Raw genomic sequence first — 72,089 nt, 5'->3', positions numbered from 1 at the left:
CACTGCCATAGGAAGTATCAGAGATGGTATAAAAAAGATGTATTCACAGGGTTGGAAGTTAGACTAAAACACATTTACATACTCATTCTAACAATAGGATCTGTGAAATTCTATGACAATATCTCCTGGGCATTTCATTCACATTGGCATCACCTTAGAACAGATCCTTAGAATAGATCAGCTCACACATGGACTGCTAAGGCAACATCTTAACCTTTTACTATTTTCTCAGTCCCTTTCTCTGAACACCACTATCAGACAATATTTCTAAGTATTATATTCCTCTTACAACTTCTTAACTTCAAAATGTAAGGTGAATCTATGCTGATCTCAAGATAAACTTGTTAGTCTGTCATTCAAAAATTTCTACAATTCCCATCTAATTTTATCTTGTAATTCCACCACAAATTGCACCCTAAATTCTAGCCAAGTCATTCTCCCAACTGACCCTTATAAATAAGCTCCACCATCATTAGAGACAAATATACTGCCCCCACATAAATCTACAGTGTCCTGGTTCTTTTTGTCTTATTTTATGGAAAATCTTAAAAAGTGCTATTGAAATTTTGTTCTATGCTTACTGGCAATCACACAGTGTCTAACACGAGGAAAAAAAGGCAGACACATGGCATAATCAGAATTCCTTAGTTTTGCTATTTTTTCCCAAGATACAATGAATAATATCTTGGTGGCACAATATAAAAAAGAGATACATCTTCAAAAGCAAACATTTTACTATCACGTCATTAATAGTGAAAGATAATATCTTTTTGTAAATAAATTATATTTTTGTCTCATTTCAAGGGGTGCTTTATTAGCCAATTCCCTCTGTAGTCTACTTGCTATAGCTTTGATCCAGTAGTTTAATAGTTGATTGGAAAAGAATCCAAGAGAATTACCTGCCCCACAAAATAGCCTGACATCTATGCAGCTGGAAATTTATGAAAACTGTATGCTCAGTGGGTATAGTATTGAAAGGGGCATGTGGTCAATTATTTTTCTGACATACTCTCATTTATGATGTAGTGAAGCTTCACTAATTTGAATTAAATGCAGGAATAAGGGAAGCCCGAAATGTAAACCTATATTGAAAAATTTGAATTGTATTAATTTTAAGTACACAGTGCAAATAGGATCCAGCTAACACAGCTAGCAAGAAGAGATCCTATGGGCCTGACTTTATAAAAAATAATAATTAACAAGCCATCTCTTTTCATTTAAATAGATGCTTTCAAAGGGCTTGGTGACATGGGTTCCCTTTATACTCTCCCTAAGAAATCTGGTTTACATTCTTCATTTCCTCAATAAAGCCTTCAGTTACAAATGATAAAAAGAAAGATAAATATCACTCAAAAGTTCAAATCATGATAAGTTGTCTTTTCAAATTAATAAATAAAATTGAAGACCTTTATCATGAATCCCAAAAGGGCCACCAAACATCAGCAGAGATCAGCACCATTGTGGTTTCTAAAAGCATCATATCATGATACTACACTGTTGCAATTGTCTACTCAGATGGTTGCTTCCCACTGTAGACTGTGAGCTCTTAGATGACAGGGACCTGGTGCAGTGCTCTGCACATGATACTCAGGGAAGCCTAAAAGTCTTTTCTACAATTGAGGTGTGTACACTTTAGTATGTTGCATTTGTCTGCCTACCATTCCCCAAACTTCTATCCCATGGCTATTGAGATTTCAGGACTATGCTAATGGCTAAGCACAGAATAATGACAGGAGAAGTGAGGTAGGGAGAGGCAGGGTAGAATATTATCAAGACATTATCTGCTGGAATTTTTTTGACTCCTTCTTTCCTAAGTGTCAAGTGCATACTAGAAAGGTGACATTGCTGAATATTTGAGTTTGGTAAGTTGGGATCCATATCAAACTGTTTCATTTAACATTTAAACCTATGGGAGAGAGCTTGTATGGTATTCCCCAGTGAAAATGAAAGAGTTTTAAAATATAGTAATAGAAAATAGTAAAATATAGTAATAGTAGTGAGGATTGAAAACAATGATTTGGTAACTACATAAAGGGATAGCTGAGATCATGAAAGCTAATGGGTCCTTGAGGGAGAAGAGAAAGCTGGATATTGAACTTTAGGAGAATGCCCACAGTTAGGCAGCAATGGAGATAAAAAGCAATCAGAGACAGAACAAATGAGAAAATAAAGTGGCACCGAAAGCCAAGAAAGCTGTAATTATATTTTGCAAGGCTTCCTGGATTTGCAGGTTGCGTAATCTTGATTAAGGTTAAAGGCCAATGGCAGCATTCCAGCTTCCTTTCAGCACTATTTACAAGAAAAGTCAGCTTGCCAAAAACACTTAAATTATTTCTTATTTTGAACTGTTAAAAAAAAATAGCAAACTTTTTTAACAGATGTGATTGTTTATTATTTCTGAGATGTCTGAAAGATCAGGGTTGAGTGTGGGAAGCTTCATTTGTCATGTAGCAGAAGTGCTTCTAAACTTGGTAGAGATCCTAGAACATAGTTAAACATCAGGCATCTTGAGGAATACCCAACAAATAAAAGAGCTCTGCTGCAGGTTTTCAACAGCCTGCCCACCCCTTCCCCCAGTACTACATCCAAAGAGTACTTGTTGAGATCCAAAAATGCTGCAGAGATTAAAACAGTTGTTACGTAACCTTACTTGGTTTCCACATTCTCAATCATCAGAAAAAAGGGAAATGTGGTTATATACCTCTGGTGCAAAATAAAATCTAAGTTTCTTTGCCGCTCTGAACTACATGGGATTTCTGCATTTGGGGCAGATAACACTTTGGTAGCAGACGTTGAGTATTTGGTGTACAAATCTACAAGAAGCAACCTGTGTTATCATGTAGAATGCTCTCAAGTGTGTTCATCCTGTCTGATAATTTTTCCAGGATACCCTTATCTATATTATCAAGTTTCCATTAAGGTATCTGGGCCTAAAGCATAAAGAGCACTTGGTTAAAGACACACTCATTCTCTATACTTTCTTCTAGGCATATTCTGACATATTACTGGCATGCTCCTACTATGTTTAGACCTAGGTAATTGCAATTGCTGGAGGGTGGTGGTAAAGACACCAGGATTTAATGCAACTAGATGCTCTCTTCTCCTACCATTTATGCTTTAACTCTAATCAGCCATCTTCCAATGAAGAGTCACAAGTCACAAAGGGAAATGGTATTAGTCATTCTCACAACTGAGAAAACAACTCTAAACACATGACCTGCTGAAGGAAAGTTAGGGATATCATCTTTGTATACTAGGAATAGAGCTTTAGTTTAGAATTCCCATATGTCTCATAGTGTCCCTTCTCTAATACCAAATTGGTTATGGTGTCGGCCCTGGAAAACGTGAGGGGAACACCATTTTAGTTCTCTTCACTGCTTGCCTGTACACTTGGCTCCCCCATATTCCTTGCTTTTAGCTGAAGAGTGGCTCAGCATGGCTAACCAGACGCCCTGCCTTTATTGCCATCACCCTCAGGCTTGGAGATTTTGTCTATGGCCTTGGGCTAATGAGTATAGCAATTCTCTTTGGTTCTCATAGTAACTCAAGACAACATTCTTGGAGGGGCTGGCCCTGTGGCACAGTGGTTAAGATCACTCCACTTTGGCGGCCCAGGGTTCACCGGTTCGGATCCTGGGTGCAGACCTACACACTGCTTGTCACAAGCCATGCTGTGGCAGGCATCCCACATAAAATAGAGGAAGATGGGTATGGATGTTAGCTCAGGGCCAGCCTTCCTCAGCAAAGAAAGGGAGGATTGGCAGCAGATGTTAGCTCAATGCTAATCTTCCTCAAAAAAAATAAAGACAACACTCTTGGACCAAAATTTGTCTCAACAATCAATCTATATTTATTTAACTCTTACTACGACTATAATAATATCCTAAGTATTGTTGGGTAATGGCAAAAAGTTCCTCCCTTCAAGGAGTTTACAATCAAGCTATGGTTATAGATAATATAGAATAACATAATTTCTAGGAACTCATCCCTGGAAAATATAGATGTGCATAAGATAGCAGTACAACAGTATTTATTGTAGCATTCGTTATAATAAAATATTGGAAAAAGCCTATCCAACAATATGGGACTGTTTAAATAGTGTTATATGTATATGATAAAATAATGGAACATTATTAAAATTATATTGTTTTGCGGCATTATTTGTAATATCTAAAAATTAAAAACAACCAAATGTCCACCAAAAGGAAACTTGTTAATAGGAGGCTAGTTAAATAAATTATGATACATCCATGCAATAGAGTAGACAAAGCTGCAAACATGAATGAGAAAGCACTCTAGGAATTGATATAAAAAAGATCTGTAAGATATATCATTAAGTGAACGAAAATGGTTCATAATAGCACCTTTAAAATGCTACATTTTGAAAAGCTGGTGGGTGGACGTAAAATTAAAATATGACTTTATATTTGCTTATGTTTTCATTTTCTAAAAACTGTAAAAAGATGCACAAAAGACCTAATAAAAGTAGTTACCTGTGGTAGAGGAAAAGATTGAGAACTGAGTGAAGAGAGGAACAGTGACAAGAAAAAAGACATGTCGCTCTTCACCTTTTCACGTCATTTCATTTTGAACTATGAGACTTTATTATATTCAAAATATAAAATAAAATATGCTGTCGAAAAAAATTTACTGACATATTCATAATATATTATAAGTGAAAAATCAGGCTAAAATATAATTTGTACATTATATTATTTTGTAAGAAAGAATGTATTTGTGCATGTGTCTGTGTCTGTGTGTATGTTCAGAAGACAGATGTTAGGAGAGTTTGGAAGATGCTGGCATAGGAAGATCCTGAACTCACCTCTTTCTACAGACACAGCAAACCTACAACTACCTATGTAACAATTTCCTCTGAGAGAGATTTTGAAACTGGATAAAAAGAACCTCCACAACAAGGGACAACACAGACAGGGGTGGAAAAGGAAGAGTTACAGCCCTGGTGAGAAAAAAACATACCCTAACCATGATGCTTCATGTCAGGAGCAATCTCAAAGGTATGGAGCTTTTCCCAGAGGAGCAAGGGATTCAAACTCCACATTAGGCACCCCAGCCATTAGATCCAGCACAAGAGAGACAAAATCCCATAATACCTGGCTTTGAAAACCAATGGAGAATATGCCCAGGAAAACTATAGAACTTCAGGGAAAGAAAAACCTGCTCTTAAAGGACCCCCACACAGATTCACTTGACCTGGAACACAGGACACAAACACCAGATAGAAAAATGCATAGTCCTTTGGTAAAATAGACTCACTTACTATGCTCAGAGCACATCTCAGAGAGGAAGGAGGTAGCTGGGCTCATCCTCCAGAGACTGAGACACTGGAAACAGCCATTATTGTGACCTAGCTCAGTCGTGCTGATACAGATGCTGGAAGGTGCCATTAGAATCCTTCCTCTAGCCTGTTAGCACAAAGGTCTTCCCCACCAACTAGAGCACATGAGGCAATTGAGCACATTAAAGCAGCAGGCAGCCCACTGCTGGGTCCAGCCCCACACACCAGCAAGCCCACAGCCTACTTGAGCCACTGGGCCTTGCAAACACACACAGTGGGAATCTACACCCCCCAAAAACTCCTGAAACAGTGTGCCTCGGGACTGCCCTACATCAGCACTCCTGAGGCAGCTTCCACCACATGGTCATGTAGCCAGTTCTTGCCAGAGGCCTTCCCTGTCCAAAAGCAAGCTGACAACAGCCACATATCATGTATCTACCCTCACAGGAAGCCTACTCTGCCCACCAATGCATCTGAGTCAGCCCAGCATCACAGGGCCATGCAGCCAGCCATATTGAAGACCTACAGCAGTTGTGTGCCCCCTGGGCCTAGCAACCAAACACATTTAGGGCCTGAGTGCTAACCAGCAAAACTTCAGTAGTCGTGTACTACCATACCTTGCAGCCAGCCATCCCATGGGTTTGTGACACCCAATAACATGCCTGTAGCAGGTGCACATGGCCGGGCCTCACAACAAGCTGGTCTGGGGGCCAGGCCAGCTCATCCACATGCCTGCAGCGAGAGCAACCCTTCCATAACATAAGGGCACATGTAGCCCACACAGGGGACATTCCTGAAACATTTGGAACTAGTAACACACATTGCTGACCCAATAAGACATTTCCTACATAAGGCCACATTTCTAAGATCAGGAGACATAGCTAATCTACCTAATACAAAGATACAACCACAGAGAAGTAGGCAAAATGAGGACATGAAGGAATATGTTCCAAATAAAAGAATAGGATAAATCCTCACAAAAAGGACTAAACAAAACAGAGATAAACAATCTACCTGATAAGGGGTACAAACTAATAGACATAAGGATGCTTGCTTAACTGGGGAGAAGAATAAATGGACACAATGAGAACTTCAGCAAAGAATTAGAAACTAGAAAAAAAAAATCAGAGCTGAAGAATACAACAATGGAAATGAAAAATTCACCAGAGGAAGCCAACAGTATAGTAGATGACACAGAAGAATGGATCAGCGATCTGAATGAAAGAGTAGAGGAAATCACCCAAGCTGAAGAAAAAAAGAATTAAAAAGAACAATGACAGTCTAAGGGACCTTTGGGATAACACCAAGTATACAAACATTCACATGATAGCCATCCCAGAAGAATATACAGACAAAGGGGCAGAGAATTTATTTGAAGAAATAGTAGCTGAAAACTTCCCTAACCTGGGAAAAGAGACAGACATGCAGGTACAGGAAGCACAGAGAGCACCAAAAAAGATGAATCCAAAGAGACCCAAACCAAGACACATTTTAATTAAAATTTCAAGAATTAAAGATAAAGAGTGTATCCTAAAAGCTGGAAGAGAAAGGCAACAAGGTACATACAAAGGAAACCCCATAAGGCTATCAGCTTACTTCTCAGCACAAACCTTACAGGCCATAAGGGAGTGGAATAATATATTCAAAGTCCTGAAAGGAAGAAACCTACAACCAAGAATACCCTACCTGGCAAGGTTATCATTCAGAATGGAAGGAGAGATAGTTTCCAAACAAGCAAACACTAACGGAGTTCATCAACACTAAACTGGCTTTACAAGAAATGTTAAAGGGACTTATTTAAATGGAAAAGAAAAGGCCACAGATAGGAATAAGAAAATTATGAAAGAAAACATATCACTGTTGAAGGCAAATATATGGTATAGGTAGTGAATCAATCCCCCATAAATCTAGTATGAAGGTCAAAAGACAAAAGTACTAAAATGATCCATAACTATGATAAGAGACTAAGGGTTACACAAATATAAAAGAGGTAAAATATGATATTAAAAAAATGAAATATAGGAGAATAAAAGTTCAGGGCTTTTAGTAAGAGGTTGAACTTAAGAGACCATCAACTTAATATAAATTGCTATTTACATAGGTTGTTATATATGAACCTCATGATAACCACAAACCAAAAACCTCTAATAAAGACACAAAAAATTAACAGAAAGAAATCCAAACGTAACACTAAAGAAAGCCATCAAATCTTAAGGGAAGAGAGCAAGAGAAGAAGAAAGGAAAAGAGAAGAACTACAAAACCGTCTAGAAAACAAGTAACAAAATGGCAATAACTACACACTTATCAATAGTTACTTTTAATGTAAATGGACTCAATAGTCCAATCAAAAGACATAGGGTACCCAAATGGATAAAAATACAAGACCCATATATATGCTACATAAAATAGACAGACTTCAGAGCTAAAGACACTCACAAACTGAAAGCAAAAGGATAAAAAAAGGTACACCATGCAAATGTCAATGAAAGGAAAGCTGGAGTAGCAATACTTACATCAGACAAAATAGACTTTAAACTATAACAAGAGACAAAGAAGGGCATTACATAATGATAAAGGGATCAATCCAATAAGAGGATAAATATTTGTAAATATCTATGTGCCCAACATAGGAGTACCTAAATATATAAAGCAAATATTAACAATATAAAAGGAGAAATTGACCATAACACAATAATAGTAGGGAATTTTGATACTCCACTTACATCAATGGATAGATCATCCAAACAGAAGATCAATAAGAAAACATTGGCTTGAACTGACACATTAGACCAGATGGACTTACTAGATATATATAGAACATTCCATCCAAAAACTGCAAAATACACATTCTTTTCAAATGCACCTGGAACATTCTCCAGGATAGATCCCATAGGTCCCATATTAGGACACAAAAAAATCTCAATAAATTTAAAAATATTGAAATAATATCAAACATCTTTTCTGACCACAATAATATGAAACCAGAAATAAACTACTAGAAGAAAATTGGAAAAGTCACATATATATGGAGATTAACCAAAATGGTACTAAACAACTGTCAGGTCAATGGAGAAATCAAAAAATACCTGGATACAAAAGAAAATGAAAATATGACAATCCAAAATATATGGGATACAACAAAAGCAGTACTAAGAGGGAATTTTATAGCAATCTAGGCCTACCTCAAAAAACAAGAAAAATCTCAAATAAGCAATCTAACATTATACCTAAAGGAACTAGGAAAAACAAAGAAACGAAGACCAAAATCAGTAAAAGGAAGGAAATAATAAAAATCAGAGTGGAAATAAATGAAATAGAGAATTAAAAAACAATAGAAAAGGTCAATGAAACTAAGACCTGGCTCTTAGAAATGATAAACAAAATTGGCAAAACTTTAGCTAGAAACACTAAGAAAAAAAGACAGAAGAATCAAAAAAGTAAAATAACAAATGAAAGAGAAGAAATTACAATGGATACCACAGACATACAAAGCATTATAAGTGAATACTTTGAAAAGCTATACACTAACAAATTGGATAATCTGGAAGAAACGGATAAATTCTTAGAATCATATAACCTTCCAAAACTGAGTCAAGAAGAAATAGAGAATTTGAATAGACCAATAATGAGTAATGAGATTGAAATAGTAATCAAAAACCTCCAAAAAACAAAGTCTGGGACCAGACAACTTCTCTGGTGAATTCTACCAAGCATTCAAAAATTTAATACCTATCCTTCTCAAACTTTTCCAAAAAATTGAAGAGGAGGGAATACTTCTTAACTCATTCTACAAGGCCAACATTACCCTTATACCAAAACCAGACAAGGACAACAACACAAAACAAAAATCACAGGCCCATATCACCGATGAACATTGATGCAGAAACCCCCAACAAAATATTAGCAAATCAAAAACAACAATACAGTAAAAAAAAAAAAATCATATACGGTGATCACATGGGATTTATTCCAGGGATGGTTCAACATCTGAAAATCAGTCAACATGATATACCACATTAACAAAATGATGAATAAAAACCACATGATCATCTCAATAGATGCAGAGAAAACATTGGACAAGATACAACATCTACTTATGACAAAAACTTTGAATAAAATGGGTATAGAAGGAAAGCACCTCAACATAATAAAGGCCATATATGACAAACCCACAGCCAGCATCATACTCAATGGTGAAAAACTGAAAGCTATTCCTCTAAGAACAGGGATAAGACAAGAATGCGCACTCTTGCCACTCTTATTCAACATTATATCGGACATCCTAGCCACAGCAATTAGACAAGAAAAAGAAATACAAGCTATCCAAACTTGGAAAGGAAGAAGTAAAACTGTCACTATTTTAAGATGATGTGATTTTAATATAGAAAACCCTAAAGAATCCACAGAAAAACTGTTCGAATTAATAAATGAATATAGTAAAGTGGGAGGGTACAAAATCAGCATAAAATCATTTACATTTCTCTACACTAAAGATGAAGTAGTATAAGAAGAAATCATGAATACAATCCAATTTACAATCACAACAAAAAGAATAAAATATCTAAGAGTAAATTTAACCAAGGAGGAGCACACTGAAAACTATAAGACATTGTTAAAAGAAATCAAAGAAGACACTAAGAAATAGAAAGATACTCTGTGCTCGTGGATTGGAAGAATTAACATAGTTAAAATGTCCATACTTCCTAAAGCAATCCAGTGATTCAATGCAATCCCTATCAAAGTCCCCATGACATTTTTCACAGAAATAGAACAAGGAATTCTAAAATTTATATGGAACAACAAAAGACCCCGAATAGCCAAAGCAATCCTGAGGGAAAAAAACAAAGCTGGAAGTATCACAATTCCTGATTTCAAAATATACTACAAAGCATAGTAACCAAAACAGCATGGTACTGGCAGAAAAACAGATGCACAGATCAATGGAACAGAATTGAGAGCCCAAAAAATAAACTCACACATCTATGGACAGTTAATTTTCAACAAAGGGGACAAGAACATACAATGGAGAAAGGAAAGCCTCTTCAATAAATGGTGCTGGGAACCCACGTGGAGCAGAATGAAAGTAGACCATTATCTTACACCATACACAAAAATTAACTCAAAATAGATTAGAGACTTGGATGTAAGACCTAAAACCATAAAACTTCAAGAAGAAAACTTATACAGTATGCTTTTTTACATCATTCTTACCAGTATCTTTTGAATATCATGTCTCCCCAGGAAGGGAAATGAAAGAAAAAAATAAACAAATGGGACTACATCAAACTGAAAAGCTTCTGCACAGCAAAGGAAACCATCAACAAAACAGACAGACAGCCTAAAAATTGGAAGAAGATTTTTGCAAATCGTATCTCTGATAAGGGGTTAATATTCAAAATATATAAAGAATTCATAAAACTCAACAAGAAAAAGCAAACAGCACAATTTAAAAATGGGCAGAGGATCTGAACAGATATTTTCCCAAAGAAGGTATGCAGGTGGCCAGTAGGAACATGAAAATATGTCCAACATCACTAATTATTAGAGAAATGCAAATCAAAACTACAATGAGATATCACATCATGCCCATCAAATGGCTATTATTAAAAAGTAAATGCATAACAAGTGTTTGAGAGGATATGGAGAAAAGGGAACCCTCATACGCTTCTGGTGGGAACATAAACTAGTGCAACCACTATGGAAAACAGTGTGGAGATTCCTCAAAAAAATAAAAATAGAACTACCATTTGATCCAGCTAATTTACTTCTTGGTGTTTATCCAAAGAACACAAAAACACTAATTCAAAAAGATATATGCATCCCTATGTTCATTCCAGCATTATTCACAATAGCCATGACTTGGAAACAACCTAAGTGCCCATCAATGCATTAATGGATAAAGAAGATGTGGTTATATATATATACAATGGAACACAATTCAGCCATCAAAAAGGCAAAATAATGCCATTTGTGACAACATGGATGGACCTTGAGGGTATTATGCCAAGTGAAATAACTCAGATGGAGAAAGCCAAATACCATATGATTTCACTCATATGTGGAAGATTAAAAAAACAACAACAAACAAATGCATAGATACAGAAAATAGATTGGTGGTTACCAGAGAGGAAGGGGGAGGAGGAGGGGGAAGGGGAAAGGGCACATGTGTATGGTGATAGATGGCAACTAGACTTTGAATGGTGAACACAATGCAGTCTACACAGACGTTGAAATATAATGATGTACACCTGAAATTTATATAATGTCATAAACCAATGTTACCGCAATGAAAATTCATTAAATTTAATGTTATAAAAAGAAGCCAAATGTTAGCAGTGGTAATATTGGGGCAGTGAGATTATAGTGGGGTTTTTTCTTGATGATTTTTTGAGTTTGTAAGTTTTATGAATTGAATAGGAATTACTTCAGTAATTTGAAAAGAAAGTTAATGCTATTTTAAAATGATCCCAGGTATTTAAAGAGGGGTACTACGTAATGATAATAGGGCTAATTCACCAAATAGACATGAAAATACTAAATGTATATGCACACAGTAACAGAGCTTCAAAGTATATGAAGTAAAACATGATAGAACTGAAAAAACTTAGTCTATTTGACACTTATAGAGTGCTCTACCCAACAAGGGCAGAAAAACAAATTCTTTTCAAGTGCACATAAAATATTTACCCAAAATGAACCATATTCTTAAGCATGAGACAAATCTTAACAAATTTAAGAGCATTGAAATGACATAAAGGATGTTCTCTAAACATAATGGAATTAAACTAGAAATCAATAACAGAAAGATATCTGGGGAAATCCCCAAGTATTTGGAAATTAAACATACTTCTAAATAAATAAATGTTAAAGATGAAGTCACAAAGCATATTAGAAAATACCTTGATTTAAATGAAAGTTAAAACTTGGCAAACCAAAATTTGTAGGAATGCAGGTAAGGCAGTGCTTAGAGGGACATTTATAGCATCAATTCCTTATGTTAGAAAAGAAGAAAGGCCTTAAATCAATAATCTACTTTAAGAAACAGGAAACAGAAGAGTAGATTAAACCCAATGTATGCAGAAGAAAAAGAAATAATACAGATTAGAGAGGAAATAAATTAAATTGAAAACATTCAATAAAAAGGAACAGTGCTTCCTTAAAAAGATCAATAAGGTTGATAAACCTCTAGATTAACTCAAGAAAGAAAGAGAAACAAGTGTTGGTGAGGATGTGGAGAAACTGAAACTCTTGTACACTGTTGATGAGAATGCAAAATGGTGCAGGAGCCAAGGAAAACAGTATGAAGGTCCTCAAAAAATTAAAACTAGAGCTACCATATGATCCAGCAATCCCACTTCTGGGTATATATCAAAAAGAATTGAAATCAGGTTCTCAAAGAGATATTGGCACTCTCATCTTCACTGCAGTATTATTTACAATAGATAATATATGAAAATAACCCAATGTCTATCAGCAGACAAATGGATAAGCAAAATGTGGTATTTACATACAATGGAACATTATTCCACTTTTTAAAAGAAGGAAATCCTGCCATTTGCAGCAACATGGTTGAACTTGTAGGACATTATGCTACGTGAAATAAGCCAGTTACAGAAGGACAAATACTGCATGATTTCACTTGTATGAAGTTTCTAAAATAGTCAAACTCGTAGAAGCAGTGAATATAATAGAGGTTGCCAGGGACTGGGAGTTGGGGGAAATGGGGAATAATTTGTCAAAGAGTACAAAGTTTCGGTTAGCAAGGTGAATAAGTTCTAGAGATCTGCTGTACAACATAGTGCCTATAGTTAACAATAAGGTAGTGTGCACTTCAAAATTTGTTTTTACCACAAAAAAAAAGAAAAGAAAAAGATGCAAGGAAACTTTGGGAGGTCTTGGATATGTCTATTACCTTGATGGTGGTAAGGGTATCACAAGTGTTTACATATGTCCAAATACATCAAATTTTACATATTAAATATGCACAGTTCTTTGTATATCAATCATACCTCAATAGAGCTGCTAAAAATAAAATACAATAAAACTAGCCAAGGAACAAAAGAAAGAAAGGGTATACACCAAGTACACTATCAGGAATGAAAGGAGAGACAGAAGTCAGACCTTACAGAAATTAAAAATATTATAAGGGAATATTATGGAAACCTTTATGCTCATAAATTTGACAACTTATATGAAATGGACAAATTCCATGCAAGACACAAACTACCACAGCTGACACAAAAGGAAATAGATAATATGTCCACGTGTCTCTTAAGGACATTTAATTCATAGTTAGAAACTTTCCCACAAAGAAAACTCCAGGCCCAGATGGCTTCAATGGTAAATTCTACCAAACATTTAAGGAAGAAACAATACTAATTTTACACAAAAACTTCCACAAAAATTTAAGAGAGGAAGAACTCTTCCCAACTAATTTCATGAGTCTAGCATTACCCTGATAGGAAAAACAGATGAAGACATTACAAGAAAAGAAAACCAGTATCTTTCATGAACACGGACAGCCAAATTTTAGCAAATTGAATCCAGCAATATTTAAAAAGAAAAATATGTCACGACCTTGTGGGGCTTATCTTAGGAATACAAGGCTCATGCAACATTTGAAAATCAATGTAATTCTCCATTACCAATACACTAAAAAAAATATGATACTATCAAAGATGCAGGGAAAGCACTTGACGAAGTTCAACATCCATTCATAATTTCAAAAAAAGCTCTCTCAGGAAACCAGTGCAAGGAAACTTCCTTAATCTGATAAAGGATCTCCACTAAAAATATAAAGCCAGCATTATGTATTATGGTGAAAGACTGAATGCTTTCTTCCTAAAAGTGAAGACAATGTAAGGATATCTGCTCTCACCACTCCATTTAACATCTTACTGGAAGTCCTAGCCAATGCAATAAGGGAAAAACAAAACAACTAAAATGCATAGATATTGGAAAGGAAAAATAAAACTGTCTCTATTTGCAAATGACATGATTATGTATGAAGAAAATCTCAAGGAATACACAAAGTAGCTCTTGGAACTAATAAGAGAGCTTAGCAAGGTTTCAGGATGCAAAATCAATATAAAAAATCAGCTGTATTTCTATGCACTAGCAATAAAAAGCATAATTTAAAAAACAATGCTATTTACATAAACACCAAAAAACATGAAATACTTAAATGCAAATCTCACAAAATACGTGCAGGATCTGTATGCTAAAAAACACAAACACTTCTGAAAAAAAAAAACCCAAGTAAATGGGAGGAGATAATGTGTTCAAGGATTGGAAGACTAAATATTGTCAACATGTCAATTCTCCCCAAACTTATCTATAAATTTAATGCAATACAAATAAAAATCTCAGCAGGATTTCTTTTGTAGAATTCAACAAATTGATTTTAAAGTTTATATGGAAAGGTAAAAAGATTAGAATATCAAATACAGTTTCAAAACAGAAAATAACAGCTGGAGAATTCACACTACTGGATTTCAAGACATAATAAAACTGCATTAATCATAACAGTGTGGTATTGGAGAAAGAATAGACTATAGATCAACAGAACAAAATAGAGTCCAGAAATACACCCACATGTAGGGTCAATTGATTTTTTTTTTTTAAAGATTTTATTTTTTTCCTTTTTCTCCCCAAAGCCCCCCGGTACATAGTTGTATGTTCTTCGTTGTGGGTCCTTCTAGTTGTGGCATGTGGGACGCTGCCTCAGCGTGGTTTGATGAGCAGTGCCATGTCCGCGCCCAGGATTCAAACTGACGAAACACTGGGCCGCCTGCAGCGGAGCGCGTGAACTTAACCACTCAGCCACGGGGCCAGCCCCTAGGGTCAATTGATTTTTGACAAGGGTTAAAGGCAATACAATGGAGAAGGATAGTTTTTCAGTAGTTGATATTTGAACTATTAATGCATACTTCACACCTTATTAAAAACTAAAAGTAGATCACAGACCTAGATTTAAAACATAGAGCTATAAATCCTCTGGAAGAAAACATGGAGAAAATTCTTATGACCTTGGGTTAGGCAAAGACATTAGATGCAACACCAAAAGTACAAGCCATCAAAAAATTGATAAATTGGACTGCATCAAATATTAAAAATTCTAGTCTCTGAAAGACACTATTTAGAAAACGAAAACACAATCCACAGGTGGAATAAAATATTTACAAAACACTTATCTGACATAGAACTTGTATCCCGAATATATAAGAAACTCTGAAATCTCAATAACAACTAACACCACCAAATGCTGGTGAGGATATGGAGTCAGAGGAACTCTCATTTGTTGCTAGTGGAATGCAAATGGTATAGCCATTTGGGAAGATAATTTGACAGTTTCTTGCAAAACTAAACATACTCTTACCATACGATCCAGCAGTTGTACTCCAGGGTATTTATCCAAATGAGTTGAAAACATATCCACACAAAAACCTGCACACCATGTTTGTAGCAACTTTATTCATAACTGCCAAAACTTGGAAGCAACCAAGATATCCTTCAGTAAGTAAACAGATAAATAAACTGTGATACATCCATAGAATAGAATATTATTTGGCACTAAAGAGAAATGAGCTATGAAAATGAGCATGAAAAAACATGGAAGAACCTTAAATGCATATTACTAAGTGAAAGAAGCCAACCTGAAAAGGCTATATACTATAGGATTCCAACTATATAACGTTCTGGAAACAGCAAAACTATGGAGATAATAAAAAGGTCAACGGTTGCCAGGGATTAGGGAGGATGGAGGGATGAACAGACAGAGCACAGGGGACTTTCAGGGCAGTGAAACTACTCTGTATGACACTATAATGGTGTATACATGTCATTATACATTTGTCCAAATCTATAGAATGTACAAACCAAGAGTGAGCTCTAATGTAAATTATGGGCTTTGATAATGATGTGTCAATGTAGGTTCATCAATTGTAAAAAATGTACCACTCTTGTGTGGAATGTCAGTAACGGGGGATGTTATGCATATATGAAGGCAGGCAGTATATGGAAAATCTCTGTGCCTTCTGCTCAATTTTTCTGTGAACCTAAAACTTCTCTAAAAAATAAAGTCTATAAAAAATTCAATATGAAAACAAACCAATTTTTTAAAGTCAGTAAAAGATTTGAACAGATACTTCACCAAAGACAATATAGAGGTGGCAAATAAGCACATGAAAATATGCTCAATATCATTAGTCATTAAGGAAATGCACACTAAAATAACAAGATATACCACTACACATCTTTTAGAGTGACCAAACTTGAAAAATATGACAATATCAACTGCTAGCAAGGATGTGGAGTAACTGAAATGCTTTTACATTACTAATGGGAATGTAAAATGCTACAGGCACTTTAGAAAACAGTTTAGCAGTTTCTTATGAAGCTAAATGTGCATAGACCCTATGACCCAGCCATCACACTCCTAGATATTTACCCAAGAGAAATGGAAACATACATTTACACAAAAACTGCGTGAGTAATTAATAGTGGCCTTATTCAAAATCACAAAAAAACTGAATACAACCCAAATGTCTTTCACCTGATGAACGGATATAAACAAACTCTGAATACCATACAATGAAATACTACAGAACAATAAAAAGTATGAACTACATGCAACAACACGGATAAATCTCAAAATAGTTACATTGAGTGAAAGAAGCCATATTCAAAAGGCTATGATTACATTTATATGACATTTTGGAAAATAAAAAACTGTTGACAACATTGACAGAAAACATATCGGTAGTTTCCAGAAGCTTGGAACAGAGACAGCACAAGGGAATTTGGAGGGGAGAGTATGATGGGATTGTTCTGTATCCTGATTTTGATGGTGTTTACATGATTGAATGATTTTTCAAAATGCATAGCACTCTTTGAATTTTGCAGCACATTTCATTCTACGTAAATTAAGCCTCAAAAACTAAAATTTAAAAATGTCAATTAGATTTTTTTTTAAATCTCAAGTAGTATAGCCTAAATGCCAAAGTCAGATGTTTGAATTTTGAACATTATAAAAACAAAGGAATACAGAATCCAAGTTAAGGTAGTAAATCTTAAATAGAGAGCTTTGTTTTGACCTGTGATTTCTCATCAAAGGCCAGTCAATTCTTACGCACAGGTATTTTTGTTTGTTTGTTTAGTTCTCCCTCATTTCTTCCTTGGTTCAAGATGGACAATCTCTGAATTTCCGTGACCACCAAGGATGCAGTGGATCTTCATCTTTTCCCTAAGTCAGACAGACAGAAATAGATACATGTACATACAGACACAAACACACACACGCACTGAGCTTCAGACTCAGTATCTAGCACAGTGTCTTGCTCACAGCAGATATTAAACATTTTTGGTGATGTTCCTGGGCCCCACCAACTCCTCTATCCTTCGCTTACAGGACAATATGCTGCCTCGTGACTCTTCATTTCTGATCCTATTTTTGCTCGTACATAGACTCCCTCGCTCTACTTTCTCCCTGCCCAAACCAGGAAATGTCTTACCCACTACCAGTTTGCTTAATATTTAGCATCAGTGACGAACATCTCTAAGCTCCAAATCAGCATGTGTCCCAGGAAAGTGCACCAGAATATCACCTAGGAAAATATAAAAGAAAAAGGAAAGTTTTTTTTCCTACTATAGAAAATATGGTAAGGGTTTAGTTGTCAGTGTTCATTTACTTTGTTTTGTTTTGTCTTTTGTTATAACTTTGTGGCTTCCTGTGAACTAGATAGCAGTTGTGGGTACTTGTCAAAGAACCCATCTGCCTTAATAAGTCAATTATCATTTGAGTTACCCTAGTGCCTTACTGCTAATAAGTAATTCTGAAATATCAAGAAAACTCATAAATTGTAAGGCAAATCGGACATTTTTCACAAAGCATTTACTTATCAGGAAGTGATAAGATCTCCAGTTTGAGCTACTATGAAGTTGCCAAGAAACATATTAAAGAAAACAAGGAAGAATAGACCTGTAGAAGAATGGCTTAAATTTTTTAATTAAATTAACATTTAAAATAAAAGATTGACCTTGAATTTAAGCTTCAATAGCACATATGCTGACTCCATTTCTTTCAGTGGGACAGATTCCTCAAATGATTATACTAATCCAGAATATACACCTCTCTGACTATCAAATTAGAAAAGGAGTAGGGACAAAGGCTAAGATAATGTCTTCTTATTTCTACTCCTCTTCCCAATATTGGAGGCATTTATTTGCAAATCTGACAAGAGACAATAACAAAGAGAGAAATAACATCTTGGTGGTCTATAACTGAAAAGAAGAATTGGAAAATTATTTTTTAAAATGCAAGTTGACAGGAAAAAGAAAAGGAAGTTTCGTCTCCACTCCAGCTAAAATTTCTTGAGAATGTTAAATAATGAAACCCTGTAAGACAAAGCTAGCATGAGATAAAACAAAGAGGGCACAGAGTGGTTGAACACTCAGCATGCTGTCTTGGAAATATGAGAGGCAGTACAGTCTACAGTGAAGAGTGTTGGTTTAGGAGTCAAGGCAAAGTGTAGTATTTGTTAGTGCAACATCAGGAGTGATGTGAACATTGAATGAGATCACAAACATGAATATGAAATAACTGTAAACTTTATAGTATGCCAGTAATATATCAAGAATAATGATTATTATTATTTTATGCTAGAGCCCCAAAATTTTATTTCTCTAAAATTACCAAACGAAACCTGAAATTATAATGAGTGTAAATGGAAAAAGAAAATAAGTAGTCTTTAAAGTTACCTCTTTCTAAGTAATCCAGAGTTCTTTTTTTAATCTTATGCTCATTTCATTTTAATTTGTTCTACAAAAATATTAGAGTAGAAGTTACCACTTATATTTCACTAGAAGTATGCTAGCACCTGTCCTCTGCTGGTGAGGATTCTAGATTAATTTTTGTTGTACTCAGTGACTCTAAGACCTGGAATATTTTATCTCTGAGAACAATTTGCAACCAGATTTGAAGTGAGGAAATGTCTCTGCCTTCCTCAGGGTTAGCAGAATTAGACCCTAGACACCCAAGTAGATCCCATATAGTGGATTAAGAGAAAAACTTAACGCCAAAAAGTCCACAGTGTTAATAGAAACTGAGGCTCTTTGGGCTCTGCCTATCTTTCATTGGTGTGTTTAGATTTCTATAAGGACTTGACAACAACTCAGCTTCAACACATCAGAATCAATTTGTCAAGGTGGACACAGTGTAGAAGGGATACTGACCTAAAGAAGGTCCCAGTCCTACCTCTACCCTTCACAAGCTGAGTTACTTTGGGGAAATCACATTCCTTTCTGGGCTTTTTTTCCCCTTATCTATAAATGAAGAGATTGAATACACAATTTTACCTCTAAAATTCTATCTTTTGATTGGCTTGGTGAGTGTCCTTTTCCTTCTCCTACTCCGTGTGTCTTCTGCTGAAATAATGCTCTCAGCAAACAAGTATGGCCTTTTCCTGGCAAAGAAGGACTGTTTTTCTATCATGAATATATAATTCCCATAAGGAAGAAGATAAGCGATGCAGAGAAAATGAGGTAGCCTCATACAATTCCTAGATGAATAAACATTTAATTTACAAAAGAGTATTAGATACTAACCTTGAAAAACACACAATATTTATAGAACCCAGCAGTCCCTAGGACTAAGAAAACTAACAAACTGGCTTTTGGCAGCTATAAAATACATTTGGTTTTCTTCCATTGGTTTTTACATCACAAGAAGGTAACACAAGCACTATTGTAGCAATGTCACTTTTCAATATTTAAACTCAGTGACATCTCTGAACAGGGTTGACCACCTACATCATATATAGGTGCCTATGTGCAGTGGTGACTTCAGTAATAGTGGAAAGGATTCATAGAAAAAGCATATAATTCTGTATAGGTATGCATATTTATTGCAAGCTCTGAAGGCAAACTGCCTGGATTCAAATCCTAGCTACACCACTAATTCACTGCCTAAACTTAAGGAAGTTACTCAACCTCTCCATGCTTCAGTTTCCTCAACTGTCAAATAAGGGGAATGACTGTACATTCTATTTAGATTGTTGTGGAGATTGAATGAGATAATATGTGTAAACCACTGAGCATTAGTATTTGGTATATAGTAATTACTCACTAAGTATCAGCCAGTGTAACAGGATGCTAAATATGACGTTTTGCCATTGTGCCAGTTTAAGCAGAAGCCCCAACCCCAAAAACAATGCGATATGTAAGGAAGTATAAGATCATCTAGAAAAGCTTGCAGGTAGAGTGTCCAAAACTCCATTCTGCCAGCCTTAGTCCTTCAGCCACTTCCAGGCTACATAAGAGAAGGCTAAGAATTCATTGAGAGTATATAGAGCGCTATTTAAAAAATATTATTTGTCTTTTTTTCCACTTTTATTGAGATATAATTGACATACAGCACTATGTAAGATTAAGGTGTATAACATAACGACTTGCCCTACATATATTGTGAAATGATTACCACGATAAGTTAGTTAACATCAATCATCTTATATAGATACAAAAAAGGAAAAAAGCTTTTTCCTTGTAATGGAACTCTTAAAATTTACTCCCTTAACAACTTTCAAATATCCCATACAGCAGTATTAACTATAGTGCTCATGCTGTACATTACATTCCCAGTATTTATTTATCTTATAGCTGAAAATTTGTACCTTTTGACCACCTTCATCCAATTCCCTCACCTCCCAGCTCTGGTAACCACAAATCTCATCTCTTTTTCTATGAATTTATTTTTTGTTTCAGATTCCACATACAAGTGAGATCACACAGTATTTGTCTTTCTCTGTCTGACATATTTCACTTAGCATAATGCCCTCAAAGTCCATCCATGTTGTCACAAATGGCAGGATTTCCTTCTTTTTATGACAATAATAATCCATTATATGTTAGCTCAGAGACAGTCTTCCTCATCAAAGGGAGGAGGATTGGCCGTAGTTAGCTCAGGGCTAATCTTCCTCAAAAAAAAAAAAAAAAAAGAGGAAAGGTGATTAGTATCACAAATGCACTGGCGGAGGGTCAAGTCATCAAACACCATGAAGAACTACAGTAACACTGCAGAACAGAAGGAAAATGACAAATATCCAGAAACCAAACCTGAAGTCACAGAAAACTGCATTCTAACTGAAAGAGAACTCAAAATTGCTATCATAAAGAAACTCAATGAGTTACAAGAAAACTCAGAAAGACAGTTCAATGAGCTCAAGAATAAAATTGCTGAACAGAAAGAATACTTCACCAAAGAGATGGAGGATCTGAAAAATTACCAAACAGAAATTCTGGACATGAGGAACACAATTAGTGAGGTACAAATAATGTAGAAAGCAAAAAAATGGAGTAGATCTTATGGAGAAGAGAATTAGTGACCTTGAACAGAGAAATACAGAAATGCTTCAGGTGGAGGAAGAGAGAGAACGAAGTTGTTTTTTTTTAAATGAAGAAATTATTTGCGAAATATCTGATTCAATTAGGAAAATCAACATAAGAATTATCAGTATCCCAGAGGGAGAAAAGAGCAGAAGGCTTATTCAGAGAATTACTAGCTGAGAACTTCCCAAGCCTCGGGAAAGAACTGGACATACAAGTACATGAAACCAATACAATGCAAATTTAAATAGCAAAATATCACTACACATCAATTAGATGACTAAAAATAGTGGCAATACCAAATGCTAGTGAGGATGCAGAGAAGCAATCACTCATACATTGCTTTTGGGGACATAAAGTGGTGCAACCACTCTGGAAAGCACTTTGGCATTTTTTACTAAATTAAACATACCATTGCCATACAACCAAACAATTGAACTCTGAGGCATTTATCCCAGGGAAATGAAAATTATAGCCACAGAGAAACCTACACACGAGTGTTCATAGCAGCTTTGTTCATAAGAACCAAACACAGAGATAAGGAGAACAGATTGGTGGTTACCATAAAGAAAAGGGGTGACAGGACATCAAAAGGGATAAAGGGGCACATATGTATGGTGATGCACAAAAACTGGAGTTTTGGTGGTGAATATGATGCAGCCTATACAAAAGCCAAAATATGATGTACACCTGAAATTTACACAACGTGACCTCAATAAAATAATTTAGAAAAAAAACTAGAGACAACCAAAATGTCCTTCAGCAAATGAATAATTAAATAAACTGTGGCACATCCATACCCTGGAATACTAAGAAATAAAAAGGATCAAACTATTGATACATGCAACAACTTGGATGAAGTTCCAGGGAATTATGCTGAGTAAGAAAAAGCCAATCCCAAAAGGTTACAAACTGTATGACTCCACTTATATAACATTCTTGAAATGACAAAATTATAGAAATGGAGATCAATGGTTGCCTGAGATTGAGAGATGAGGGCAAGAACAAAAGTCGATGTGGCTATAAAAGGCAACATGAATCTTTGTGGTGATGGAAATATTCTGTATCTGACTGTATCAGTGTCAATCTCCTGGTTGTGATATCGCACTATACTTTTGCAAGATGTTACCTTTGGGGGAAACTGGGGAAGGGTACACAGCATCTCTCTCTCTGTATTATTTCTTACAACTGCATGTGAATCTACAATTATCCCAACATAAAATTTTAATTTAAAAAAATTTTAGCACCAGGTTCCCCACCAACACAAGCTCCATGTCTGGGCCATGCCCATATGGGCGGAAGAGGCTCTCTGCACCGGACACTGGCCTGGTGCCCAGCAGGGGCACACAGAGCAACACAAACAACACGAGAGGTCGGGGCACGAGCTATCTGAGACCAAGCCAAGCTCTGTAGCACTGCCATATCATTCCTCCTGGGTGAGATTCACCTTAGAGGTATTCAGTCATAATCGCACAAATAGTCACTTCACCCATTGGTTTCTCAGCCAAGCACACACACCATTTGAATTTTTTTTTAATTTCTTTTTTGTTTTTGTGTTTTTACACTTTTTTTTTTTTTTTTTACGAATCCTTGTGTGGAAGCTGACCTTCAGTAGATCGCAGTGAGGAAGCTGCTCTGTAGATGACCCAGAAGCAGGTTGTCTATGAATGGTTTAGCACCATAAAATTTTTTCAAATGAAAGAAACCAAAAGAGAGAAAATATATTTAATGTTAGAGAAAGAAATTCATAATATATTGTTAAATAAAAATAACAGGTTGATAAACAATATGTATAATGTAATTCCATTTTGATGAATATATCTCCGTATATATGTAAAGAAAAAGGCATAAAAGGCTATACACATGAATATTAAGAGTGGGTTAATTTAGCATGGTGGGATCATGGATGAGTTTTTATTGATTTTATTTTTGCTTAGTGATATTTTGTAATTTCATATAACTAAAATAAAATGAAGTAACTTCAGAAAAAAACACTTTAAATTTATTTACACTAAAATGTTAGTGATTTCTCAAATCCACTTTGCTTCAAACGGTTGCAACTCAATCAGCATAAGAAAAGAAGCACTGGATGCCTAGACAATAGAAGAAACAGAGAAAAGAAATCTTTAAATAAAAGAAAAGTCATGAAGGGCTCACTTCATTTATTCCCTAATTTTCCTCAGAGCTGACCCTGCTGGACTGACAAGTTCAGAGTTAATTTCACATGTTTGGCAGACACACTTTGCCCCCAAGAAGACCTACACAGTGTGGAAGAGAGATTTCTAGATTTCTAGCCCCTTCTCTGTTTAAAATGTTCTTCTGATAGGCTCTCCTGAGTACCTATTAAGTACAACAAGACTATCCAACACACTCTTAAAAGTCTGAAAGGAGGCGACAGTTGTGCAACATGGAGTGGTTATTTATATATAATGCTATCAGCACTTCCTGCTTAGAACAGGAAGAAGGAGAAGGACTGACAGTTATAAACCCAAAATGAGTAAAATGAAGAGTCTTCTTTATCTCAGGAACAAAAAGACAGACTCTTATAGCTACCATTTTGACTGCTCCTGATGACTGCTTGTTTGCTTGTTTGTTTGTTTGTTTAAATGATATTGGACTCAAGACAGCCTGGAAATTGATAGTCATCAGATTCAAGAATGTGCTTCACTTAGAAATCAAAGTCAGCATTAGAACCATTTCAGAGGAGGGAGGACAACAATAATATCTTTATTCAAAAGAGAAAGTTCAACTTTCTCTAACAAGAGCATTTCACAACCAACCCTAAGCTTATAACAAATAATAATCTCAGAATTTTATAATACGTTCTCATTTTCAAAGTGCTTTCACAGATCTCATTTGATCAACAGCGAAAAATTGAAAAATAATAGCTCAGGCTCTATGTTAAGAGATGTGACAAAAGTGATCGATTTAAGCGCCTAAACACCAGATAAACCTTTACTCCTCATCTTATGAGTATATTTTCCTTCCATAAGGAAGATGTTCAACCAACGAGTAACCACAAATTTGTCTCCTTTCCACAACTTTGCCCACAATTTTTCTCTATGAATAAGAAATAAATTGTTAGGTACAACTTCAAGGGACCAAAGGCAATCTATAAACAGATAAAGTGAATTTGATGTTGAGCCATAAAAGTGTGTACCAAATCAAAAATCATGAAATTAAACAAACTAAGTCCTTTGTTCCATTACCATATCTGTTATACTTCTGCGGATCCAGCTTGGCCCCATGAGACCCATAACATCTTTTGTGTTCCCTGTAGAACAGGAAAAAAAAAACTTCATTATTGTGGTTTGTTTTAGTCAAGGTAAAAGCCTCAACCAGACAATCTAGACACCAACTATCCAGTGATGTGGGGCCTCTAGACAGAACAGGCATGCACATATTTACTAGGACATAGTCAATATCAAGTAAAGCATTTCTGATCATCTGTAAGCAAACATAAAATAAAAATCACCAAAAAGGTATAAATTGGAAAGGCTGTGGAAATATTATTTTAAAAAAATCAAGATTCTATTTTGCATTTAAATCTGTACCCAATATTGCCTGAGGGCTCCATTCATATAAACCACCAGACCACTAAACCAGCAAGGCTACGACGTGGGAAAGTTCTTAATGCTCCAAACCAGAACTCGTTCTTTGGGACAGTGTCTAATTCCTTGCTGGTAACTTTAAAATATAAATAACTCTGAGTGAGCAAAACCATGGCGTGAATAAAAATAAAGCTATATTTGTTGGAAATATAATTTGTGCCAGGCACTAGTACAGTTAAGCCTCCTAAGAACCCCAAGAGTTGGTGTAATTATTGGCCCCATTTTACAGACCAGGAATCTAAGAAGCCAAACTTGCCCAAGATCACAACTAGTAAATGGTGGAACAAAGATTCAGCCCAGATCTGTCTACCTCTCAATGCAAACGACATCTCAAAATGTAGTTACTTCTGCTACCCTCTACTCCTTCTAGGGGAGGGAGTGCTAAAACGAAAAAGGAAAAGAGGTGTCATGAAAACATGGTTTATTTGCTTCAAAATTTTTGCCCAAGTCTAGTTCTGCTTTTATTTTTTGAAAGTGAGGGTGTCTCAGTAAGAGAGGTGAAGCTAGGTTAAGGGCTAGGCCCCAAAATTAAATGTTTAAGTCAGTTTCCCTTCTTGGCTAGAAAGTTGGTTAGTCACTGCTGAGATAAAGGAGATACACCAAATAGAGTTTCCGAGTACGTCCCTGAGGGATTTCCCCTGATACTAGGAAATAACTGTAAGGTTGTTTGTGCAGCTATTTACAGTTCACAAGTACTTTCACATGCTTTAACTCACCCTGATTCCCAGTGAAGTGACAGAGTGGTGATTATTAACCCTTTACCGTTGTTAATTACAAATGGGAAAACCGAGGCTCAGAAAATTCAAGTGACTTGCTCTCTCCCAGGTCACAACAAAACTGGTAGAGTCATAATTAAATATGGTGGAGCCTTGGGGCTCCATTTTCAAGTCAACTGAATGTTTTCACTTTGCCTTCAAAGAATTCCAGTGGCTAAAGAAGTTTTACAAATAGTACTTCATTAGCCCATACACACAGCAAACACATACAAATATGCCTAGCAGGTGCTGTCATTGTGGTAAACTGACCTCCAGGCATAAAAGTAGGCCTTTGCAACTAGATCCTCAATGGCAACATTTCCCTACCCTGGGACTGTAACACCCTACAGGATCCCAAATTATCTCAAAGTTACCCAAATTTCTCTCAAGAAAATTTTATTTGTAAGAATTCATGCAATATTTTGGGTGAGAAATAGCCACTGTATAAGAGAGGAAGATGGAGAAACAGGTAATGAAATAATTTTATCTGCATATTACCTTATAGTTTATAAAGCTCTTTCATACTCTCATTTTATTTGATTTTTAAATGCTGTGAAATGGGCAGAGTTGATATTATTATCATTTTTTTTCTAATAACACTAAGATTCCCCATCCATAGTGCATGACCTCTCCTATGAGTCAGCCCTTGGGTCACTTCTCCTTAGTGGATCTGAATTTAAAGGCATCTAAAAGATGATTCTCACTGTGAACTACACCTAAAGGAATTTTAGGCTTATGCTAACAAGTTTGGAGTTTCAGGAGCTCTCAGAAGCTGTGGACTCCTTAGTCCTAAAATAACTGCCAGTATACTAGTCTCTAGTTAGAGCAGTGCTTTCACCAGTAATTTATAGTAAATGATTTCTCAGAAAATTTTCCTCAGAAAAACCTAAACTTGGCACACATTTAAGTGGCTGTAGACAATCCCTCCAATTAAGCAAAGGGATAGTTCTCACTGAAGGTCTTTGCCTAATTCCTCCATTACTGATCTTCTCTTGGAACAAAAGCTGAGGTGAGGGCAAGTTCAACTAGGCCCCAGTTCCTAGGTTTGCAGAATGTTATTGGGTTTCCTGACCACATGCACCCGGCAGACTCTCTCTCACCTCAGTTGCCAAAATGACCCACCAATCCAACCCGTTTTCCCACCCACACCCATCTCCAGCTGGACTCAGAGGCAAACACTAAGTAGGAGAAAGTAAAGCTGAAGTTTATCATCATTACTACACCTTCCATTTATATAACATTTTTTCTTTTCACTGCGCTCTTATATATATATATTCTCTTTTTTGGTCCTGTCAGGGGAGAAAGGCAAGAACAGCACAAATATATGCAAAGAAGATCCCTCATCCATGCTAACCAGGTGCCCTGCTCTCAAAACTTCGAAGCCCACGCAAAAGCTCACACATGCTCAGTGTGCCTCAGTTATGTCCATAGATCCACACTGAGATAGAAATAAACACAAAGGGGGTGGAAATAAATCTGCTTACTCTTGATTGGGAATCCAGAAACCTGGGTTCTTTTCCCAACTTGGCACTTAATTATATCACCTTGTACTAGTGATATTCCCTACCCCAAAACAGATATTAATTTTAAAATCTATTCTATGTCTATGGCTACTGAGCATCTGAAATGTGGCTAGTGTGATTGAAGGACAGAATTTTTCATTTCATTCCGTTTCATTTAATTTACATTTAACTTTAAATAACCACACATGGCTAGTGACTACCACACTGGACAGCACAAAATAACATAGGGATGTTGGCTTGAATGATCTGTACCATCTCTCCTAAGTCATCTATGCAATTCTGTTCTGCAGAGTTCATTCAAACTCATCTGGAATTCTCAGTTAGTGTGCCCAGGCCTCACCAGAAATGATAATCCAGGATCGCTTTATACCCAGGGTATAGGCCCTGGGGCAGGAAGAAGGAAAGTGATGCAAGCCTATTTCTACAGCTAGACCAACATTTTTTATTGTCTCTGGGTTTCTAAGCTGGGACTAAAGGGTAAATCAAGGCTATCCCAATGAATGTACATGTGTGTATAGAACGGGGCTGTGAGTATAGTAACACTCTTTATCTACCTTTCGAAAGTGTCATTAGTATTAATTATGGAACAATTTCAGTTCTGGAAGAAAAAATGACTTCTCTTGATTTTGTGGTAAAACAAATACATCTTCAGAAAGTCTCTTTCTCTCTGGCCTCAGTTTCCTTGTCTGCAATATGAGAGAGTTGGACTAGATTTATTTATTCGACAAAGCAAACGAGGTGATAAGCTAGGGACACACCTTGGACAGCTGGGGACACGATGATTAATCAGACCTGTTTTACCCTCAGGAACTCAATTTAATAAAAAGTCTAAACAAAGTAGTTTTTCAAGGCCCCATTTCAGCTCTGAGTCCACATAAGCTATGAATCCTGTGGCTCATAGTTAATGTGTGAATGTTGTATGACCGAAAATCTTTTAACCTTTTACATAGGTCCTACTTCATTAAAACAGAGTCACCATCCAACTACATGTTACTCCACCTCTCCCTCACCATTACTACTTGGTCCTATTCATCCCAGCAATAAGGTAAAAACTAAAAAAGTCGGGGAAAATGAGAAAGAGTAGAGAGATGGCAGCAGAGAGGTATCAGTCTGGGCACGTAACCATTTCCTAAAATGATAGAAAATGTGAGGGTAAGTATGTAATGAAGATAGAAAGGATGGAGAGGTGAGGAAAGGAGATAAGGAGTCTGTTGTTAATTATAGCAAACATGGTATAAATTGATACAGCTATAAAGGCAAAGACCAATCAGGGATGAGTGGAGCACTGCCCTTCCCACCACTCAGGAAGCAGAGAAGCAACTAAGGAAGGAAATGCGTAGGGGAGCACACAGAAGCAGCACAGAGCATCCCCTCTCTGCTACAGCTGTTCTGGTGCTATCTTGATACTCAAAAATCTAGCCCCTTTCTCTTTTATTCCTTACCTGATTATGAACTACCCTTCCACGATAGCTCAAGATGGCTGTAACAGTCCAGACTGAAGAGGAAGCGATAACTCACCCTCTGCCTCCCTTATGAACTTTCCCCTAGATCTTTGGGGATCTAAAGTCAGTGGAAGAAATTCTAGCTATAATGTCACTTTAGTTAGTAAAATTCCCCAGGGGAGGATTAAAGAGTCTGGTGTTGGATCTAAATGTTATTTCCCCCTTTAATTTGATTGGATAGCCTTTTCCCGCAACCAGTACCACAACCAAGAATTCTATGAAAGGCAATGAAGATTTCAGAAACCTTCGAGCCCTGGCTCCTGCTTGCCTGTAAGATAATTCTGGTACCCACAGATGTAAAGTTTGAGTAAATGGCTTTATTCCTGCAACAGGTAGCGGGCCAGAGGGCTGTTGCTGGGCTCACGTTTTACTGAGTACACCAAATTAGTTATTAGCTATGGGCCATATTTAAAAAGTATTAAAACGAATATATTTATGCCCATCCCCATATAGACCATCTTAACATAACTTAATACAATTGATGTAACCAGCTAATATCCATTTGGTTCATAAGATCAAGATGCCACCCCAAGCTCCAGTCACCACATAGCAAATTGCCATGTCCCGATTCTCCCGAAGCCAGACAGAGCATCCGATATCTCCAACACTCCCAGAGCCTAGCCAAAGACCAAGAGCATTTACCTGGCTCCCAAATTCCTAACACAGGACCACTGATAGCAAGCCCAGTCATTCCAGACCGTTTTCAGTGTGACAGAAAAAAACCCACTTTTAATCCAGTGGAGGCAATGTATTGTCGTGGGGATTTGGGGAAGCCAACCTCAAACTAAGACAATTATTTTCCAGGACATAAAACACCAGAAAGGGAAAGCCTTTTTAGAATGTGGACAGAGCCACAAGTGTTATAAATGAGAGAGAGAGAGAGATGTGAACTTTATCTTGCCTAAGATCATGTTTCACATAATGACAGTTAGATTAGCATATACTGGTAGAATTATCTTTATCTGCCTACAAATAGTCTAACCACCCTCAAGTCACAAAAATCAGACCAAACTAAGCCGAACAGAGTATACTCCTTCCTGCTTCCCATCTCAAAGCAGCTGCATGATTTCCTGAGGATGCTGTTGCTGGAGCTAGGGATAAAGGCTCATTTATAACACAACAACCTGCAAGTCTCCAGTTTCTATTCTTCCTCGTTCCTTCTGCCTTCCCCTCCCCCACTTTGCACCAGAGGAGCCAAATTTAGGCGTGCTTTAAACAGTTTGAGGACTAATCTGAAAGAGGAAGAAGAATCTGTATACATTGGCTAGCATATGTGCCCTGCCCTCTCTCCTCTTGAAAATAGCGACAACTCGTCTTTTCAAAGAAGCCGGCCTAAAGAGCAGGAGCCCTGTGAATGGAGTGTGCTTTCAGGACTGTCCAGAGTATTCGGTTCTCCAAGGAACGGGTAGATTGGATTTACTGAAGACTTGGAGCTTGCTTCTGAGAGTAAATGCAAAAGGACCTTAAACTGTCAACCTTGAAGTTAGCAGGTAAGGAGATTCAGTGTTTCAATGCCAGGATCAAAACAGCATGTAGTAAAATTCTGCTGATGGCAGATTTTAGCAAATTCCTAGAAATTTGGGGATAACTAATATGCCTTGCCTGCTATAAATTAGGCTGTTGGTATGAATTCTTTCTGCTTTATTTATCAGCCAGAGATTTGATAATCTAGTTTGTCAACAAATATTGCTCAGTCCTTCTGCTAGGGGCTCAATGCGGCAAAATACAGACAGGACACTCCCCAAGCCTCCAGCACCTTTGCAATCAAGTCAGAAATGTAGGGCATATTTTAAAATCCTATTTTAAGGGCTCAATGGAGTTTCTCTATCTGTAATGACAGTTTCCTTCACTATGGAAAAAAATATATATAGTGACTGCTGAGGGTAAACCAAACGGTGAAGAATGATCTGATATTTTCACAAGGTAGTTTCACATTATCCCACTTTAACCTCTCAACATACTGCAATTTAGACGGGTTAGGTGGTACTACCCCTGTTTGCAAATAAGTAAATAGGCTCAAAGTGGTTAAGAATTTTTTTTTTTTAAAGATTTTATTTTTTTTCCTTTTTCTCCCCAAAGCCCCCCAGTACATAGTTGTATATTCTTCATTGTGGGTTCTTCTAGATGTGGCATGTGGGACGCTGCCTCAGCGTGGTTTGATGAGCAGTGCCATGTCCGCGCCCAGGATTGGAACCAGCGAAACACTGGGCCGCCTGCAGCGGAGCGCGTGAACTTAACCACTCGGCCACGGGGCCAGCCCCTCAAAGTGGTTAAGAATTTTCTGGAAACGCACCACACAACTAGAAATTGGCAAGTTCTGACTAGAGACTGCAAATAGAAAGCTCTCATATCTATAAATGAATATAAGAAAATTGCACTAGCTATTTAGTAACTTAGACATATCTAACACAGACCAAGTTTACACAGAGCGAACACTTTATACATTTTAATCAGAATCTTGGGCCAGGAGCATTCTTCTACTTAGCAGCAATGAAGCTGTTTTCAAGGGTAAACAAATGGGTTGGTGGGTTCCATCTCTAGCTAAAAACAAAAGCAAAAAAACCTTGAATTCAGTGGTTCTGGCTTACAGCGCTCTGATTGCTTTGAAACCTAGAGAGAGGCCATGACACCATACAGTTATCAGGTGATTATTCAAAAACAAAATGTAACAAACCTGGACTTGGGACTGCATTGTATTTCAAATATATTAATGAACTTTGTTTCTAGACAATTTTAAGTTTATAGTATCTGCTGCAGCAAGATTAAGTTTAAGGTATCTATTAAAACCATTCAAAAATATTTTCTGTTGTTGTTTCACTATTAATTGCCCAAGTAGAACTAAAAGTTGTCTGTGTTTACATAGTAAATAAACAACCTCATGTATTATATTTATATCCATCCCCTTAACAAAAACTGCTCCCCAGGTCCCCATAATATTTAAATGACTACACTAGCCAGTCAGTTCCTACATATGAAATAAATCACCCTGGGAGCCAGTGAACCCAAATAGAATGGTAGGTTAAAGAATGTTTGCAGATTAAGTCCAGTCTGAATCCAGCATTTCAGTGTCTTCCTAGCTCAGAATCCTCAATTTCATTTTCTACTACCCTTTCCTTCCTACCTTAATCAAATTTTGATATGTTTAGGAATTATTTATCTGGAGTAAAAACAAGATTCTTCTATGGCACAGAAAATTATAAATTTGCCTTTGCAGTATCATTGGCTGATAATAAGGGATTAAAGGGAGAGCACTAATCCTTAAGATACATATCCAACTTTGTGGATTTGATGCTATGAAGTGTTACTATCATAATCTCCCAGGTAACACGGGTCTGCATGAACCTCTACTTTGATCCATTTTGTTATTTCTTATGTTCTTATTAAAATATCTCAAATCTGTTGTAATCCAGTTAAGCAAGTGTCAATTAAGCTCAATACAGTATGTGGCACAAAGTAAGGTAAGATGTAGTTCCTGCCCTTGGGAAACTTACGTTGGTGGGGATACAAGACACAGAACATAAAAATATGAGACAGTAAACCAATGTTATGTTTTTCATGGCAAGGGAGTTTGGGGAAGAAAGCTAGCAGTGGGCTGGGCTGAATGGAGAAGGCTTCACAGAGAAGATAAAATGAGATAGGCCTAAAAGAATATCTAGGATATGGGACTATACTGAGCAAACTTTCTGTGCACATAGTAAGTGATCAATATATGTGTTTGAATTCAATTCTACTCGCAGAAATGATGTTAGAAATATATTATATCAAAAGTGAGTTTGGCACCCACAGGGTACACCAAGGAGCCTGATCTGGCTAGAGTAAAGGGATTAAATTGAGGAATAAGAGAAAATAAATTTCGATAGAAATTTAAGACCAGATTATTATACATTGAATTCCAGGCACTTTTTAATAGGAAATCATATCAGCAAACTTAGAATAAGTGAGGACATCATGGAAAAACATTTTGAGTAGATGAATCTGGCAGAGTTTCATAGACCTGACAACGCTTGGAGAAAACTAGAGATGGAGAGACCCCTTATAGACTAGAAATTAATGAGGCTCTCAACTACATTGGTGGCAGTGAAAATGGAATGGAGAGAGACTCAAGAGACATTTAAAATGAATAATAGATGGAGGTTGGTGAGTGATTAAATACAGGCAGCACAGGAAAGGAATAAGTCAGAGCTGTCTCTGAAATTTTGAATCTATGGGATCTGGGCAGTTGTGCTGCTACTGTTCACTGAAATAGGTAACTTGGGGATGGAAGTGGGAAGTGTAGGACATGATGAGTTCTGTTTTTGATCTATTGAGTTTGAGGAGATGGCAAAAATTCCAAGAAGCAATGTCTGATGGATGGTGGGAAATAATGGCCCTGAATGTGAGTGATGGGTAAGAGGTGGAGGCCGAAGTTAAACCTGGGGAGGGTGATAGCCAAGGCCATAAGAATAGCTCAGCTTAGAGAAAGCAGATCTAATCTAAGAGATGACCAAGGACTGACACTTATGCAGTGCCTACACTTTCAAGCAAGAGGAAGAAGAGGGTCCTGAGAAATAAGAGCCACAGAAATATAATTTTTCTTCTCCTCACAAGATACCAAGAGTCTTGAGGGAAGATATGAGGTTATTTATTCTTTTAAACCTCCCCTCCCCAACCATAACTAGCATAGTGCCTCTTACACACCATGAGCACTCAATAAATATTAAATTATTCTAACATAAGCAAGCACAGAGCTTTTTTTCTTTGGTTTCAAACTATCGTCAAGTTTGAACCCAGTCATAAACTCTGCAACGTAACAGTGGCTGCTCTAAACTACCTTGCTGTATGGATTTCAAAGGGAAAGAAACCGGGCCTGGATAACTGGGAGTTTATCCTAGCTTTGCCTTTTAATCAGCTGTGTTTTCTGCAGCAGGAAATATTGAGCATCAGTACTTCTTGTTTTCCTCATGTATCTAACGTAGTAGTGAGCTTGTAGGAATATTTTTCAGATCTTCTAAAATTATAAATATGAAAGCAAACTGAAAACACAAACTACCATCCAAAACACTTTTGTTTAAAGTCCATTCCAGGGGAATAAAATACATAACAAAATTGATTGCATGTGGAGGGAGTAGGGCCAGTTACTTTCTGCTCCCAACACTACACCTCTGGACCAGGAGCCTCGCTCTAAGCATCAGTAATCTCATCTTACTCCTAGGACTCATCAGTAGGATCCAGCCCTCTGGTTACCACCAACTTTACAATACCTGTGCAAGTTTCAAAGTGAATTCTGAAAGGAATAAAAAATTTAATAGTAATATTTAAGAAGTATTTTTCTCAAAATACTATCTACCTTTTTTCATTAGCTATTACTTCTATGAAGTCCATTGATTCTTTGGATTAAATGCTAAGGATCAAAATAATTTTTTACACCGAGTTCTGAATGTACACAATTTCCACTACTCTGTCATAAAGCCACTTGTTCAACCACAGGTTTGGTTATAATACTAATCATGTTCTCAGAATATATAGGTAGTGCATGTGTCTTTCCCTAAAATACAAAGACCTAAAGTCATTGTTATCCTTTACACCAATGTTATTTGGGTTTCAGGCTACATGGTTGTCTATATGGTATGATTTGAGAGGCAGTAAAAAACAACTTTCCCGGTTCAATCAGGCATGAGCAAACTCCTGGGAGACAGATTCATACTAAACAAGCCTACAAAAGAGATTCACGAGTCAGAATGCCAATTTGTTGATTTGAGTTGAGGAAATACAACTGCTAAGAAGTTTGAGAGACTCATAGCAGATGGTGGCACATCCTCATCCTTACAGAAAAAGCAACAAAGGAAGGCATTTGACCTGATTAGATAAATCCAGACACCTTAAGTCCGTTAATTCATGTTACAATACTGGTGCTAAAACATCGTCAACTGACAATTACTTTGGCCTTCAATTGAGAATTCTTCATAGGTTGGTAGAGAAGACCACTGTTTAAACATAAGTTGTGTGTCCCAAAACTCTTCTATCCTGCTTCCTCATTCCATTCCATCACACTCCATCCCACCACGATCCTTCCCTTCTTTGTGCCCCACCAGTTTTTTTTCTGGATTTAGAGGGTAGTATGTATGAGAAAAAAGAGAAAGGAAAATCTTTAAATGTTTGGAAGAAGTTAGTTAGCAAGGGCTTTTGTAGAAATAGAGGGAAAGAGACAAAACAGAAGAGTAAACACAGACCCTTGAGCTCAAACACAGAGCTGATTTTCCTTTTGATGAATAAAATGTCATTGTCTCATTTAGGGTTTTAGAATCAATGCATCCCAGACATTTGAGCTCCTACTTAAATGTAGCTGATGGAAAAGGAAAAAGAGCTGAGATCTAGACTTAGAGTTCCCTGGCACATTCAAGCTTTCTTTCTTTTTTTTTTTTTTTTTTTCATGAATCCCTTTTCCCTAAAAAGGAAAGAAAAGTCCAGCGTGGAATCACATTTTGAGATGCCTAAAATATAAGATTTGTTAATATTTCTCATCTATTTCAGATTTACAGCCTTTGCTTTTACATAGTGTTGTCTTTGTGTTGTCATGGATAAAACATAGTAAGTGGAATTAAGCTAATAATAACAACACTCAAACATCTCTGACACGTCTCACGCACTTATTCCAAAGTTCCCAGGAAGTTCAGGCCTCAGAAGATATTAAAAGCTTCTTTTCATTCCAAATTGGTTACCCTTTATGTTTAATCTGAATTTGTGTTCTTATTTAAGACAAAGGCCTTAAGTAAAAATCAATCTCTTAGAGAACAATTATCTTGTTTCCAAGATCCAGGCATCCAAATACCAAGAAGTTAGAGGCAGGCCTCCGAATCAGCTGTGAGCAATGGCCTGAGAAATTAGGGGGATTCCAAGCTGGCTGGTAATCAGATAGAGACTTATAGAGATATTCCTGGAAGAAGGTAGGCCCTCTAGTTAGTGCTTTACAAAAAGTTCAAAAGTATATAAGCTGTCTGTAACATATTCTTACCACCCAGACTAAGAGTGGAACTATCCTCCCACTGTACACTCCCACCCACAGTCATACACTCATCAAGATTTCTATTGCCATTTTGTGACTTGCATTTCCCTTCAGGTCTGTTCTTATGAATCACTTTATTCTGATTACATGGAATAAAACATTTGTGTTACACTACTATGCAAAGGGGCACCCTGTGTCATTAGCTCTGAATGCCACAGTCCAAGTTCCTTTTGGGCTTGACGGTGTCCTGTGTTTGGGATCCAACTATCTGAGAACAGAGTGGCCAGATTTGATGGGAGTGATGTTTTTCCCTTAAGGATGAAGAAGCTACTGGAGAGACACATCTTAGAGCTGTCAGCAATGCAGTATCAACTCCCCTGTAGTTTCTTATACCAGTGAAAAGGCTGCTAAGCATATCCCTGGAAATGCCAAGCAAAAAAGCGACTTATTGTGATAATAAGGCTACAGTGATCACAGGAGAATATTTCTACTCCCCTCTCCAAGATCTTTTATTACCATGGAGGAAAGCCGCTGAGATCATTAGCATAAGCCTGGTTGCTTATAGATTAAAACTCCATGGAATATGTGTAACTTTACTCCAGTCACCCAATAACCAATCAATCAATAAACATTTTTTGCACATTTTTCCATGCGCAACACATTGTGAAAGGCTAGGCTTTGTGTTCACAGAGCTTAAGAAAAAATGGCTGGACTTTTTTTTTTCTCTCATCCTAGGGGTGTTCACAAGCTACCTAGGGAGACAAGATTCCCAAACATTAAAAGATACAAAAGAAGGTAGAACACTGACTGCCATATTATTGGTACAGACAATAAACAGAATACAAGTTCAAAGAAGAGGGATATGACTGTAGGATGGGGTAGTCAATGCAGATGTCAGGAAGTGAAATCTGAGCTGAGCCTAGTATGAGTAGGAAAGAGAACCATAAAAAGTTACATTTGTATAATGCTTTACAGTTTACAAAACATTCATATTTGCCGATTCTCCTATTCATTCATGTATCCAATTCAACAAATGCCTGTTGTATCAAAAGATTAATAAAATCATGGTTTCAGTTAATTAACTCAATGGGGGGAATCCCTTCACAATGTATACATATATCAAATCATCACGTTGTACATTTCAAATATTTTACAATCGTATTTGTCAATTCTACCTCAGTAAAGCTGGGGGAAAAAAACATTGTCCCCTCCCTCCCTGAGCTCAGTCTTAGAGGACGAGCAGCGTAACTAACTTTTTTCATTTGACAATAATAGGATACATGGAAAGAATATGAAAGAGGGCATGGGGGAGTTGACCAAATAAAAGTAGGGCCCCTCTGAGCTGCATGCACCCCATAAAAACTAAGTTTCCTGCATCTTGCCACTGCTCAGCAGAAGTGAAGGAAGTATCTGCCTTAGAAGGCTGAGCCCTGAGTCCCAACCTCCCCCACTTCCTCTTCTGCTTTGGCCCTGCCTTCATCACTCCACCCCTGTTGGCAGTCCTCCAGCACATGCAGACCATCTGGCCCATGCTAGCATTAGCTATAAAGGTAGAGGAAGTCTTGAGGAGGCATTCAACTTAATAGAGTCATAAAACTACATCAAAATTTTTTTTTTTTTGAGGAAGATTAGCCCTGAGCTAACTACTGCCAGTCTTCCTCTTTTTTGCTGAGGAAGCCTGGCCCTGAGCTAACATCCATGCCCATCTTCCTCCACTCCATATGTGGGACGCCTACCACAGCATGGCGTGCCAAGCGGTGCCAATGTCCGCACTGGGGATCCGAACCGGCGAACCCTGGGCCGCTGAGAAGCGGAACATGCAAACTTAACTGCTGTGCCACCGGGCCGGCCTCTACATCAAAATATTGATTTAATCTTTCAGTCTCTCCTGTTGGCTGAATTCAATAACATTCATCATCAGTCTCACCCAGACCCTGCAGTCAAATACATCCTTAGGTCTTTGGATTTTCATCAGTCTCTGACCTAGGCTACTTTTGAACTCTCCTTCAGCCCCACCAGACCATTTTTGCCTTTTTTGTTTTAAACTCTTTGCCTTCTGTTCCTTCCTAAATGTGTGGGTTCATCTGCCCCATCCCCTTTCCTTTCTTTTCCAGTAATTTGTACAGTGTCCGTTTATGAGTCATGTTCCCCTACACGCTTTGACTTTTCGAGTTTCTCTTTAACAGACTCTACTCCTGGAGGTGTCCACATTTCACTTCCACTTTACGCCATTATTTAAATTTCTGCACAATAGCACCTGCGTTTCCATACCAAAAACATGTTCCTCTCTCCACCCCCTACACACTCACCTTGGGGAGTTAAATACTCTATTACTCAAAAGCATCTAATACTACACACTTACTCTTCCAAAGTTGCTCAATTAGGAGAGGAAGAGAGCAAAAATGAATAAAGCAGACTGACTGCCATTAATGGGCTCACCCTCTAAATGGGTATGACAGACATGCAAGCAAGCAAAAGAGTAATTACAGCACGGTAATAAGTAAGATGAAAGAACCATGAACAAGGAAGCATTTGTAGAGAACGACAACTTCAATTTGAATCTTGAAGTGTAAGCAGAAATTTGCCAAGTTCACCTCTTTGACCATGTAAAGGTGAAAGAGGATGCGTGGTTCAACTATCTTCAAGTAGCCAAGGCATGGTGAGAAGGATCCTGAACTAAGTTGGTAGGGGAGAGAGAGAGTCAGAGGATACTGCAAAATAAAAATCCAACAGAACTTAGAATTTACAAATGACGGATGAAGTCCGGGTGGGGTGGGGTCAAATATTATTACCAAGTTCTGTGCCTGAGTTACTGGAAGACTATTAGTGTCAATAAGAAAAACAGAAAAGTCAGTTGAAGAAGTTCGTTTGGGAGTGAAGATGATGTACTTATCTTTAAGAATGTTGAAATTGAGAAAAAGGCATGTAATTCGAGAAGAGTAATCTAATAGGCAGTTGAAAATGAGAGATTAAAGTTCAGGTGAATAGTTTGTGGCTGAAACAGAGAATTGAGGCATCCACACGAAAGTGATCTTTTTAAATGATGAAGTTGATAAATTCTCCAAGAGAAAGAGAGAAGCAAAGAACTAAATACGAAACATTTCCATTTCACAGATCTTGGCTGCACTGACAACCTCAATTGGCTATCTGAATATCTGTCACTGATGAAAGGGAGACCAAAAGGAAGAGTAGGTACTGGGGCAGCAGTGTGGTAGTAGAACTCGAGTGAGGGTTGTAATGCCTGGGTTCTAGTCCCAGCCCTGTCACTAGATATGTGCTCTTGAGCAAGTCATCACCACTCCGCTCCCATCCCCAGGTTTCAGTTTTTTCACATGTAGAAGTCCATTGGAACACAATGCAAAGATACTTCTAGCTCAAGGTGGCACTTATTCTTGGAATAACAAAGAGTATGTTCTACTGACACAGGTTGGTAATATAATTTCTTTAAAAAGAATTGCATACAATCTCACTAGCCATTCATTATATTCCTGGTGTGTATGCAACGTGCTATGCTAACCACTCTAGAAAAAAAAATTGAGGAAGTACAAGGGGAAGTAAAAGAGATAAAAGAAAACATGAAGATATAATTCCTGCTTTCAAGAAACTTGCAGTCTAGTTGAACCTACTGGCCTCACTTTCAGCTGATCCACTGTAAGTCATAATTCAGCTGTCAGACTTGCCCATCACTTTAGTTGGATGAAAAACAAGTAGCTTAAATTTAGCTCTCATACGAAGTTGTACTTAGTACTTTTCTGCTTTGGTAAAATGTTCTTTAAAAATTCCTGTTACTGTTTCAAGAGTTATACCAAAGGAAAAATAAGAAAGTAATATAGTGAATGAATGATAGATCTAATGTGACTCAGTAAAGCAATTTGGAAACGAGTTAGTCTGATTCAACACATTTACTGGGCACCAACTGTTATTTTCCCTGCTAGGTTCTACAGAAACTATTCGTTTTAATTAGATCTGGTCTTTGTCCTCAAAAAAGTCTACAATTGATTAGTAGAGATTAGACAAATACACAAATTACTACAAGAAAAAGTAAAAAGAAGAGGTAGAAACACAAAATTGAATTCTGTAGTTGAACCATCGACCTCTGTGGCCAACTGCTCTCCAAGGTTCTAACATCCTGAGAATGCCCTGTACTTCCTCCCTCCTAATTCTTCCTTCCACATCTCACCTTTCTACTAACCCTTCCTCATTATGCCCTCTGGAACCCCCTTTTCATTATAAGTAAGTTCTCCTACATCCTAAACCTCTTCAAATAACTCTCCGACCACTTCCTTGCCTTAAGTAAAACTTGGTCCTCCCGATCAAAAGGAAGCTGCTTATTTTCCTACATTCCATGTACTGTGAGATCTAGAGAGTCTGTTGGATGTCTCCTGGCTCCCTGATGCCACTTTAAACCATTACTCTTCTACCATGATGCAAAAAGCCATTCATCTATGCCACCCTCTAATCTTCCTTATTAATGTCGTCATCTGTTGACCTCCTGGTTATATTTTTCCCTAATTCACTGAATATTTTGACATTTGGCTTACAGTATTCCTTTCTACTCCAAATCCTGCTATCACCTTGGTAACTTCATTTTCCGTGTAAACAGCCAACCCAGCAAACTGCCTTTAACTTTTCTTGACCACTTTATCTGGAATAATGTCCATTCATATTCCTCCTTGGTTACTCATTCCACGGCCATACTTGGGGTCTTATTTATCATCACATAACTAAAATCTTAAACTCCAGTGTACCATACCCTGACCACAAGCTCCTAGACTTTAGGCTATCTCACACCCTTATTGTCACTACACCAGTTATCAAATATAAGTGAATCTTCCAGTCCCTCGGTCTCTACCTTTTCTCCCAATTTGTTAAACTTCTTCATGGTTTCACTTTTAATCATTCTTTTGGTAGTGTTTTCAATTTACTCACCCCATTGTCCTTTTATAACATTTGCTCTATGACACCTAACCTTGTATCAATTTTAGCATTTGCATTTTTTCTCTTCTACACCCAGGCTACTGAACACTACTGGAATAAATTGCACAATTTTGTAGACTGGAACCATTAAAAATCTACACTTTGCAACCTCAGTTGGGCCTTCAGTCCCTTCGTGGTCATATTTCACTCTCATTCCCCAGAACCACCATTGAAATCTTCACCGGTTTTTAGAAGACCTAAACCCAAGTGCAGCCCTGTTTTTCTCAACAGACAACGTTGTCTCTTACTTCACCAAGAAAGTTAAGCCTCTCAGGGATCAGCAAACTCTATCTTTGCTGCTCCACTTCCTCTTTCCATTACATGTCACTTATTTTTTTCTCACTCTGCACCCTCTAATGGCTTTCTTTTTTCTTTTTTTTTTTTAAAGATTTTATTTTTTTCCTTTTTCTCCCCAAAGCACCCCCTGGTACATAGTTGCATATTCTCCATTGTGGGTCCTTCTAGTTGTGGCATGTGGGACGTTGCCTCAGCGTGGTCTGATGAGCAGTACCATGTCCGCGCCCAGGATTCGAACCAATGAAACACTGGGCTGCGTGCAGCGGAACACGTGAACTTAACCACTTGGTCACGGGGCCAGCCCTCTAGTGGCTTTCTGTTCTCCAGAGGATAAACTCAAATTCTCTAGAATGGTATACAAGACCCTTTATGATCTAGTTCTTGCATTTCCTTCCAAACTATTTTCTCACTTTTAAACCCTATAGTACAACCACACGCAGATACATACACCCAAACAGGCACACCTGCACACACATACACCCTCCTTCTTATATTTCATCCCTATCACATTGTTAGCTGTTCCCTAAATATGCCAGACTATTTCACACCTCCAACCTGTTGCTTATTCTACTTTCTACCTTTGCCTAGAATGCTCTTCTCCACCTGTCATACCCTTCTATCTTTTATGAAGCCTTTACTAACATACATACACCATTTACTATTCCCATTCTCTGTATCCTTTATATAATTCTATTGCAGCAGCTGTAATGGTGCAATGAATTAATTTTGTTAACATATCTGTGTCTCCTTCTAGTAGAGTGTAAGCCTTCGTGGGCAGAGCTTGTGTCTTATTTTCCAAAGGATCTAGAACAGAATTGATACATAGTATCCAATACATCCCTTTTCATATAACTAGCATATCACAGTAGTACAGACCATCAGAAAAGTTTTTATGGAGGAAGGGATGTAAAAATTGCCTTAAAGATGATTAGAATTACATCTGCTAGCAATGAGGACAAAGGGCATTTCCAATGGCAAAGTGGTCTGAGCAAAGGAAAAGAGACCAAATAAGGGATGAGCTGATCATAAGGTCACATTTATATAATATTCACATAGTAAAGCATGGAAAGTGACTCTATAAGGTTAGGATAGAATATTATTGTAGTCTTGAATGGTACTTCAAGCTTAACTTAATAGCCCACTGGAGACCTTTGAAAGGGAAGTGATATAATTAGAACAGTGCTTTAAGATGAATAATCCAGCATAAATGATAAAGACAGACTGAACAGAAGAGAAATAAGAAAATTTAAAAAGAAAGTTGTAATTTCTAATATTCAGTAAACAGTACTCCAATATTATAACCAAAATAGAGTAAAGAAATGGATCAACTCTTGGCTTTTATACAGTTCTCTGCACAACAGTTTGTTCAACTGTCATGATTCGTACCAGTATATGAGTTTGTTTTATGTCAGTGTTCAGTGACAGATCTTGTGGAATCTGAAAGTTAACAGTGTGGCATAGTGAAAACAGCACTGGATGTGAGTCAGGCATCCTGGCTCAGCCACTAATTCTGTGTGTTACTTTCAGCAATCATTTTATCTTTCTGGTCATGAAGGGAGTGGGGTTAGATTAGATGTTTTCTAAGTGCTCTTCCAGCTCCAACATTCTATAAAACTAGGTCATTCATTCTCACTATAAAACAGAGATTTTATAGCCACTTCTGGAAGCCTCCTTCAACAGAGTAGTTCTGTTTAAGAATTGTTTTCTATATCCTGACGCATACTACCTTTTATTGACTTATTCACAGTGACCTGGTTCAACTAACACTTGTGTTGGAACATAGCTCTCATCCCTTCTCATATGACTCACTCTGTGACCGTGTCTGGTCTAAAATCCTCATGAAAGCCTGAACACAAGAACACTGCTAAGTTACTCTTTGCCCTGCGATTTCTTGCTGTAGAGAGTGCCCACAAAGCACTGGTAGAATTTTTCAAATGAATACATTTTAGAGTAGCAAATTTGATATTATGTTAACAGATTTACAGTAACAGAAAGGGCCCTGAGAAGTAATTTAGTACAATCTAGTGGGATGAAATTTATGTTTTCTCCTATAGGCAATCAGGAGATTCTCAGGAGAGAGAAGGTGTGATCAAAGTGGGGTTCAGTCAGGACTACCTCCTCACTACTGATTTATGAACAAGTTGAAACTTGCTTTCCATGGTTATACCTAGTTTGTTCTTTCTTTCTTTTTAGCTCTGCTTGCACCAAAGCAGTACATTTTCTGACTGGTATTTAGCAAACTATACAAACTTACTGGGCATTGACATCAGTTTCATCTCCCAACTCATCTAATTTTTAAAAGTTAGTCCAGGAGCCAGTTCTGTGGCCAAGTGGTTAAGTTTGCACACTTTGTTTCAGTGGTGGCCCGGGGTTCACCAGTTTGCATCCTGGGCGCAGACCCACATACTACTCATCAAGCCATTCTGAGGTGGGGTCCCACATAGAAGAACTGGAAGGACATACAATTAGGATATACAACTATGTGTTGGGCTTTGGGAAGAAAAAAAGAGGAAGATTGGCAACAGATGTTAGCTCAGGGCCAATCTTCCTCACCAAAAAGCACACCTAAAAGAAAATTACTAAAAAAGAAAGTTATTCCGAATTCTAACTCCTATTCACCAGTTGGTAACATCTGCATAAAATGATTCCATTTTCTTGCCTATTATCAAGGATATTAATAACAATGGTAGCCCAAGGCCAACCCTGTGAGACATGGCTATATCAGTCTCAGACCAACACTCATCAGCTATCATTCTCAAGCATAATCCTACCACCAATTCAATGCTAGTCAGTAACACCTTTAAGGTTTTACCATGTCTCAAGCCCTGGGCTAAGCTTGCTGAGAATACAAAGACAAGTGAGACAGGCTACCTGCCCTAAGGAGCTTCAGGGGAGAAGAGCTAAGCCAAGTACATAAATAGAAATAAGAGGGGCTTAGAAAATATTTTTGAATGAATAAATATAATTTAATATTAGGCATAAAGCAGTAAGTTCTAAGCTGTACCATATTTTTCTGCTTTATCCTTGAGTGTGGTAGGAAGAATAGAATTTAAAGTTTTAAATCAGGCTGGTGGGCTCTTCTCTTTTCAAATCCAGCTTCCTTTCTTCTTAATACTTCTTAGTACTTAATATAAACTGATCTTGTATCTTTACCAATATCTTTCTAGATACGGCAGTTAAAGTTTGAGGTTCAGTTTCCAGGCCTATCCTTTAACAAATTTTTCAGTTTAACATCAGAAACCTTAGCTGAATAATAGTTTGAGATAATTTAAACAAGGCTCAGCAGGCATTTCATTTTATTCTATTTATGATGAAACAACAAACCATTAATCATGTAATCAAAATCAGAAGAGGTTTCTTCAATTACATTAAATTAACTTTTCATGTGCCATTCACTTACATAGTCATAGACCACTTCCAATTCACTAAGAGTATACACCAGCTGATGTACTTGTCAAAGTCTCAAAAATGTATATTCCTGAGAAGAATGTGACTACATTACTGTTTTCTGTAACAGGGAAATAAAGCACAGTCTGCTCCTCCACACTAAAGGATACCCAATATCAGACAACTGGATGACCTTCTGTTTCCCCCTTGGGTCCTTCTTTAGTAGCATCATGTGCCTTTTTTAAGAGCTTCTTTCAACGTTGCAAAATCCTGACTTTATCTGGAAACCTTCAGCTGCATATCCAGCTTTGGCTATAATTTAGCCAGGAGACCTCACCTGGACTGAAGGCAAAGATTTCTGACAACCCCTTTCTGTTGGAGCATTTATATGCAGACTACACTGTTTCATTCCCACCTTGCCAGAAAAAAAAGTCTGTGATGAAATTAACTTCTATCTGAAGCATCTTAACCAATCATCCTCACAATTCTATTTAGAAATCCACACTTTCACAGCTGCCACTCTTTTCTAGCTTGGCTTTGGACCACATTTTCCTTCCTAGAAAATCTCTCCTAGACAATTTGTTCAATTGTCAATAGACAATTTGGTAACCAAAATTCAAAGATGGCTCTCAGGATTCCCACCCCCTGATGTACAAGCCCTGTAAAGTCTCCTCCCCTTGACTGCGAGTGGGACCTTTAAATATCAGGGGATTTCATTCCTATGTTAGGGTACCGATGAGTTGGTTTTCAGATAACCGAACAGATTATCCTGTGTGGGACTACTTAACAAGGTGAGCCCTTTAAAAGAAAGTCTAGATGTTAGAGAAAGAAGTCAGAAAGATTTGAAGAGAGAGATTTCTCTCCTGATGGCCTGAAAGAAAGCAAACAGCCATGTTTTGAGAGAAAGGAGCCATGTGTCAAGGACCTGAGGGTGGCCTCTAGGAGTTGAGAGTGGGTTCCTGGCCAACAGCCAGCAAGAAAATGAGACCTCAATCGTACAATAACAAGGAATTCTGCCAACAACCAGTAATCTTGGAAGAGGATCCCTAGCCTCAGATGAGTTCACAGTTCTGGCTGACAACGTGATTGCAGCCCTGTGAGACCCTAAGCACAGGACCCAGCTAACTTGTTCTTACACTTGTGACTCACGGAAACTTTGAGAAAATAAGTAGGTGTTGTTTTAAGTTTGTGATAATTTGTTACACAACAATAGAAAACTAATATACCTTCTTTCATCTTTTTTCTCGTTTTATGGGTGACTGTCTAAATGGAGACCAAAAGACTGATTAAAAGTTTTAACCCTTGTATTTTTGTTCTAAACTCAATCCTCTATTGAAAATGTTTTCTCCAAGGTCACCACTGGCCTCTTAATTACCAAATCCAATTGCCATTTTATGAACTTCATTCTCTTTGGTCTTTTGGAAACATTTGAAATCAGTGGCCACATTCTTTTTTAAAACTGCTCTTTTGACTTGTATAATACTACACATTTTTTGTTTCCTTCTTGTCTCCCCTTGATACTCTTTTGCTGTCTTCTCTCTTTTATTATCTTCATTTTACAGATGAGAAAACTGAGCATTAGAGAAGTTAAGTAACTTGCCCAAAGTCAAACAGCTAGTAAGTAGAGAAACCATGATTCAAACTCAGACATATCCTTACTCAAACACTATTGTGTTATTGCCACTATATCCACATTGACCTTGTCTCAGTAGAAAATTAAGCTGAGTTTTTCTCTGTTCTTGAAGGAGGAGTGATTTAGCATAACTAAAAAGTCTTCATTTATAAGACAGAGAACTTGCTATTAATAAGAGATGATATAGAATAAAACTAAAATTAATCTCAAAGAAATACAAGGATGATGGGTCCATCAGGGAAAGCAGAGTTGTTTGGCTTCATCCTTCACCAATCCTCCTAGTCCCATACAAGTTTGTTCTTAAGTTCTTCTTTATAACTACACAGTGAATGGTGTCTGCTTGGCAATACCTCCATCTACATAGATCTCTCAGATTGAAAATTCCAGTAGCTTGCAAGAATTATGAGCAAGGAAAGAACACAGGCAACTACAAATCATTAGACAGATAGTCAATAAACAGGACAAAAAACAAGCTCTCTTTATCTTTGCAACCTACTACAGACGCAATTTGACTCAGCATACAGTATGTCCTCTGCAACTTATGTGGGTCTCATTTCTATTTTAAAAACTTAAACTAAGGATTTTCTATTTGTAAATTTTTAAAAATTCTAAACTTTAAAACAACTAAAGTTTATAACCTCACTGTGGAATTTTGGGTGTTTTAAACAACTGTAGTCCTCTTGCTTTCCAATAATGCGAACTGAAGAGATTTTCTGCCACCCCTCAACTTCACAATCCATATCTACCTTTCAAAAAGGTACATTTTTTTAAAAAAAAATCTGATCTTAAAATAAGCCATGTTCATTTTTCTCTAATTTTGAATTTTTCCATTATCTTCCTATATTTTGGAAAGCAAAGTATGCTCAGTGTAAATTTTCACTTATCTCCTTGACCCTTATAGAAACTCTATCTCTCCTCTAATGCAGATTATTTTGGTTCCTTGGGCTCTTAATAACCCAAATAAGTGAGTCCTTTTTCTCAAGTAAAAATATTTGTAATTTGTTTTACTCCAACAAAATGAAATCAGTAATGTAAACTCCCCAAATTTAGTTTAATACAGCTGCTCTTTTTTCAGAAATTTTCTCAGTTCTGGGAACCAAATTCTAGAATTAAGATCACCTCCCAAGATCATTTTAGAGTCCAAATGCCAGAAATCAAACAAACTAACACTTCTAACCCTGCTGATCAAGGTTGTCCCTGACATCTCCCCTGATTAGGATTGTTAGAGACATCAGGCATACTTGACGATCTCTCAAGATATTACTTATAAGGAAACAAAAATGTTTATGATTCGTTTAGACTGGATAAATAATAAGATAAAAATACATGTTTCATTGCTCAAAAGGTGATCCAAGTGGGGCAGGGCTGGAGGTGAGCCCCGGGGGAAAGGAGTTGGTTGGAAACCATGGATAATTGTAAATGAAGATAGGATAACATAAAAAGAAGTTAAAATTTGGTACTACAAGGAATGCTCTCAGGATGAAATCACTGATTTGAAGAGCAGGTATATTGGCCTACTTTGGTGAGTCACTATACTATAACCAAGGGATATGCCTGTCAGGACAATCAGAATTTTAAACTAGTATGTCAGGGTAACCTTGTCCCTAAACCAAGTTTTCCCAAGAATCACTATTCCAATAATTAAGCTGTTGGTTTCATTCTACAGCTTATCTTAGTCTGAGATAAGTGCATATCCAAAAAGTTGCCACAGATTGTTTTAAGGCTGTCTTTCTGAGAGCCCTAAGCTCTCCTTAGTACTTACTAGTGGGTTTCTTCTTTCTCTGGGTAGTAACACTTACTTGGCCTCTGCCATTATCACCTTTCTCTGTGATAGAGAAGGTTGGACAGGAGTCTAAGGCTAGATTGTGAAGAGGGTTGCCTGAAATACAGGGTTGGGACTTGATTATAGTCATTTGTAGGCTCTTGAGCAGTAAAAAGACAGAGTGAAACCAAGGGTTATGAATGACTAGTCTGGCAGTGGTGTGCAAGGTGATTTTCAAAAGAGCGATCCTGAAACTAAGGGAGTATGAAAGACATCTCCAGGAATTACAAACAGTTCAGCAAGGCTAACATGCAAAGTGCATGTGAAAAGTAGGAGGTTATTACAAGTCATCTATGTCTGAGGTAATGAGAGCCAGAACCAAAGAAGCAGCAGTAGGAATGAAGAGGCATGGGAGAGGAAAAAGATCAAGACTTGGTATCAGATTGGATAAAGCTTAGCTGGAACTGGGGCAAAACTGGGAAGAAGTCAGATCACTCCTCCCTTTGCCCTGAGCTTCCCAGATCTATGCTGTCTTCCTCATCTGTAATTTTAACTTCAGTGCCTTCAGATCTCAGATTTCCAATGCCTTCCTACTCTTTTTCTCTTACCCCCATCAACTTTGACCAGCCCCCCTCCCCACCCAGTCTCCTTTCATCTAACTGAGATGATAGGGTCTGGTAAATTTAGGGCTTGACTGTCCTAAAGACCATGTCATTTTTACAGGAATCAAAGCCTGTTAGAAACTCTGCAGAGTAGATTTAAGCATCAGCTAAGATATCAATGGATGGATCATGGTTGGTCCTGGAACCCTAAAGCCATATGATCATTGGTCCTGGAATTCTAAAGCCATATGATCAAGCAGGATGGGCATCACATACAAAAGGTGATAAAAAGGAACCAACAAAGATGACTTTAGGAGTTACTCTCTTATAAGATCTGAAGATTGGTGATCATACTGCCAGAACCAGAAATCTTGTAACTTGCTGTTGTAAAACAAAGGGGGTAAGGCGAGGGAGAGAGACCTGTGAGTGTTAGAAAGTAAGGCAAATTTATATTATAAAATTAACACTTAGTTTAGAAACCACTGTCAAAGAGGGCCTGACCAAGTCTGTATCCTGAGCACAGTTGATACATTCAAAGAGGAATGAAGTGAGTCTTTCTCTTAGATGTTCACCTGAAAGAAACTCAGGAACACCTAGTAGTCTTAAATCAAGCTCTCAAACAACTTATGTCCACGTTCCTCTTCACTGAAGCCAAAGATCTCTTATCCTAATTGCTCTTTTTTTTCCTAGGATCAAAACTAAACCAAGGAAAAAACACATACCTTGATCTTCAAAGATCTACAAAATAGTAAACTGGAAGGAATTCAGAGATCATATAACACAACCTTATTGAATTTCAGATAAGTGAAGAGATCACAAGGAGGAAGTGATTTACTCGAGATTACACAATTAATCATCTACCAGAGCCTGAGATATGATACAGGTCTTGTACATACCAGCCCTACAAACTTTCCATCATGCCCATCTCCAAGCAAAGATTCCCTCTGATTTTGATAAGACATCAATGAAATGATATAGAAAATTGATTAATTGAAATCAACCAATATTCAAAAATCACTGTACTATATACTGCACAAAATACAAAAGGAATAAGACTTATTTATTGCCCTTTAAGCCTAGTGGCACTGAGGTGGGAAGAATGAGGAAGTTTAAATTGAATAACCACAGAGAGGACTATGACACAAAACAGTAAATGAGAATTATCAAGAAAAGTATAAACAAAATATTGAAGGACTTCAAAAAAGAGAAATAGTAAATTGGCTTGAGAGGATCACAGATGGCTTTTTGTTTGACCAGAAACAAAAAAAAAGAAGCACTATTACTATCTTCATTTAGTACAAGAGATCAACCTGGGGACACTTGTAGATCACCAGCTTTACCTGCACCACACTTAGAAAGCACAACAGTGTATAAGTCATTCTCACACATAGGTGATTCTACTGCAGCAACAATAAAGAGCGTTGTGTGTGAAGTGGGACCTTGTATTCTTAGATTATCTCTGGGCTCTCTCATTTACCTCATTCACTGGAGCTTGACCAGATTACAGGTTCAGTGAAGGTCAAAGGCTTATGGAAAGAGAATATACACACACACACATATATATATATACATATGTACATGTATACATGGACCTAAGATGAGCCAAATAAAAGATCTGAGTAATCGCTGAATCAAATAATTGAAATCAAAAGTCATATATCTACACTTTTACTTTATCACCTTACCTTCACCCACCCAATCACCCAGATAAGAACGGTAGAACACAATTTTGAGAGAAGTTGCTGTCAGAGACAAGAGTCCTTAAGGAAACTGAAAAGGAGAGAGGGGCAAGGAGTAAAAGTATTGAGTGCCTGCTATATGCAAAGCTCAGAATTTCTAAAGGAACCATAGAAGACACCTCAGAATCCCAAACTTGAGGAAACACTACACTGCTGCCCAGACAACGCATCATTTACTCACTTGAGCGTGTAAAGAGTAGGCTAAATTGTAATTGCACAGCTACCATGGAAGTGGATAACAAGTACATTACCCTGGTAATATTACACTTCTCATAAATGGGTGTTAGAAATTCATAAACTTTCTTTCTCTTTCTACATTAGGAAGAAATATAAGTTTTGTCTAAACACAAAACTGTGACGGAGCAAAAGTTAATTTTCTCCATAGATTAAGTTGAGTAGAATCATATAATTTCAGGATTAGAAAGGACTTTTTCATTCAATTTCCAGTCAGTATATCTTCATTAATTTCAGAGACCTAGGAGAAGCTAAACAAAACCAAAAAAAAAAAAAGGTTATCGCCTGAGTAACAAAATATAAAAGCCAACTCTGTTTGAGTAATTCCCCACCTGCAAACCATACTTCACCCAGACCACTAGTAGTAGGTTACTTATGTCAACTTCTTACCTGGAGAAGGAGGGGAAATTCAGAGAAGGAGAAGAGATTGGAGAAGATCTGAGAAATGGTTATCTGAGTACAGGGTAGACTTAAACAGCAATGTTGTAGCTGTAAGTTCAGGTTCCTACTTTTAAAACTGGTCTATGTTTTATAGTTTTGCATTTTCTTTATTTTCCTTCTGATTTCCCTTTTTTTCCAGTAGAGTTCCTTCGGAAAATTCCAGCCTGTTTATACTTTCTATGAATAAACAGGAGGAAGGTGTTAATTTTGTTGGCACTTAGATCACAGATAAATGAAAAGTGCCCTCGCAGGAAAGTGGCTTCTGGGGTCCTCACAGACAGGGATAAAAGTTGCCATAGGGCAACACAAATTGAGAATAAAAGTGTTCAGATTGTTACTATTTCAAGAAAGCCCTTCTTTGCTCATTTCTTGAAGATTTGTTATACTTTGTTAGATTTTCTGATATAGTTTAATTGAAGAGAAGAGACATATACTCATGAAAATTTAACTATACAAACTACAAAACAGTTGACCTCCAAAGATATATAATATATGCCAAATTAGTGATATAAACAATAACTGCTATTATGAGTTTTTAGGGAGAAGAGTCCAAGGTCCTCCAAGCCATCCTTCTTGCAAGGAAAACTGTCCCTAAGCCATCCCAGACAGCTATACTTGATATTTTTAATGTTCTAACTCCTCTTCCTAACAATCTAGATCCTTGGACATAAACTTCCAAATTATTCCCCCCCTTGAACTTTATAACAAACTGTTTAGAAGGTAAAATAGGAAAAATATCATGGTTTCATAGAGAGGTGTATATTTATAATACTGTCTTCATCTTTAGATACGTGCTACATGTACACAGCTATGTGCACACAGCAGCAAACATCTGTGATCACCCCTGGTCTGTATCCAAGCTTCCCCCCGGGGATGTAAAAAGGAATGGAGAGAAAAGAAGGAATCATGGAATCCAATAACTAACCCTTAATCTGTCAGTAAAGCTTTATGTGCCATCAAACACCCTGGATCTGTTCTTAAGGCTGCTAAACTCTCATGACACTTCTGTACTGCTTCTGAAGTCATTAACTTCCTTGTCAACCTTATAATTTCAGGTTAGGCTTGATCTGAAATTACATCATAAGGAGCACTGACCACTAACCAGGTACACTCGTGAAGGGTACTGCAGTGCCAGAAAGAGGTATGGCTCCATTTTCTAAATCTATCTTTTTTTCCAACTTGAAAATTATCTTAACAAAGTAACTTCTTTCATCATCTGCACTCAAAATTAATTTATGTTTATTGCTTGTTCATACTAATCAACTAACAAACCATTTCTTTTGTGCTAAGATAGCTTTTACCATACTGTATTCTAACTTCTCCACACTTCTGAGCCAGTCCTCTCCCTCACCAGACTATGAGCTGCTTAAAGGCAGAGATGAGGTCTTAGGCATCTCTTTATCCATACAGTGTGGGTCTCATTATTGGGGGATTATAGTAAATTATGTAAAAGTGAATTAAATGATGCTTAAGACAAGCAAAGCCATCATCTGTGAAGTGAGTGGTTTGGACTAAATGATCTCTACACCTCTAAGATTCAACACTTGTTTGAAAGTTTTATAATCTTTTTTTTTTTTTTTTTTTTGACTGAGGAAGATTAGCCCTGAGCTAACATCTGTGCCAATCTTCCTCTGTTTCGTACATGGGTCACTGCCACAGCATGGCTGCCGACTTGTAGTGTAGGTCCACTCCTGGGAACCAAATCCAGCCCACCAAAGTGGAGCAGGTTGAACGTAACCACTAGGTCATGGGGCTGTCCCCTATAATCTTTGTTTTATGGCCTAATACAGGTCATTGATTTAACTCAGTTATAAATTGACAATTGAACCTAAATATCAAAATTACTAGGAAAGCTTATTTGTGTCTGTAAGGACTGGGAAGTTTATTAATGAGACTAAAGATCATCTGTTTCTTTGTGTTTTATTAATTTTATTTATCCATTTTATTTGGCATCTTTCGTTCAAAGATTTGGGAATTTCAAATTTATTTATAATATTTAACAGACAAAATAAACAAATGATTAATCTGTCAATATATGGGTGTTTTTTAATCTTACAGTTAGCCTTATGATTTAATGCCTTCCTTAATACTTCAGCAAGCTGCTTTACTTAACAGAGCCACTTTAGGCTCTGACGTTGGAAAAGTTTTAAATTATATTGAAATGAAAAGGTAACTCTAAGTGGTTTTGAATGATGAATAATATTTTCAAACGACAAACTTGTTCCATCATTAATTTACTCATTCACTCAATTAACACTTATTGAGGACTTAAGAGCAAGGTACCTATGTGTTAGCCTTGTGTGAGATGCCTTCCTATATTTTAAGCAGATAGTCTATGATAAAAGATAACACATGCCTACAAATCGTCAATCTGCAAGATGGATTTAAAGTCTCCTAGAAGGGAAAGAGGAAGTTAAGGGAAGGCTTGGTCAAGAAGGTGTAATTTGAGCTGAAGGATGGGTAATTTTTGCATAGACATAGATGGAAAAAAGGGCATTTCAGGAAGAAGAAATGCCATGAAAAAAGACAGCCAGGTGGGAAAACATGTAGCACATGTCCCTGGTATAGTAAAATAGTTGTTTCATTGAACTTTGGGTGTGCAAAGGAGAGAGGTGAGAGAGAAGCTAGGAAAGTTCAGTTGCAACTAAACTGTGGAGAGCCTAAATATCAGGTCAAGAAGTCTAGATTTTATTCTGAAGGCACTCAGGGACCATGGAAAGTTTCAGAGCAAGGACAGGACGTAATTGGAGGCAACAATGCATGGAAAGTTATTTTGGAAAGAGTTTGTAGCAGGATATAGTAAGGATTGATGGTAGTAGGAAGGACAGATGGTAATTATCTAATACCTTTCAAGTGTAGTTCTTCAAACAAAGGCTATATCAAAAATCTCAACAGCACCATCTAGTGCCTCACAGCATAACACTGCCCAGTTTGGGGAAAACCCAATAAAGTGCTAACAATGAAGGACTAGATTAAGTTTAGGCAGTTTCCCTTTCTTCCACAGTTGCACCTGAGTTCAGAGAACCAATGATGAAAGAGACAGGTAACTGGAAAGCAAATTGAGAAATAACGCAGAGGTTCGGAATAGTGAACTCATTTTTCTCTATGATCTTAGATATCCACTCTCAGAATGATTCTTCTTCCATTTTTTTTTTATCATATACCAAAAGATCTTGGTGAAAAATAATGACATTTTTTAATGAAAGGGAAAAATGGAACAATTAGCCAGGATGGACTGATGGATGAATGACATGTCATCACAGCAAATATAATTGTAAGAAGTAGTAAACCATGGAAATTATATGCCACTCCATAGCTGTCTGTTTCTGTATCCCTGGCACAGAGATGAGATCAGTCGCCTCCATTGCTGCAGTTATTGCATGCTCAAGCAGTATTCCCAGCTTCCAAACCCCAACCCCTCTTTTACCAGGGAGGAAGAGCTGTGTAAAAGGCCAACAAGTCAGACTTCAATCAAAAATTATCCATCATATTATGTATCAATGAGTTGCTCTCACCTTCTTAAAGAATAAAAGAATCTGGAATAACACTAAAGAAATCACCACTTCCACACTATCTCATCCTTAGCTCTCTCGGATCCGAGTTGACTGTTGACTTCCCTGATGTAGCTAAACTAACTAGACCAAGTAACAACCTCTTGCTGTAAGAAAAATGACCATGTATTGTTGAACAGTAGGGCTTTGAGTGTCACTCTAGGAAGAGAACAAGGAGGAACAGCTACAGCAACATCCTCACCCAGAAAGTATATTCCAACTAGTTATAATACATCTTTCCTCGGAGCCTTGACTTATGGTGCAGATTTTAGAAACGTATTTCACCTCTTTGGAACTTTTTTCCTCATTAAAATAACTGTATGGCTTCTAAAGTTTCTCCAGCCTTGGTGTTCTGTGGTACTAAATAGAGTCAACTGTGTTATAGATTGAGATTCTCCCCTAGCAGAGTGAGTTCCGTTAATAACAAATTCAATTATTTTCCCTAGGTATGAGCATCACCCAGCAGATCTTTACCATGAAGCCCTCTTCTTGGGTGAACCAAGCATATTCTCCAAGAGAATTCAATCCTCTTCCAATAGATAGGTAGATAGATAGATAATAGACAGAGATATATTCATATTTATGAAACTACTACATTTAAAGGTTTTCTCAAAAGCTTTAAATTCAAAAACAAACTCACTTAAAAGGAAGATTTACAGAATAGTACTGGAGTAACATGACTTAAAATAAGGCAGAGCTGTTTCCACTAGGACTTAAAGATTAAGACGAAGTCCATCAGGTAAATGTGGATGAAAAGGGAGGGGAAAAAGTTTTCTGGGTACCTGTAGGACCCAAACCCTTCTCCTGGGGGCAAGGTGCACTGGAATCCCCCTTCCTTGCCCCACCACCCTTGCTTCCTGCTGTGGTCAAAAAGCATACATAGTGACCCTATAAAGTGAAACCTTAGTACTTCCTGTGATTTATAGTCTGGTAAAAATTGACGAGATTTTTATGTATATATATTGTAGGTACCAAGCAGACATTACCAGAGAAAGATGGATGGAGTCGGAAATCTGACAGTATCTCCTGCCAGTAATAATACATGCAATGACACTATTGATGACTTCCGCAATCAAGTGTATTCTACCTTGTACTCTATGATCTCCGTTGTGGGCTTCTTTGGCAACAGCTTTGTGCTGTATGTCCTCATCAAAACATATCATGAGAAGTCAGCCTTCCAAGTATACATGATTAATTTAGCAGTTGCAGATCTACTGTGCGTATGTACACTGCCTCTCCGTGTGGTCTATTATGTTCACAAAGGCATTTGGCTCTTTGGTGACTTTTTGTGCCGGCTCAGCACCTATGCCTTGTATGTCAACCTCTATTGTAGCATCTTCTTTATGACAGCAATGAGCTTTTTCCGGTGCATTGCAATTGTTTTCCCAGTCAAGAACATTAATTTGGTTACACAGAAAAAAGCCAGGTTTGTATGTGCTGGCATTTGGATTTTTGTAATTTTGACCAGTTCTCCATTTTTAACAGCCACATCTTACAAAGATGAGAAAAATAATACCAAGTGCTTTGAGCCTCCACAAGACAATCAAGCTAAAAAACATGTTTTGGTCTTGCACTATGTGTCATTGTTTGTTGGATTTATCATTCCTTTTGTTATTATAATTGTCTGTTACACAATGATCATTTTGACTTTACTAAAAAATTCAATGAAGAAAAATCTATCAAGTCGTAAAAAGGCTATAGGAATGATCATAGTTGTGACAGCTGCCTTTTTGATCAGCTTCATGCCATATCATATTCAACGCACCATCCACCTTCATTTTTTACACAATGAAACTAAACCCTGTGATTCTGTCCTTAGAATGCAAAAGTCAGTGGTCATAACCTTGTCTCTGGCTGCATCAAATTGTTGCTTTGACCCTCTCCTATATTTCTTTTCAGGGGGGAATTTTAGGAGAAGGCTGTCTACATTTAGAAAGCATTCTTTGTCCAGCATGACTTATGTATCCAAGAAGAGGGTCTCCTTGCCAGAAAAAGGAGAAGAAATATGTAAAGAATAGTTTAAACCCATCTACATGAATGAAAAGAGTTTCCCAAACAAGTATTTTCTCAAATCATTTACAATAAAAATAAGAATTTCCATTAATAATTTACAAATACTTAACTGAATGTGTGCCTATAAATCTATCTCATTTATTCATCCACATTATTAGAGCTCCCAAAGATATTTTAAGTGTTAAAAATTCAGTCCACAAGGGGCTGGCCCCGTGGCCGAGTGGTTAAGTTCGCGCGCTCCGCTGCAGGCGGCCCAGTGTTTCGTTGGTTCGAATCCTGGGCGCGGACATGGCACTGCTCATCAAACCACGCTGAGGCAGCGTCCCACATGCCACAACTAGAAGAACCCACAACGAAGAATATACAACTATGTACCGGGGGGCTCTGGGGAGAAAAAGGAAAAAAAAATAAAATCTTTGGGGGCTGGCCCCGTGGCCGAGTGGTTAAGTTCGCGCGCTCCGCTGCAGGCGGCCCAGTGTTTCGTTGGTTCGAATCCTGGGCACGGACATGGCACTGCTCATCTAACCACGCTGAGGCAGCATCCCACATGCCACAACTAGAAGGACCCACAACGAAGAATATACAACTATGTACTGGGGGGCTTTGGGGAGAAAAAGGAAAAATAAAAAAAAATCTTTAAAAAAAAAAATTCAGTCCACAGCTATGAACTAAATTCTAAATGGTTTTTTGATCATTCATCAAAAGGTGGAGAATTGTATTGTGTCTTGGCACTATAAAAACAGGTCTGACATCAAGGTTTTCCCCCTCAAATAAAAGTTTTACAAGGATAGGAACTAGCCTTTTAGGATATAAGATTAGCAAATAATTATTAGTCATCCTAACACATGTCTTTGCATGCATGCCATCAGATGAGAACTGAAAGGATCCAGGAGCTACATAAAATATACTGTCACCCTCTTCCTTTGTAGTATTGACTGGCTAGGCAAAGTAGGGCCATTTCTTTCAAAAGAGAGTGTGCAAGTGCTAGAACAGCCTAGTATTCAGCCAAATGGCCCTAAAGTATCCATGCAATGTACAATCTGGAAACTGAGGGAAGATAAACCTGGTCAAGGGCCAGTTTGTGTCTAACTTTCTTCTGCTCCTCTCTCAGGCCCCCAAAAGAGAATGGTGGAGTTTTTGTTCATCAGTGAGGTTCTTATAGGGAATTCTTTCCCTACAAGACATACAATCCTTCCTTAAGAAACCAGACAACTAGCACTCCCCTGTATGTACAGAAGTAATTAAAAATTTATCTAAAGAAGAGTAAAGGGGTCTTCTTTTCTACACACGTATTACTGGGATCAAAATTAACTACAATGGGTTTCTGAATAAAAATTTGAATGTTGATATTATAAATTGTTTTAAGAAGTACTTATATTTGTGCATATATGTACAACTATATGTAAGAGATTTTGCTCTATAATATGCATTTATGAGTGGAAGTTAATTATAAGCTTTATTATTGTTTTATGCTGTTTACATTTTTTTTGGCATTTTGACAGGAATATCAAGGATATGTTTGCAGTGGTTTTTATATTACAGTGGAAGCTTTGTTCTTAAAACAGCAACAACAACTTGATTATGGCTGAAATATAATATTCATGGGCAAGCTTTTGCCAAAGTATGGTCTGTTTCTTAATTCTGTATTTCAAAAGAGACATTACCTCAAAGGGAATAAATGATAATGATGAAGAAAAAGGATGAAAAGAGAAATTCTGTCTGAATCTGCCACGTGTATGTTATTTCTATTTCACTTCTAATATTGCAATCCCTTAGGAAAAACACCTCAAACCATAAAGAGAGAGGACCTTTAAGGCATAGCAATAACTGGTGCCCATTTATTTTTGTTTAACATACCTGAGATTTGGCAGTACCTATGGTTTTACCCTACACCATTTTTTCCTTGTAGATCAAACATAATATTTACCATAAAAATCAGTCCTCATTTCGCATTTACTAAGCTTTGTGTTACTCAGTAAGTATGGTGTGGTAGAAGACTACTTTGGAAGCCAAAAGATCTGGATGCTAATCTGGTCTCTGTTGCTTACTAGTGGTGTAACTTAAAAGCAAGTGACATAAACTCTGATCCTCAGCTTTCTCATTTGCAAAACAGGAATAATACTACTTGTCCTGTTGACAGGATATTTTTGAAACTCAAATATGATCATAACATCCATAAATATGTTAAAAGTTTTACCTTAAAATGTACAGTGTGATATAATTTTAAAGTATTTGGAGATAGTTTGTTACTTACACATACTGATTCATATATATTACATGGATTCTCAATTTTGGAAGAATTAGAACAAAATAAGGCCATAGTTAAATTCTATTGCATGTAAAAGAATCGTGTTGCTTACTTATTCCTGCCACCAGGCTTTTGCCTGTGTTCTCACTTCCACTCACAGTCCCACTTCCTCCCACACAGAAACATACTATACTTAATCACCTACAAGCTCATCATGCATTTGTTCTTGTTTAATGTTGTATGTATTTATAACGTATACCACACTATTCAGTACTTAATTTTTTCCAATTTTTTGTTAGTATTTTCTCCCCAAAAGTGGAATCATCACTTTGTAGAATTATCAATTCCTTGAGGTTGTAAATTATGCTTTTAAATCGTGGTATATAACATTTAATGAGCTTTTACTCTGTTTTAAGCGCTTTATCTGTATCAATTCAGTTAATGCTTACAACTGCCCTGTGAGGTAGGTATGATTATTATCCCTGTTTTGCTGATTTAAAAAGTGAGGCACGAGAGGTTAAGTAACTTGCCCAATGTCAGACATCTAGTGAGCATCAGAACCAGGATTCAAATCTAGGTGTTTGACTCCAGAATTCAATTTCTTAATTTGCTATGCTATCCTGCTGGACCATTTTCCACCTTCAAAATATAAGGAATAGAAGCAAGGGCTATTTTAAATGATTTCTTTATTTACCTAGGTTTAATTAAACTACATGCTTGATTTTTTAAATTACATAAACACACGAACCATGACTTAAAGCCTATGATTTTACTTGGAAAAATGTCTTAATATTGTAGGGGCCCTCCGTGGCCGAGTGGTTAAGTTCACACGCTCTGCTTTGGCAGCCGGGGGTTTCACTGGTTTGGATCCTGGGCGCAGACATGGGACCGCTCATCAGGCCATGCTGAGGCAGTGTCCCACATGCCACAACTGGAAGGACCCACAAGTAAAATATACAAGTATGTACTGGGGGGCTTTGGGGATAATAAGGAAACATGTTTTTTTAATTTTTTTTAAAAAGAGTTTAAAAAAAATATTGTATACTATCCAAGAACATTGACATTAGAGGGACCTTCATGTTTATAGTTCCTAATGGCTATATAACACCCTTTGGTATTAACTGTGGCCTTCACACACATTGTCCTGATCCCCATGGTCCTTTCAAACCTCGTCAATTATCCAAGTACTCTTTCATAATACACTTATTTTGTTTAGCCAATATGATTTCTGTGTCTCAAAAGATAATTTCAGATTGTAAAGCAACACTTTGTATTTTATTCTTTAGAATAAACGTAAATCGTTTTCTGTATTCATCTCAGACTGTAAACTCTGTTTTTCTTGATTATCAAAATTTCCCGGTTTTTCACTCTAGTGACATGATTTTGCATTTTTAATTAACTTTAAAATGGCTTTTTGAGATAATTAAATATATCTCTCAATTAAATATATCCCTCAATGAACAGGTAGAAAATTCAGAAGCTTGAAAAGTGAGATTTGATCTCAGAGCAATTTAAATTTGTGAGCTCTTTTTAGTAAGCACCACTGCACCGGAGGTAGGAAAAGAAGCTCACTTATTCTATTCTACTTCATGCGCACAACTTGAGTTAGAATGGCTTTGCCTGATACTAAAAAAGCAAAATATTTCTAAGAGGTCAAATTCAAAACATTTTCTTTGATCTATCCTAGAGCTCTGTTACCTCAGATAAATCACAAGACAAATTCTAACTCCTCATTCATTTGTTCATTATTTCTCTGTTCTCTGCATTATATATAATCTCTTTGTATAATCCCCTCCATGATAACTCTACTAAATCACAAGTATATATTTCCATTCTAAATTACAAAAGCATAACTTACATTTTATCAAATAGATTTACATGGAACTTTTGCTCAATAGACATTTAAATTTGTATCCCTCACCACCTGATCTTTAAAGTTTCTATCGATAGCTAGTCAGTTGATCTAGGAAATGTTTTGCATGTCACTAGTACTATCTTGGAAATTTAACACAATTAAATTATCCTTATGGAAAACTGCCCTTTTGGTAAAAATAGTTATATTATTAACTATAAAAGGGAAAAAATTAAGGTTTTCTATTGCCAGTTTCATTGCACTCTAGGTAAACAAAAATGGCCATTTTGTCCCTCTTAAATACTCATAACTGCTTTCGTTTTTGTGTAGTGGATTGTTTTCACCTTGACAATTTGAAAGATTAATGGTCTCTTGAAGACACAGACAGACATGAGAATTAAAGATTAATAAATAATGCCTAACAGCTCATGAAAAACAGTTTTCTTTCTGCAACTTGGGCAAAGAGTAATTCAAATTACTACCTAGTTCTAGTCTCCCTTTTAAAAAACTTCAAACAACTGACAAAGAAAACCAAGAAACTTCATCCCCTCTCACTCTTCCACGTAGTTTTCATTTTTACTGGATAATGGTTGTAGTTCCTCAGCATAACATTTGGCTCTTTCTTCCATCCACAAAAGAAATTTTCATTGTTAAAGTATCACCACAACAACTCTTCTTGGATATCAATTTTTTATTTAAATGTAATGTATTTAAATCTAATTATAAGAGCATTCCAACACAGATGCTGTAGCCCTGTGGGGCTTGATTTCTGACTCTGTGCCTTTTCCCACTATGCCACACTTAGTATTCAGCATAACTGACATCTTCACTATCTACCATTTCTTCCCCTGTTTTGGAAGGATTCTATCAAAAACCTATATTCTAATTTTGTAAGGATATTGGAAGAAGGCTAAAATTCCTTGATTCAAGGGAATTAGAAGCTGGTGTATTAACAGAAAAATTGAGACTTTTCTCAAGGCTGGAATAATTATGAAGGCTTAATGGGGGTGTTCATACCACTAGAACCTCAGGAAGCATCTTGGAATGCTTGAAAGGAGCAATTTGAGTTGATATTTGCACAGTGTGTACCCAGGAACCCTCAAGGGAGAACACAGATGGAAGCCAGGAGATTCTGGTTGGTTTGTGCAATCTCCTCCCTAATCAACTGTATTCTTCGTGAATCACTCTTAGGATATCCATCTGGTTTCCTGACTTCCTTGCCAGAAAAAAAAATATTGACTAGCCAGTAGGAATATTCATCTGTTTAGCTATTCTATTTTGACTATAAATTATTCAATTGGCTTTCTGGTAAAAATTCTGCTGGTAAGTTTGGGCAACATGAGCCAGTTTCCCTGGGGCCTTATCTCCATACCCTCTTTTCTGACACACCAACTCAGTCCTGAATAAAATAAGTTAACCAAGATGGAGGTTTCTAGAACTAACGCTTTGGAAACCCCACTCTGGAATGGAGAAAAAGTATAACTCCAAGGTCTTGCTTATCAAGCTATTCCTCAATACTACAAATGGTACTTTGAAAGTAGAAACCTATTATAATCACTTTGACAGTGTTTGCAAATAATTTTTCAATATTTTAACTAATTAAGGGTCTTACAATCTGGGAATTGGATGGGGCCTCAGAGGTCACATAGCCCAGATTCCCATACTTTGTTTGAGGCCACTCTAGAGCCTTCTGTCGAGTGGTTATTTAATCCATTCTTTAAATGACAGGGAACTCACTACCTTCTGAGACAGCAAAGAAAAGAACTAGTCTAGTAAGTTAGAGTTTTCTTTGTTGGTATCAAGAAAAAACTATACAGAAAAAAAACTAACTTACAGTTGCTGGTCTGATATGCAGAGAACTTGAAATTTGACACTGTCATCCCCACAACAAGAAAAAGCTGAACAAACTGAAAATCAACAATTCTTCTTAGACCCTTCAGAGATTTGAGGTCACAGGGCAAGTTGCCATGCCAAAAATTGGAGAGACAAATGAATACAGAGATTCACAGCTTACCAGGAGCAGAAGCCCAGGACCAGAAACATGCCACTGGAGACAGTACTGGTATGAACACTTAAACTGTGATTAAAAAATTGCTAGAAGCTTAGTGAGGACAAGCTTGAGATCTAAAAAATACAAGGGGGCCCAGTATTAGGGGAGCTGCCACACTTTTGTGAGGTTTACCTCCAGGAGCCCCACAAGGTTCTCAGGGTAAAGATCAGATAAAAATTCCCTCTTGTTTCTGAGTAGGGGAGAGGAAAAGTAGCCATTGTGATGTAAGCCCAGAGCACTGTGTTCCCCTTAACAAAATCCTGCCCTGAAGGAAAACTCTTTTGCTAGAGCACAAACAAATTGGGTTTACTAGAATATAACTAACCTGCCATAAGGAAAATACCCAGTTCCACCCCACTCTAAACTTGCTGCCTCCCTTAAGGCAGAAAAAAACCTGACAATTACTGGTAAAGGTCACAGCCCAGGGGAACAGGTTCACTGAAAAACTGAGACCTAATCATAGAACTACAGAACAACTCCCCTCCCCCATACCTTAACATATACCTTAACATTACATTATTACACAGGTTTCTGTATAATAACAGGGGATTACAGCTGAAGGAACTGCAAGTATCAGACCTACTTAAGAAGAGTCTCTAGGGAGCCACAAAGACAACAGGAGAGACTAAAACAAGGACACTAAAGGAAATTTTAGCTTTGGAGGCCAATAGCTATGGAAAAAATGGTAAATGTAGCCTACATTCTAGCTAGATAAACATAAAATTTCACAATAAAGGCCTATTTACCTCAGTTCATTTTACCAGAAACATCATGTCTGGCTATCAACAAAAAATTGTAAGGCATGCTAAAAGACTTGAAAAAACAAAGCAAGCAATGGAACCAGAATAAGATATGGCTGTAATAGAATAAAAAATGCTTTTCATGTCCTCTTCAGTAGACTGGAAATGATTGAGGAGAGAATCAGTGATTTTGGAGATACGTCCATAGGAATTATCCAAACTGAAAAGTACAGATAAAAAAGAATGAAAAAGAACAAAATATCCAAGAAATGTGGAAGAATTACAAAATGTGGAACATATGCACAATGATAACAATAGACGAAGAAAGAGAGAACTAAACAGAAGAAATATTTGAGGTAGTGGGAGCTGAGACTTTTCCAAAATTAATGACAGACACCAAACCATAGATCTAAGAAGCCCAGAGAACACAAAACAGATAACATTTAAAAATCTGGAGTGGGGCAGGCAGTTCAAGATGTAGGAAGATCCGGGGTTGGTGTCAAGATGGCAGCATAGGCAGACTCTGAGCTCAGCTCCTCTCATGAATACAACCAAGCTACATCTAATCTCGGAACAATTATCCCTGAGGGAGAACTGAAATCCAGATAAAAAGAAACCCTGCAACAAGGAACAGTCCTGACTGAGGCAGAAATTCCTTCTGGAGAGAAAAGCCACCTCCACAAGCCACAGGGCTTCACAGCCAGCCAGGAGCAACCCTAAGGTACACAGCCTTCCCTGGAGGAGCAGGGTATCTGAACAGGGGAGCATTACCACTATAAGCATCCTTCAGACTCAGCACAACTGAGACAAATGTCATAATATTTGGCTTTGATGGCTATTAACTACAGTACTCCTAGAAAAGTTATTGGACGTAAGCAGAAAAAAGCTGGCTCTTATAGGGCCCACACACAAATTCACCCATTTCAGAAAATAACCTAAAATCACCAGAAAGAAAGGTGCACAGCCATTTGGTGAAAAGAGACTCATCTGGTAGGCTCTGGGTACATCTTGGTGAGAGGTGAGACCTCTACAAGGATTGAGACTTTGGAAGCAACCATTATTTTGACTTAGTACAAGCGTGCTGATACAGATGCTGGCAGACACCATTGGAGATCTACTCCTGGTCTGTTAGCCCAGAGTTTGCCCCACCCACTAAAGGACTGATTTAAACCATCTCAGCCAGGAAAGTTAGCCTGCCCTAGGGACTGGCCTCACCCAACAGCAAGCCCTTGGACAACTTTTCAGACTGGGTGCCTGAATCATGTGCAGGCAGGTGAGTGGATCTGCCTCTGCAGGGCAGGGCTTCTTTCAGGAGTGGTAGAGTGGGTGGGGCATTGGTGGAGTGTGTGGGGGCCCATGCAGTGGAGTGACTGGGTACACTCCAGGGGGCTGGGACATATGCATGAGTCAGGACCTGTGTGGAAAGTGTGTGTGGACCTGTAGGTGGTGGGGCTTACCAGCAACAGAAGACCTGTGCTTCACAAACAGCAACATAAGGGATCAGCCCTGCCTTCCATAGGCTAAAATAATTCAGTGCTCCCATGCCTGGGGCCAGCCCCACCCAGCTGCAATCCTGAGACAAATGACAACAGCCTTGCAGGCCAGAGGCCTACAGCAATTGTAAGCCCCTGAGCCTAATAACTAGCCATGTTGGGGGCCCACTAACTTAACAGAAAAACTAAAACAGAAATGTCCTATTAGACATTGCAGTTGCAGCCAACTGTGTTGGGGCTCCCCAAACCTGATAAAGTGACTAAAAGGTCCATATCAGCCACATGCAGCTGAGAGTTACAACTAGCTGGACAGGGGAACAGCCTAGACTCCCTGGGCACCTGCAGCAATAGCAATCCTGCCACAACAGAAGGACACACATAGCCCACACAGGTGCCGCTCCCAGAAAATTGGAACTGGTGATGAAAGGGAAGCATGCTGCTGGACCTCAAAGCCATCTCTTACATAAGGCCACTTTTCCAAGATCAGGAGACATAGCTAACCCACCTAATACATGGATATAAGCACAGAAAAAGAGGCAAAATGAGGAGGCAAAGGAATATGTCCAAGAAAGGGCACAGGACAAAACCCCAGAAAAAGAACTAAATGAAACAGAAATAAAAAATCTACCTGACAAAAAGTTCAGACGAAAAGTCACAAGCAAGCTCATTGATCTTGGGGGAAAAAAATGGATGAACACAGTTAGAATGTCAACAAAAAATTGGAAAATATGAGAAAGAACCAATCAGAAATGAAGAATACAATACTGGAAATGAAAAATTCACTAGAGGGACTCAATAGCAGAGTAGATGACAGGAAGAACAGATCAAGAAGCTGGACAAAAGACTGGAGGAAGTCACCCAAGCTGAAGAGAAAAAATAAAAAAATTAAAAATAACAAGAACAGTCTAAGGGAACTCTGGGACAACATCAAGCAAATTAACATTCATATTATAGGTGTTTCAAAAGGAGAAGTGAAAGACAAAGGGGCAGAGAATCTATTTGAAGAAGTAATAGCTGAAAACTTTCCTAACCTAAGGCAGGAAACAGACATCCACGTACAGGAAGCATAGAGAGCACAAAACAAGATAAACTGAAAGAGGCTCACACCAAGACACATTGTAATTAACTTTCCAAAATTAAAGGAGAATCCTAAAAGCCACAAGAGAAAGGCAACAAGTGATATACAAAGGAAACCCCATAAGGCTATCAGCTGACTTTTCATTTGAAACCTTACAGGCTAGAAGGAAGTGGCATGATATATTTAAAGTGCTGAAAGGAAAAAACCTATAGCCAAAAATACTCTACCCAGCAAGGTTATCATTCAGAATGGAAGTAGAGATAAAGTGGTTCCCAGAAAAGAAAAAATTAAAGCAGTTTATCAACAAGAAACTAGTTTTACAGGAAACGCTAAAGGAACTTATTTAAATGGAAAATAGAAGACCACAAATAGGAATAAGAAAATTGTCCAAAAAAAGGCAATAAAATTACTGTTAAAGTCAAAAATACAGTAAAGTTGGCAGATCAACCATCTATGAAGATAATATGGAGGTCAAAAGATAAAAGTACTAAAATTACCCATTTCAATGATGAGAAAGTAATGGATACACACAGACAAAATAAGAGGCTAGATATGATATCAAAAACATAAAATGTGGGAGGAGGGGAACAAAAGAGTAGAGCTTTTAGAAAGAGATCAAATTAAAGAGACTATCAACTCAATAAAGATTGCTATACACATAGTTCGATATATATGAACCTGATGGTAATCACAAACCAGAAACCTATAATAAAGACACAAATAAATAAGATAAAGGAACCCAAACATAACACCAAAGAAAGCAATCAAATCACAAGGGAAGAGCAAAAGAAGAAGAAGGAAACAGTGAATAACTACTAAAACACCCAGAAAAAAGTAACAAAATGGACATAAGTACACAGTTATCAATAGCTAGTTTAAGTGTCAATGGACTAAATGCTCCAATCAAAAGTTATAGGGTGGCCAATTGGATAAAAAATCAAGACTCCTATATATGCTGCATACAAGAGACACACTTCAGACCTAGAGACGCTCACAAAAAGTGAAGGAATGGGAAAGATACTCCATGCAAATGGCAAAGAAAAGAAAGCAGGGGTAGCAATACTTATATCAGACAAAAGAGACTTTAAAACAAAAACTGTAACAAGAGACAAGGAAGGCACTACATAATGATAAAGGAAGCAATCCAACAAGAGGCTATAAGACTTGTAAATATCTATGCACCCAACAAAGGAGCAACCAAATATATAAAGCAATTATTAACAGATGTAAAATGAGAAATAGTAACACAATAATAGTATTGGACTTTAACACTCCACTTACACCAATGCATAGATCATCCAAACAGAAGATCAATAAGGAAACACTGCCCTTAAATGACACATTAGACCAGATGGACTTAGTAGATATATATAGAACATTCCACCCAAAAACTACAGAATACACTTGTTTTTCAAATGCACATGTAACATTCTCCAGGAGTGATCGCATATTAGGCCACAAACCAAGTCTCAAAAATTTAAGAACACTGAAATAATACCAAGCAACTTTTCTGACCACACTGGTATGAAACCAGAAATCAAATACAGGAGGAAAATATGAAAAGTCAGAAATATGTGGAGATTAAACAGAATACGACTGAAAAATGATTGGGTCAATGAAGAAATCAAAGGGGAAATCAAAAAATACCTGGAGACAAATGAAAATGTAAACACAACATGCCAAAATCTATGGGATACAGCAAAAGAAGTTCTAAGAGGGAAGTTTATAGCAATACAAGACTACCTCAACAAACAAGAAAAATCCCAAATAAACAATCTAACAGTGCACCTAAAGGAACTGGAAAAAGAAGAACAAACAAAGCCCAAAATCAGTGGAAGGAATGAAATGATAAAACTCAGAGTAGAAATAAATGATATAAAGATTAAATATGAATTTAAAAAGTCAATGAAACCAAGAGCTGGTTCTTTGAAAAAATGAACCAAACTGACAAACCTTTAGCTAGACTCACCAAGAAAAAGAGAGAAGCCTCAAATCAATAAATTCATAAACTAAAGAGGCGAAATTACAACAGACACCTCAGAAATACAAAAGATTATAAGAGAATAATATGAAAAACTATATACCAACAAATTGGATAATCTAGAAGAAATGGATACAATCTTCCAAAACTTAATAAAGAACAAATAGAGAATTTGAATAGACCAATCACCAGTAAGGAGATGGGAATGGTAATTGAAACCCCCCCCCCCCCCCAAAAATAAAAGTTCAGGACCAGATGGCTTCCATGGTGAATTCTACCAAACATTCAAAGAAGACAATACCTATAGTTCTCAAACTCTTCCAAAAAAATTGAAGTGGAAGGGAAGCTTCCTAATTCATTATATGAAGCCAGCGTTACTCTGATACCAAAACCAGACAAGGATATCACAAAAAGAGAAAATTACAAGCCAATATCAATGATGAACATAGATGCAAAAATCCTCAACAAAATACTAGCAAATCAAATACAATAATACATTAAAAAGATCACACAATGGTCAAGCAGGATTCATTCCAGGGATGCAGGGATGGTTAAACACCTGCAAAGGAATCAATGTGATGCACCACATTAACAAAATGAAGAATAAAAATCACATGATCATCTCAAAAGATGCAGAGAAAGCATTTGACAAGATACAGCACCCATATAATAAAAACTCTGAATAAAATGAGTATAGAAAGAAAGTACCTCTACATAATAAAGGTCATATATGACAAACCCACAGCTAATATTCTCAATGCAGAAAAACTGAAAGCTATCCCCCTAAGAACAGGCACTAGACAAGGATGCCCATTTTTACTTCTCTTAATCAACATAGTATCGGAAGTCTTAGCCAGAGCAATCAGGCAAGAAAAAGGAATAAAAGGGATCCAAATTGGAAAGGAAGAAGTGAAACTGTCACTATTTGCAGATGACATGATTTTGCATATAGAAAACTCTAAAGAATCCACTAAAAAACTTTTAGAAATAATAAATGAATATAGTCAAGTTACAGGATACAAAATCAACATACAAAAATCACTTGCATTTCTATATACTAACATCAAAGTAGCAGAAAGAGAAATTAAGAATACAATCCCATTTGCAATTGCAACAAAAAGAATAAAATATTTAGGAATAAACTTAACCAAAGAGGTGAAATATCTGTACACTGAAAACTATATCACATTGTTGAAAAAAATTGAGGAAGACACAAAGAAATGGAAAGACATTCCAAACTCTTGGATTGGAAGAATCAGCCTAGTTAAAATGTTCATACTTCCTAAGCAATCTACAGATTCAATGCAATCCATATCAAAGTTCCACCAACATTTTTCAGAGAAATAGGACAAAGAATCTTAAAATTCATACGGAACAACAAAAGATCCCAAATAGCAAAAGGAATCCTGAGAAAAAAGAACAAAGTTTGAGGTATCACACTCCCTGATTTCAAAGTATTTTACAAATCTAAAGCAACCAAAACAGAATGGTGCTGGCACAAAAATAGACACACAGTCAATGGAACAGAATCAAGAACCCAGAAATTAAACCCACACATCTATTGACAGCTAATTTTCAACAAGGAGCCAAGAACATACAATGGCAAAAGGAAAGTCTCTTCAATAAATGGTGTTGGAAAAACTGGACAGCCACATACAAAAGAATGAACATAGACCATTATCTTTCACTATACACAAAAATTAACTCAAAATGGATTTAAGACTTAAATGTAAGACCTGAAACCGTTAGACTTCTAGAAGAAAACATAGGCAGTACACTCTTCGACATTGGCCTTAGCAGCACATTTTCAGGTACCATGTCTGACCAGGCAAGGGAAACAATGGAAAAAATAAACAAATGAGACTACATCAAACTAAAAATCTTCTGCACAGCAAAGGAAAGTGTCAACAAGATGAAAAGACAACCTAACAATTGAGAGAAGATATTTGCAAACCATATATCTGATAAGGGGTTAATATACAAAATATACAAATAACTCGTACATCTCAACAAAAAAAGAACTAACAACTCAATTTAAAAATGGGCAAAATATATGAACAGAGATTTCTCCAAAGAAGATATACAGATGGCCAACAGGCACATCAAAAGATGTTCAACATCACTCACTATCTGGGAAATGCAAATCAAAACTACAATGAGATATCACCTCACTCCCGTCAGAATGGCTATAATTAACAAGACAGGAAACCATAAGTGTTGGAGAGGATGTGGAGAGAAGGGAACCCTCATACACTGCTGGTGGGAGTGCAAACTGGTGCAGCCACTATGGAAAACACTATGGAGATTCCTCAATAAATTAAGAATAGATCTACCATATGATCCAGCTATTCCACTGCTGGGTATTTTTCCAAAGAACATAAAAACATGAATGCATAAAGATACACGTCCACCTATGTTCACTGCAGCATTATTCACAATAGCCAAGACTTGAAAGCAACCTAGGTGCCCATCAAGGAACGAATGGATAAACAAGATGTGGTATATATACACAATGGAATACTACACAGTCATAATAAATGATGAAATCCTGCCATTTGTGATGATATGGATGGAACTTGAGGGTATTATGCTAAGCAAAGTAAGTCAGAGGGAGAAAGTCAAATACCGTATGATCTCACACATAAATAGAAGATAAAAACAACAAACAAAGACATAGAGACAGAGATTGGATTGGTGGTTACCAGCCGGGAAGCGGAGAGTGGGAAAAGTGAAAGGGGTGATTAGGCACATGTGTGTGGTGATGGATGGTAATTAATCTTTGATTTTTGAACATGATGTAACCTACACAGAAATCAAAATGTATAATGATATACACCTGAAATTTATATAATGATTTAAACCAATGTTACTGCAATAAAAAAAAATAAAAAAGACGATGTAGGAAGATCCTGAACTTGCCTCCTCCCACAGGCACACCAAATCTATAGCTACATATGTAACAATTTTCTGTGGTAGAGAAACCCAAAAACTAGCTGAATGGCAACTACACATTGGGCAAATAAGATATAAAACACTTCAAAGCAGGTAAGAAAGGCTGAGACACAAAATCCCCGTAAACCCGACCCCTGGCACAGCAACCCACAAACAGAAGAGAATTCAAAACTCAGAGCTTCTCCCTGAGAAGCGAAGGGTTTGAACCCTACATCAGGTACCCCAACTTTTAAGACCTGCAACTGAGAGATTGTTACTGAAACCAACAACTTAAACCTCCTGGCTAATTAAATAAGACTCTCCACCAGAAGTAAGTTGTCTCACAACGTAAAGTATATTTTCAGGAAATAGGAGACCATGTGGAATCATTTCCAAAGTCATGGCATCCCAGAACACAAAGAAGCAGGGACCTTTTATTTCAAATGGGGAATGAACATTCAAAAGGGAGAGATGGGTATTCGCTTGCACGGGCTCAGTTGGAAAACATGCTTCCACATATACTGCAGGTTATGGTAATAAGGCCTAAGTGCCTCCTGGAGAGATCTTAGCATGAAAAATAAGGCAAAGGTCATAGGCTTTGCTCTTGTGGTGAAGCTTGATCTGGTTCAGGGTGGTTGGTGATTGCATCTCCTTAACATAACAAAAGGGAAAAAAATAATTTAGAAAAACACTTAAATGCTTCCAAACCCACCCTTGAGTTCCTCGGGGCAACTAGTTGGTGACAAAATGAGCCCTTAAAACATCTAGCTTTGGGACCAGCCCTGTGGCCCAGTGGTTAAGTTCACACACTCCGCTTTGACAGCCCAGGGTTTTGCTGGTTTGGATCCCAGGCATGGACATGGCACCACTCGTCAGGCCATGCTGAGGTGGCGTCCCATGTAGCACAACCAGAGGCACTCACAACTAGAACATACAACTATGTACTGGGGGGCTTTGGGGAGAAGAAAAGAAAAGAAGATTGGCAACAGTTGTTAGCTCAGGTGCCAATCTTAAAAAAAAAAAATCT

The 72,089-nt window shown here is 37.3% G+C and overlaps 1 protein-coding gene and 1 long non-coding RNA gene across 3 annotated transcripts; one reads left to right on the top strand and one right to left on the bottom strand.

Annotated features, from left to right (window-relative positions):
* Positions 1–15,751: 15,751 nt before the first annotated feature.
* Positions 15,752–29,102, bottom strand: LOC103540736 (uncharacterized). The gene is made up of 4 exons (XR_542309.2): positions 29,012–29,102; positions 24,890–24,954; positions 17,813–17,905; positions 15,752–17,544 (listed from the first exon to the last, which is right to left on the bottom strand). It is a non-coding gene; the product is annotated as an uncharacterized lncRNA (long non-coding RNA).
* A 1,207-nt stretch (positions 29,103–30,309) lies between these two features.
* On the top strand, positions 30,310–58,422 carry CYSLTR1 (cysteinyl leukotriene receptor 1). Of its 2 annotated transcripts, XM_008507392.2 has the most exons (3): positions 30,310–30,561; positions 52,181–52,266; positions 55,645–58,422. In XM_008507392.2, the coding sequence occupies exon 3, from the start codon at positions 55,672–55,674 to the stop codon at positions 56,692–56,694; it is 1,023 nt and encodes a 340-aa protein (XP_008505614.2). In that variant the 5' UTR covers positions 30,310–30,561; positions 52,181–52,266; positions 55,645–55,671; the 3' UTR covers positions 56,695–58,422. The 2 variants fall into 2 exon arrangements, with proteins under 2 accessions (XP_008505614.2, XP_070462805.1); XM_070606704.1 differs by lacking the exon at positions 52,181–52,266 and having other exon boundaries at positions 30,424–30,561.
* The last annotated feature ends 13,667 nt before the right edge of the window (positions 58,423–72,089 follow it).

The sequence above is a fragment of the Equus przewalskii genome, chromosome X (assembly GCF_037783145.1).
Source record: "Equus przewalskii isolate Varuska chromosome X, EquPr2, whole genome shotgun sequence".
NCBI lineage: Eukaryota > Metazoa > Chordata > Mammalia > Perissodactyla > Equidae > Equus > Equus przewalskii.
This window is presented reverse-complemented; position numbering and strand designations above follow the sequence as displayed.

Bases quoted from the DNA above. Each gene is read 5' to 3' on its own strand.
- CYSLTR1 (XM_008507392.2), top strand. From the start codon at position 55,672: ATGGATGGAGTCGGAAATCTGACAGTATCTCCTGCCAGTAATAATACA.